The sequence below is a fragment of the Mixophyes fleayi genome, chromosome 8, assembly GCF_038048845.1.
Source record: "Mixophyes fleayi isolate aMixFle1 chromosome 8, aMixFle1.hap1, whole genome shotgun sequence".
Lineage (NCBI taxonomy): Eukaryota > Metazoa > Chordata > Amphibia > Anura > Limnodynastidae > Mixophyes > Mixophyes fleayi.
The window spans coordinates 22,968,818-23,039,317 of NC_134409.1; the positions used below are offsets into that span (position 1 = coordinate 22,968,818).

The following is a 70,500-nucleotide window of genomic DNA, read 5'->3' on the forward strand; positions in this document are numbered from 1 at the left end:
ATTTTATGCTAACAAAATGAACACGTTCTTGTTTTATTAACAGTTCATCATCGAAGTCACAGACATAGAAGCCATTCCAAGTCTCCTGAGAGGTAATTATTTGATGCTCAGTTTGGGAGACCGCTCTATACTATAAGCAATTTTCGATGACATCCGTTCAGGATTTAATGCTAATACTTGAATATTCTAAAGGGAAATGTGTCTCTTGCTTTAATAGAAGTCACATAAAGTGTTGTCTTATATTAAATTGTGCTTTTTGTCTTCATGTGGTCTCTTTGTCTATTCCTTGTTGACTAAAATGTATGTTTAATTTATACTAGCAATTTATTATCACTTAAGCTTGAAACTGTGCCTGTAGGGTATAATACGACAAGGAGAATGATATACACAGAACCGGTGCTTGTACATGTTTCTGTCTAACCCTGGACTTATTCATTTGTTATAGATCAAAGAAGAGTCATAAAAAGAGCCGGCGCGGCAATGAGTGACCAGGGAGTATTGCTAATGCTGTTCCATTATTCAGAACCCTTTGTATATAGTAGGCTCTCAATCTTTTTGACAGCAGATCCTGTTGATATCTGAAACATGATATGATGTCCACATGTAGTCATTTGTTCTGTTCAGACATTTTTAATAAAACAATAAATGACTTATGTTGCTGGAGTGTCATTGAACTTCTACAATAATATGAGTTGGGGGCAGGATGCTGCTGGCACAATGCTTACACGTGAAGCTGCATGGTTAGAATGGTCCGGAACTGAGCATAACTTGTTAGGATATTGATTTTTGTCTTGAGTGGGGATCAGTAATTATCACTGAAAAGGTTACGCTCTTATTGTCCAGTCCTCTCCCCCATGTGTTTTAAATAGTGTTTAGCTTTATTGAATAGGACTAGATGGATTAGGCCCAGTACACAGTATCTGTCTGCATGTTAGTGTTAACATATAGGAAAAAAATAAATATATATATATATATATATATATATATATATATATATATATATATATATATAATTAGCACACGAGCTGTACATTGAGGGGATCATGACATAACTCAGGAAAATTGCAAGCAATGATATCAAACAGAAGGTAAAGATGGCCCTGCTCAAATGAGCTTACAATATAATAACGTGGAGAACACATTATACATAAGATAGTGGCATAGCAATTGTATTTGTAGGTGGTTGTCCCTTGCACGGCAGTGGAGAGATCTTAAAAAAACAAAAAAAAAAACCACTAAATTCCAAAATCAAAATATTCAGGTGTGAGCCATGAAGGTAGAATGTATTGTTCAGTGTCAATCAGATATTCCACCGCAGCTCTCTAAAATAGTAAAAATAAATACCTCCCCGGACGGCTGAAGCAATTTGCGCATCTTTAAGACTGACGTAATCAGACGTTGTGACCGGATGGACTTGCTTTGGCACTCTGTCAAGGGCATGTTTTCCTCAGATAATTTGGGATGTTACTTATTGACCGTTCCTACTGGTGCTGCTTGGTCCCCAGACACTCACTGAGTGTAAGTGTCAACTGTGTATGTTTGTTACTCTGCATCCTCCTGACAATAAACTGTGCATAGGATGCTGGGCTGAACATAGGAGAGCTGGGGGAAAGGATTGATCCGTAGGTGACATTAGCAAAGCAATAAGTTATGTTTATGTGCACAGGAAAAACTTACAAGAGCTGTACACACAACACACACTTTGATGTGGTAGGTTTTATATAGTTACATGGAGTTTGATTGTTTGTTTACTTTTTGCCCTTTCTATACAGTTAGTTCCTTTAACCAGTCCAGGTTGATTTATTTATCTCTCCCATGAATCACTCTTACACATTATGCTCAGAAGCTGGATCTGAGTCCACTGCCAGGGAAAAGAGTAGAGCATTCCTTCCGATCTCCTTTGCTTCACTAAGGATGGGCTGGGATATTTAATCTTTAACTGATTCTAGGAGAAAAATACAGTAGTCTAATTCAAGAGCAGTCCTGCAGCTGCCGCAACCAGATCTCTTAGGACCCTTAGGAAAGTGGACTGTTGGGTTTCATTAGAATCCTTCAAGTGCTGCTGCTGCCCTCTGATCCCCATATAGAGAATCAGATTGCAGCAGCGAATATTGCAGTGTCCCTTCTAACACTGAACCATGCATGGAGCTACTGTGGGGCTCACAACGCTGCCTTCTCCCATTCTGCGGAAGCAGGGAAAGTATCCCACGACTGCCAGGACCTGTCAATCTTTTACTGTTGTTACTTTTTTAACATTATTTGTCTTAATATAAAATGTTTTGTGCCCAAATATTATAAAGTCAATACAAATATATAAATAATGTATTTAGGAAAAAATATGTCCTGCCACATGTGTGGGGAAACATTACATCACTGTGTGTGTGTGTATGAATCATAACCACATCACACAGTGCATTTCTGCAAAGTAAGACTGCCAAACTGTCACTCAATCTGTGTCTGCTCTGTTATGAAAGCACCGCCTTTATAACATGAAGACCCAGAGCAGAGAGAAAAGTGAACCTACAATTGTGACCAAAATATTGACATCTTTAAGGTTTTAGAATAATGTATTCTTACAGAAAAATGTTGAAATGTAAATCTATTTTGGCATCTACATTTCTTTAGTTTGCCATGGAATAATACACAAAAAGTAGAATATTTCACTAAGTCATAGATTATTCAACACATAAATCCTTAAATGTGTCGGACAAAATTATTGAAACCTTTTAGAAGCCGTTAAAAATGATTCGATTTCAAACAATTTCTTTCACTTTGGAACTGAATTCACCTGTGGTGAGTAGCAGGTGCCTGCAATATAAAAAAAAAAAATCACTCAATAAATCATCATAGTCAACATTTATTTATATAGCACCAACATATTCCATAGCGATTTATGAGCTTGAATTAAGAAAAAAAAAGGACTCATTCTCCTGTTTGTGCTACTTTGTGTACTGCAATGAGCCTGGAGAAAAGAAAATAAAACAGCATTAGAATAATGTGATGAGGTCAGAAAGAAGGTTGTATCCAATCATAGACAAGGCTACAAATCAATATCCAGAGACCTCGATGTTCCTGTTTCTACGATATGTAATATTATTAGGAAGTTTAAGGCCCGTGGTACTGTAGCCAATCGCTCTGGACGTTGCTACAAGGGAAAACCTGGATCAAAGAGTGACAAATAGATAATCCTTCCTAGGATGGTCCATACCCTCTGAAAAATTAAAGAAAGGCCCTTCCTCAGAATCCTTGCCTGAGCTGATCCCGATGCCATATGAAGACGGTTAAAGAGTTCCTCTCTTTATCTTTTTGAATTTCAAATACCTACGATCTGCAATTCATTTGTTAATCTATCATCATTTATATAACGCCCCTAATTCCGCAGCGCTGTACAGAGAACTCGCTAACATCAGTCCCTGCCGCATTGGAGCTTACAGTGTAAATACACACACACACACACACACACGTCAATTTTGATAGCAGCCAATAAACCTACCAGTATGTTTTTGGAGTGTGGGAGGAAACCAGAGCACCCGGAGGAAACCCACGCAAACACGGGGAGAACATACAAACTCCACACAGATAAGGCCATGGCCGGGAATTGAACTCATGACCCCAGCGCTGTGAGGCAGAAGTGCTAACCACTGAGCCACTGTGCTATATTAAACAAATATATACTGCACCTTCCCTTTTCACTTCTTTCTTTTTAATTTACAAATACCATTTACAATAATTTGAAGAGCAGGATTGTTCAAATGGCAAATAAAGCACCTTGATCAACTGCTAAACTGATTAGACCTGACCTTCAGACACAGGGTATAACCGTTTCATTTGTACCAGCTGTCAAAAACTCATTGAAATGGAGTGATATGGTCCTGGACCCCACAGCTAAGAGAGAGATATAAAAAAGCCTAACTGGAGTTTGCCAAAAACACACCTGAACAAGCCAAATTCGTTTTGGGAGAACGTCCTGTGTACAGATGAGGCCAAATTAGAGTTCTTTGGTAAACTACAGCGTCCCCATGTTTACAGAAACCAAAATTAACCTTTCAAAGAAAAGCGTCCGGAACCCAGCATCCTCCTCTCTCCTACCACTTCTCAGTGAATATGTGGGGCCCGACATTCAGCGAGAAGAAAGGAGGGAGGAGGATGCTGGGTCCCGGCCGCGGCCGGATTAGTAAGTTACAAAACAGAAAGAAATTTGTCAGCGCTTATCCTTTAAACTGCACATCTGTGTGTGTCTAGCAAAATGAAAACATGAGGTATTCGTTCATATTTTGATCAAAAGACTTAAGCCTGCATCCCAACGTCAAGGGTACCTCATTATATGCAGGTCCTACACTGACCTATATGCTTTAAACACGATTAAAATGCAGTTAAAATCAGATGCACTCACCTCCCAGGTATAGGGGTTTACATCTAGCAAAGGCTGGCTTGTGAGCCACACCCAAATGTGCCTTAAATAGGCTTGATGGACAGCTGCTATGACAAAGAGGCAATATTTTGAAACAAAACCAGAGAAAAATAAGCCCGCGCTCGGTATATCCCACATTATATATGGTACCAGCTGCTTGGCAATAAGCCCGCGCTGGGTATATCCCATATTGTATGTGGTACCAGCTGCGTGGCAATATAAATGCCCATATATGTATACAAAACAGAAAGAAATTTGTCAGCGCTTATCCTTTAGACTGCATATCTGTGTGTGTCTAGCAAAATGAAAACATGAGGTATTCGTTCATATTTTGATCAAAAGACTTAAGCCTGCATCCCAACGTCAAGGGCACCTCATTATATGCAGGTCCTACACTGACCTATATGCTTTAAACACTATTAAAATGCAGTTAAAATCAGATGCACTCACCTTCCAGGTATAGGGGTTTACATCTAGCAAGGGCTGGCTTTTGAGCCACACCCAAATGTGCCTTAAATAGGCTTGATGGACAGCTGCTATGACAAAAAGGCAATATTTTGAAACAAAATCAGAGAAAAATAAGCCCGCGCTCGGTATATCCCGCATTAGTAAGTTGTTTATTGGGGGGGGTTTTCGGTCCCCTGGCTGCAGCACCCCCTGGGAGCCGCGGCGCACACTTTGGGAACAGCTGGTCTGGTGTGTCAATCATTTTGACAATGCCATTTCTTTTCATTTAGAATTTTAAAAGGATATACAGTATTGAATTCAGAATCAAAAACATTCTTGTAATGTTACAGAGAAAGAATTGTAGAGACCAAATACTGTTAATTTCAACGTGTGTTTAGAGGAAATTATAAGTTATATGAAAAAAAATGGAAGGGTGCCAATATTTTTGGCCACAACTGTATTTAGTTATATATAAATAGATGGTGTGGCATGCGGACAGCAGTTAGTAATAGCTGCGCTTTAAATTATCTCAGTGTTCTACCTCCCAAATAATCATCTTATCACAAGTATACAACAGTTAAAAATGTGTGAAGAAAATTATATGTCAGTTCTGAGGAGCGTCATCACTCCAAGGAGTTGTTTTAAAAACAATCTATTGAATATCATCTCGGTTCAGCTGTTGGAACCAGTGAACTTAACTAACAGTGTTGTTGTCATCTTTGTTCCTTCTGTGATCTCCTCTGCTCCCATGGAGGCAGCAGCTGCCACCAAACATGGGGAACAAATTTTCTGGCTCTATTTCTAGCAATGAGCAAGAAAAACAACGGGCTATACATAGTCACTGCAAGCCAGCAGATAACCCCCAAGAATGCCCGTCTATCACACAAGTGACACCTTCTCTATCCCTGAAGAGAAAGGAGGTTCAGTTAAGATAAATGAGGACAGTTATGTTTGGCAGTAGCTGTTTTACAATCAGTGACCAGTTCATGTTTAATCCTGCCACTCTCTCCTCATTCTATCCATGCAGCAACACCAGTAGCTGCTCAGAAAGGCCAGTTACAGATGTCTGTTTTATTATTACTGTAATGTCAGCGCTTTATATATAATAAAAATAATACAAACACTCTAATTATTCTAATCAGCTCTTTGATATGAATTCATATCAAATTCATACTTGCCAACTCTCCCGGAATGTCCAGGAGACTTCCGCATTTAGAGAGAGTCTCAGACTCCCGGGAGAGTGTGGCAATCTCCCGCATCTGGAGAATTCTGCCCACTTCCTAGAGAAGTGGGCAAAATTAGGTCCCAAACACCGCGATTCACAGTGAATCGTGGCGTTTGGCCCTGCTCCCCACTGTCAAATGATGCGTTTGGCTCATTATGTCATGGGGGGCGGGTCCAAAATGACACACATTTTTGGAGCACCGCCCCCCTCCTCCGCAGGCTCCCGGAATTGAACATCAGAAAGTTGGTAAGTATGGTCAAATTGTGACTTTGCTTGTCCTTTAAATGGGTTGTACCACTCGACTGCCCGCATTTATTAAATATACTGTTTACCAGTCATAAAATGTTAGTCAATCAATTTAGTTTTGCAGTTTGCTGTGTTTACTTTATGTTGGTATTATTAGGAGCAATAAGAACTCTGGAGGCACAGGTGCCAATGTACCAATATCAGCTCTTGAAAATCCAGTTTGATTACAAGCAGCATCAGCAGACCTGTGGCTTGCAGTGATTCACTTCAACATGGCTGTGAACCAACGCATTTTCTGACCATATGTGTTCCGCAAGGGATGAAGGTGCAGAGAACTAGAGTTTAATGTTGCAAAGGTCCAGACCTCCTGTACAAACTACAATGCCCACAACAGGTCCATGAGCTTCCCACCAATGTCAGATTCAGCAATACCTAAATGAAACCAAAATACCCCATATGCCTTTATAGTATATACCCTTTAGTACAATTTTTTTTTTTATTAAGCGCTAACATTCTCTGCAGTGCTGCACATATGAGGAAGTTAACCTCAGTGCAATGAGAAAATCTCATCCGATTGAAAATTGTTCTACAATGTTGAGTGGAAGTCCCGCTTTATCCATATTTTGCAAAGTGGAAGTTGATGCCTTCAGCAGAAAGATGATCTAGACATTTATCCCCCTTTGCAACATTCCACCATCTGTATAACTATATAGCAGGAGAAAGGTTTGTTATTGGTACTTACCCTTAAATACATTTTCCTGAGGCTGTAGAGCAGTGTTTCTCAAATTCAGTCCTCAGCCAGCCCTAACAGTGCATGTTTTCCATATCTCCTTGCTTGAGCACAGGTATATTCATTACGGACACATTATAAAAGATTCACAGGTGGTACTAATCATCTCACCTGTGACCTGGAAAACCTGCAGTGTTAGGGCCCCTGAAGGACTCCATTTAGGAAATACTGCTGCAGAAGGATACAGACCAGCCCACGGGAATGGTTGTTCTCTGTCCTACTTTGCTCCTCTTCATTTGCCTGTCTCATTGCTTAGCTAGTTTTGATCTGATGAAGTGCAGGGCAGCATAAAGGTTATATGGTAGAAGAGGTGTCCATTCTTTTCCAGTGCCCTGCGTCCTAAGGTGGAACACAATCCACCTTCTGTGGGCCCCAAGACTATGAGAAAGGTATCTAATGGTAAATGCACAATGTGAGGTTGACTCCTGAGCAAACCAGGTACCATGAACGCAGTGGTAAACCGTCCCCCATCTCAGGAAACTAGCATTTATAGTAAGTACCCGCAGCACACTAACCGAGAAGAGTCTCCCCACCCCTCAGATGGGACTTCCTCCACTTTAAATTCATACTCTCTTCTTTCTCCTCTGCCCTCTCCCTCGCTAAACAATCCTTGTTTAAGTCCCTCATTTCTTCTCAGTTCTCCAATCCCCGCTGCCTCTTTGCCACCTTCAGCTCCCTCCTCTCCCCCCTCCCCCCTCTGTCCCGCCTTCCCTCTCCGCTTCTGCCTTCGCCACTTTCTTCTCTTCCAAAATTGAGGCCATCAGACTGAACATCTCCTCCTCTTCTCCCGCCACCCTCATCGCTTCACCTCCCCCCCATCACCCAACTCTGGTGCTCCTTCAGCCCAACAACCGGTGAAGAAGATCGCTCCCTTATTCTTTCCTCTCCACCCTCTACCTGCCTTCTCGATCCCATCCCCTCTCACCTCCTTCGCTCTTTCTCCTACTGCCTGCTCTTACCTAGCACACCTTTTCAATCTATCACTCTCCTCTGGTGTAGTACCCTCCTCTTTTAAACACGCTCTTATCTCTCCTATCCTCAAAAAACCCAATCTTGACCCAACCTCTCTTGCTAATTATCGCCCTATCTTTCTTCTCCCCTATGCCTCCAAATTACTTGAGCAAATTGTCTGCAGCCGCCTAACCAGGCACCTCACGGACAATTCCCTCCTTGACCCTCTCCAATCTGGCTACCGCCCCCTCCATTCTACCCAAACTGCCCTGGCCAAGGTTACTAATGATCTCCCATCAGCCAAATCCAAGGGTCACTTCTCTGTTCTTATCCTCCTTGACCTCTCTGCAGCCTTTGACACCGTGGACCACCCCCTCCTGCTGCAAACTCTTCTCTCTCTCGGCCTCTCTGGTTCTGTCCATGCCTGGTTCACCTCATACCTCGCTAATCGCTCCTTCTCTGTATCCACGTCTGGTTCTTCCTCCTCCCCCTACCTCTCCCCGTAAGAGTCCCGCAGGGCTCTGTTCTTGGCCCTCTACTCTTTTCGCTCTACACTTCCTCCCTTGGTGCTCTCATCTCCTCCTTCGGTCTTCAGTATCACCTTTATGCTGACGACATTCAACTCTATATCTCCTCTCCTGATCTTTCCTTCACCCTCCTCGCTCGGGTATCCGTCTGCCTCTCCGCCATCTCCTCCTGGATGTCCGAGCGCTTTCTCAAAATCAATATCTCTAATACTGAACTCATTGTCTTTCCTCCGCCCAGATACCCATCCCACCATAACCTCTCCTATTGTCGTCAATAACACCACCATCTTCTCTGTCACCCAACTTTGCTGCCTGGGTGTCACCCTCGACTCCTCTTTTGCCCCCCACATTCATTCCCTTGCCCAAGCCTGTCGCTTCCAACGCAACATCGCCCGCATCCGTCCTTTTCTCTCTCAGGATGCCGCCAAAACTATCATCCATGCACTCATCATCTCTTGCCTCGATTATTGTAACCTCCTCCTTACTGGCCTCCCCCACTCCCGTCTCTTCCCCCTCCGCTCTATACTCAATGCGGCCGCAAGACTCATCTTCCTCTCACGCCGCTCCTCCTCTGCCTCCCCTCTCTGAATTGCCTTACACTGGCTCCCCTTCCCCTACAGAATCCTTTTCAAACTCCTCACCACCACTTACAAGGCTCTCTCCAACTCTACTGCCCCTTATATCTCTAACCTCCTCTCCATTCACACTCCTGCCCGCTCCCTGCGCTCAGCCAACGACCGCCGCCTCTCCTCCACTCTTATCACTTCTTCCCACTCCAGAATCCAATACTTTTCCCGTGCAGCCCTTCTCTGGAACGACCTCCCTCGTTCCATCCGTCTCTCTCCTACTCTGTGCTCCTTCAAACGTGCACTCAAAACTCACCTCTTCCTCAAAGCCTACCAACCATCTACTTAACCCCCATCTTCTCCCTTTAGCTCGTCCTCCCTTCTCTCCTCTTGTCTCAATTGGCTCCTCTTATGCCTGGTCTGTTTACCCTCCCTTAGGATGTAAGCTCGTATGAGCAGGGACCCCTCCCCTCCTGTCTCCATACCTGTTCTTCCGCTCCGTCTTTACTGCATATGACTGGCCGGAGTTGCTGAAGTATTGGCACTTTTTGTTCATTGTTCTGTATGGTTTCACCCTGTATAGTCTACCGTTAGTACTGTGTGTGGCGCTGCGGATACCTTGTGGCGCCCAGCAAATAAATGATAATAATAATAATAATAATAATAATAAATAATAACAGGATTATACCCATTGGACTCTGCATGCCACCACCATATTAGCCAAAGTCCTGACCACTAACCTGATGGGCTAAAAATATGCATTCTAAGTGCAGGAAGATGCGACAGGCAAGCTGATCTGAGCCCATCTCTGGTTCAGAGCTTAGGCCAGCTTTTGCAGACACTTGGGTGGCCAAGGTGTCCTTCACTTGGGTGGGACAACATGGAGGACCTGCAAAACAACACACTAAGACAAGGCTGATGCATCTTGCTTCTAATAACTTGGCAGTGTCATCCTACAAAGAGGACAGGGCTCCTGTTTCCGCCAGATCAGTGGCCAGATACTTTTGGTGGTAGCGGACACAGAGCTCTGGCTTAAGCCCTGATCAGCACACAGTACTTAAAGAAGGTTCCTGTCTATGTTACCTTCTTCAGGGAAATCCTTCTTTGTGCTGAAACTTGAGAGGAGGAGGATACCCCAAATATATGCATAAGGACAACAGAGAACCCAAAACTAATTACAATCAACACTAAAACCCCATTTTAATGCCCCGTAAATTTATATAGTCATTAACGCTTGGATAACAGTGAAAATAGAGAAACTACAATTTTCCACCAAGAGATACCAAGACACAATTTGCCCATTTCAATGGTATACTTAATTTTATTAAAAATGAATAAACCAATTTATCAAATATGTTACAATTTTCAGCTTGGATTTTCACTTTAATAATAAAAAGAAGTTCTATACACTTCATGGGACACAGAATTGAATAAAATGGTCTTATGTCGGTACCAAAAATAAGACATGACTTCAGCTTTAAAAGATTTTTGGCACCTGCTTCAGACTCAAATAATAAAAGACATTTAAAAAAATTACATTCCTTTCTTTTTAAATCCTCTTTTTATAACTAAACTATATACATTTATAGAGAGCTTGAAGCAGCCAGCTTATGAATAGAGCAAATAGAAAATAAAAGAACTTAATTTTTTTTATTTATTTTTTTAAAAATGCTCTCTTTTTTTTTTGACATTTTACTGGGATAGAACACAAGGCTGCCCTCAAAATGGGGCAATGAAATAAAAGAAATTAGCATCACTCAGAGGAATGATTCCAGTACATCAAAAGCTGATTTTATTTACAAATTATACACATTAAATGTTCTCATTCCCCAGAGAGACCGGTGTCCTGACGATTAATAGCAGGCCACGGCAAGGGTTAAAAACCAGATCGCTGGTAAAAATGGTTTCTGCTACTTCTTTTGCTGAATGTAAGTGGAGTTCAGATGAGGGTGCCCTTGTGATAAGACTGGGAACTGCTGCCCATTCTGGATCAATGAGGGAGCTGAAATATAAAAAAAGATAAGAGATAAACTTGGCTGCAGAGAACAGAAAGTATATTGCTTAGTCAAAGAGCTTGAGTGGAGGCAGCGATTTTGTGGGCTGAATCCATATTCACGAGAATGTACCTTGTCCGTTCACTAGGAATTAGCACCAAATAATCACAAGGCACTGATCTCTAGTCAAGACATAGGCTGTGCTCTCATTCGTATTAGTTCAGCCCACAAAATGTCTGTCTCCACTGTGCACTACTAACAGCCTAATACACAAACATGTAAGGTCTCAGAAAAACTGCCTATAAATGAGCATTTGTGCATGCAATGTTCTGTGGCTGCCAGATCGGATCTACCCTAGCACTATTCAAGTGAATCCTTGATCTCATAGCACTTTACATGTATGCTGCTATCACTTCCAGGTAACACAAGATCCAATGGGGTTACTGTGTAAGAGATTACATCAGACCCTCCGTTATCTATCAAGGGTCTCCAAACCCACAGATATTTGGGGTAGTAGCTAACTATATAAAAATAATTATAAAAACAATCATGGAAGAAGGATATATTTTCTCTGTATATATTAACAAAAGGAAGCTCCATCAGCTACACAATATTTTTTAAAATTTGCTAGTATATACAAAGAAAAAAAAAAGTATAAATCTGAGTCTGGCACATCAACAATAGGGTATTTGACAATTACCTACATTGGGACATTAAGATACCATAAATTAGTAGCCTTGATCGGTAGAAACCACCCAAAAATGGGTCACTATTGATCGCTTTTTGCAAAACGTGCCTGCTTTTAAGTATGGGGCCATGGCTGGTAGATCAGGGGCAAACGCAACATTGAAAAGTCACTACACGTACTAAAGTATTAAGTAATTATATTTTGAATTCAACATTTACCCCTAGGTCCAAAACAAATACCCAGATTTCAACTTGAATTGGCCGGGATAGGTTAGAAACCTCAGCCACACATCAAAGCAGAGAGACATATAGAGATAATACTTATAAATGCTCCTTATATGTTCCTAGCCACAGACAAAACAAACAATGCAGCAGTAAAAAAGGATATTACTTTTCAATGGGAGGAGGTGGAACATTACTCTATCATCAGAGTTTAAAGGCCATAACAGGGCTCCATGTACACTAGATGGACAAAAATTCGGCCGCTTGACCATTACACCAACAGGGACTGCTCTAATACATATACTTTAATATGGAGTTGGTCTCCCTTTTGCAGCGATAACACTTTCCACTCTTCTTGGAAGTCATTCTGATGTTGGACAAGAAGGCCTGGCTCGCAATCTCTGTTCCAGTTCATTCCAAAGGTGTTCGATGGGGTTGAGGTCAGGGCTCTGTGCGGGCCAGTCAAGTTCTTCCACACCGAACTTATCAAACTAGGTCTTTGTGTCCCAGTGCACAAAGCAAGGACTACACTCATGTTGGAATAGAAAAGGGCCTTTACCCTAAACTGTTGCCACAAAGTTAGAAGCATAGCATTGTCCAAAATGACTTGGTATGCTGAAGCATTAAGATTGCCCTTCACCGGAGAGAAGGGGCCTAGCTCAAACCCTGAAAAACAACCCCATACCAGTATCCTTCCCCTCCACCAAACTTCACAGTTGCCATAATGGCAGATAACGTTCTTCCAGCATCCGCCAAACCCAGACTCGCCCATCTGACTGCCAAACAGAGAAGCGTGATTTGGCACTCCACAGAACACGTTTCCACTGCTCCACAGTCCAGTGTCGGTGTGCTTTATACCACTCCATCAGACGCTTGGCATTGGTCTTGGTGATGTGAGGCTTGCATGCAGCTGCTCAGCCATGGAAACCCATTCCATTAAGCTCCAGCCGCAGTTTTTGTATTTACATTAATGCCAGTTCGGAACTCTCCAGCTATGGAATCAGCAGAGAGACTTTTACGCACCATGCGCCTTAGCAGTCGTTGACTCCGCTCTGTGATTCTTACGTGGTCTTCCGCTTCGTGGCTGAGTTGCTGTTATTCCTAAATGCTTCCACTTTCTAATAATATCACTTACAGTTGACTGTGGAATATCCAGCAGGGGTGAAATTTCACGAACCGTCTGATTGCAAAGGTGGCATCCTATCACAGTACCACGCTTGTAGTCACTGAGCTCTTCAGAATGACCCATTTTATATCACAAATGTATGTAAATGGAGACTGCATGACTTGGTGCTTGACTTTATACACCTCTAGCAACCGGTCTGATTGAAACACCTCAATTCAATAATTAACAGGTGTGGTCAAATACTTTTATCCATATAGTGTATATGCCAAACAACAACCAAACTACCTGTTACCACTGTACTTAAATCCTTGTGTATAATGGTTAATGTTTAATACAATTAAATAAAAATGTTAACTATTTTACAGACTTATATAGACATACACTGGGATCACATGATAGACTACGATTGCTCTCACGTGTGCGTTTAATAGTGTCTTACTGACGTCAGTCTTTATAATGGCGCACACATTACCTGGAGGATAGTACGTCTTGGAATGAAAGCTGCGAGGTCCCTGCTGCAGGAAATTCTGGGGTAAGGTGTAAGGCCATGATCCTGGAATCAAAGGGTAGTGAGGAGGCGTGCCACGCTCCCAAGGAAGTGAGGGTTTCCCAAACTGTGCTTGAAATCCCTGATCTATTTAGTGCAACACAACAAACAGGAAATTAGTGGTAAAGTAATTGACTAATTATACAGACATGAAAATAATCTACAGATGCTTCTCGCTGTAAAGAGATAATGTAAAACACATTGCTGTTCCACTAGGTCTGACTTCTTAGCCCAGGAACTCGTCAAACCACTTCCTCAACTGTCCTGTTGGCTTCAGAGATGGCGGTGCTACAACCTGTGTTTCCAAGAGGCACTGTCCAAAATAGGGAGTGCCAAGGAATGGGCACAAGACTTTAATTGCACTACCAGCTGCTGCCCATTTACACACTCAATACAGGCCATGCAAATGAAAGACAGTAGCTGCTATTTTTAAAGAGCAAAGGGCAATAATTGTTCAGTGACCCATTTCTCATCGGTTTGTTACATTATTTTCCTTCAGCTTGATTTGACTTTTCTTTACGCCCAACATTTTTTTTTCCTTTAATACATTTTTGCCCATTTTAAGGTCTGATTCTATCTCATTTCCTGAACCAGCTATGTATACAATAGTCAGGGGACATGCTATTTCTTGGTGACTTCAGCTCTACGTTTTATAGAAGCTCTGTGTGACCATCTGTGTGTTGGGACATATTTCTTTGAGCATTCAACTGTAATCTTTTTTTGTGCATTAGTACATCTTAAAGTGGTGTGAGCTGTAAGGGTTGTTATAGTTGCTATGGTGAAAACATCCATCCACTCCCTTGCTGTTACATGAGACTATAAACAACAAAGACTTTGATTATTTATTTTTGAAACTTCCAAGGTACTTTTCTTTCATGGCCCTTTGCAGCACAACTACAACTAAAGACTTTGCTATTTCCTATGATCTGAGGAATTCCAAGAGGCTAGATGCTCTTCTGTACTTTGGTAACAGAAGGTTTAACGACCATAATTTAACGATGTATTTAACAAACTGAAATAGTCTTATTCAAAGTTGGTGGACATCCATAATTCGCATCTTGCACACTTGTTTGGGCTTAAGGTATAGAAGGTATTTTTAGAGGCCCTTAACGTTATCTTCTAGGATTCCAGTTTGCTCTTTCAACAGAGCGTCTTCAAACACGAATTGTAACTTTCAAGATGGGTTCTAGCGCTAGGATTGTATAGGCAGCTGGCTTGAGAGAGCTTTTCAATATAATTGCCAAATCAAATGCAACTTGTTGTGAACAATGGGTTAAAAACAGGTTTTAATATTATACAGTGTGATCCACATAATCACTGAAACCCCTCCCTCAGTCCTGTATGGAATATTCTGCCTTAACTTAACTGTCTAAAATATATTACATAGCATAACTTATCTAAACTGAAATGTAACCTCCATTGTTCATGACGGGAAACGTGAAGTCTACGCAGATGAGTTGTGGCAAGGTCTACTTGGATTTATGCCTCTATCTGGGGGATGTTGGGTGATGTTGAGTGATATTATTGGTCTAAAGTCTTAAATGATGTTTTATCTATGTATTAGTTTGTGGTTTTAGGGCATAGAATGCTTGCAAAGTTAATATGAAATTACCATTGTTCTAAATGAATTGAATGGTCTGTATTGCGCATACAGGAATAAATTGAGAATATTCTGAAGAGACTTTGTTTTTTGGATTATTTCTGAAAACTGCCATAACAGTAACTACACTATATTGCACACGGTCCCTGTTCTTTTTACGTTGATTGTGTATCTAAAAATATTACCAAAATTCCTAAAATAGTATGCAAGTTAAACACACTCATAAAATAACTGTTTACATATCTATCCATCCAAATACCAGAGATAATTTGCATGTGATGAGGCTTACATCTGCATTCTCTATTAAAATCTATTAAATTTATTAAGATAAAAACTTTTTTTTTTTTGTGTTTGATAATTTTCCTTCTGTTTCTAGCTCTCTTGATCAGCATCTTTCCATCTATGAAATGATCACTCGCACTGCATGCCCCAGCACACACAATCATCTTTCGTACATTGCAGAGCTTTTACCTGTGCCACCCACTGTTCCATTGCTCAACAGTGAGTTGGGAGTCTGGGAATTGTGCCAATGTCCATCGTGAGTGGAGTTGGGAATACCCACAGACCTGGCAGCAGGCTGGGCAAAGATGATGCTGGGATCGTTCAGATTAACAGCACTCTGATTAGGGGCGGAGGTGTTGCTGCTGCTGCTGCTGCCAGATCTTGTTGGGAAGGTGACACCACTAGAGTGAGGGGGATTCCCAGAGGAAGAGCGAAGTATCTGGCCATGGATGGGCCATGAGTTGTTGTGCATAGGGATCTGGGGAGGAAGAGGGAGTAGCCCAAGGTTGTGCAGAGCAGAGAAGTGAGTGGGTGGGGTGTGTGGAAAGTTAAATATAGGCCGCTGAACCTGGTGAGGATTCTGCACCGGAGGAGTTTGCTGCTGGCCTAGCTTTGTCTGCTGGGGCTGCGTCTGGCCTATGGAGTTTTGTGGGAATGGCTGGGGCTGCGGTGAATATGACGAGTGATGGGATTCTGACTGCAAAAGAGAAAGAGAAGATACATTATAAGAGAAATGAAAATGCATTAAAACATTGTAAACTTTCTTTCACAACTAGAGGGAGCTACAACACAATGCTGAATAATACTGTGCCAGGCTTAGAATGCACAGATGGAAAACCAAATAGAAGTGATGCACATATTCAGTGTGCAGGCGAGATCACATGGGGCACAATGGCTCTCGTTGCCCGATGTTTGCACACACAGGCTGACAGTCATTGTGCAACAGGATTTACCACCTGGACTGATAAAAATACCATCCATATTTTTTTGGTTTGAGTAATATTGGGCCCACATATGTGGTGATACTATCTGGTCTAACACAGTTCTACTGGCCATCAAAATCCCCACGTGGGCAGCTTTAGTCTTAGAGTGTGAGACAAAGCTCATATTACAGCAGTGAGTCATGTGCTAACACTTAGAATTAAAGGCAGGATCTAATGTACTGGATGGATCAACTGATGACAAGACGAGCACTGCAATCAAGGTGTCACTTTCACATCAGTCAGTGCATTGTATTCCTCCTGAATCTTTTCAGCAGCGTTTCCAATACATGTGAAATGGGGTTAGCTGCAGCATATAAATTGTTGGCGATACAAGGACCCTCATCAGTGTATTCGTCTGGAGCAATACCTCACACGCATCTATTTAATGCAGTATTGTTACATTCTCCGATACCCCAGTGATTAACACCCCACTGATGTTCCGTTGCAGATACTCGAACACTCACCGATTCTGAAGCCTGTCGGGTGCGCGTGGGGCGCTCCATCTGTTGTAACGGTGTGAGCACTGGCTGGGGGACAATGAGGCTCAAGATCTGAGAAGCTAAACCAGAAACAGCACATTCAATAAAATGTTATGGAATTTCCTCATATCTGATCTTTACATTTCCCATTTGTACTGTAATCTACTCGGATATAACAAAGATTGTAAACAGAGCGGCTGCAGTAATTCTCTAGTAATGAAAATGCCAGCTTTGTCTAGCACAGTGCTAGAGGCTAGATACATCACAGCGGCAGCAGACACAATGTGTGTATATATTATACTATGAGAAAAGCAATGGCAAAACATTTTGCCCAGGGCTTTTTTTTTAGATTGTGACACTCAGCTAATATGGATCTATACATCAGAAACATCCGTTGCGTCCCATGTAGACAGAGATTGGATGATCTCAACCCATTTGAGGATATTTATGAAAAAAAACAAAAAACTTATGTTGTCCATAGCAACCAGACTTATTTTTATGGTGGAGTTTAGAAAATTAAAGCAAATAGTTGATTAGTTGCTATGGGCAACACCAGTTTCCTGTTCGTAGTTTCTATAAAGTGCTTGGAAATGTTACGCCTAGAAGATCACACACCTAATAGTGTGTCACAAAAAACAAACATATGACACATATCTATCAGTACCATCTATATAACATATATCACATAGACAAGTTCTCCATCTTAGTAAATTCCATTTAAGACCTGGGTACATTTACCGCACATGGAGTATATAGAGCAGGCCTGTCCAACCTGCGGCCCTCCAGATGTTGTGAAACTACAAGTCCCAGCATGCCCTTCCAGCTATCAACAGGTTGTCTACTGGCAAAGCATGCTGGGGCTTGTAGTTTCACAACATCTGGAGGGCCGCAGGTTGGACAGGCCTGATATAGAGAATGAAATACCGCACTTTGTGTATTTGTGAGTACTACATTATTGCAGGTTTAAACAGAAGTAGCAGTTATATAATCACTATTAGGGAGCACATTACCCAGAATACTGTTGTTCTTCTGTCGGGCTGTGTTGTTATCAGGACAGTCTCTTCGGACATGTCCCACGTCCCCACAAGTAAAGCACCTCTTCTCCCTGAGCTCCCGCTCATCCTCCTTACTGTCCTTGTCATCATCTTTCTCGTTCTCCTTCTTCTTGATCCTAGGGACAAGAACATGGAGACTTGTAGCTCGTTTATGTTCATTCCTCTCATTCCAGGCTCTGCGTCTGACATATATAAATAGACGTTATTAGAATTTTGCACTACGGTAAATTACCACGGTGCGCTCTATCAAAAGGTTTTAGAAATGTTTTAAGTCGGAAAAGGTAATATAGGAAAGAAGATCAGACGCTGGTATATATCCTCCCACCTCTCTTTTGTTTCAGTGGAGGATTAATTATCTGTCCTACTGGTAAACCAGAAAAAAAAAGTCAAGGAAAGCAAAGGAGACTGTAGACAAAAGAAAACAATACACCATATTAATTCTGGTACACAGAGACACTGAAGAAAAAATATATAAAAATAAACAAAAACATAGATAAACCAAAGAGCCATTAGACACTGGGCCCCTAGTATTACAATGACTACCGAGTGGAGATGAGGAACGAGAGAGGAGGCAGACCAGCCAGGGACTATCTGCGCCCCCCTGCCTGGTAGAAAAGATTGGTAAACACGGCCTAGGGAAGAGCCAGAGTTAGGAATGTAGGAGCCTTTTCTGAGAACAGAGGAGATGTTGTGGCGCTGGCTGCCTCCTGCAATGTACGGGTATTACAGTAGAGAGCTGCATACGATAACAGCCAGCCTGTAGCATACAGTAATCATATTGTACAACGTTTCTCACCTCCTGCGTTTAGGACAGTCCTTCATGTAATGCCCAATCTTCCCACACACACGACAGCATCTGTCATTAGGAGCCAGCTCCCCATCGGTCAGGACTTTGGAATCAAAGAAATACTCCTGTGAACAAGAAGTCAGATTATGTAGGATGAGATAAGAACAACATACATAATAAGGCATGATAGACTCTTACAATCACAAGATGTCTTGCTGCCACCGAGAATAGCAATGTCAGATGCCATATCAGGGGCTGGATTAACTCTGTTGTATATACGAATGTACATATCTGATTTAATTATCACTACATAAACCAAACATACATTCAAAAATTATAATTTTAAATAGTCATAAAATAAAAGGGAAGAAAAGGGAAATATGCGAGTTCTTCAATTTGTACATATACAATGCTTTCTATGAAAAATGATCATCTTTATCTCTAATAAGACAAGCTGCAGAAACCATCTCTCAGGACACAATGTACTATGCTGGCGCAGGAAAATAAAACCACTGGAGCTTATGGGGAAGGGCCACTAGGGGGCAGTAAAGTCTTACAATAGACTCAAGCTGTTGTGGAACTGCATCCCAGAATGATGTCAGCCAATATAGATGATCTTTAGGAAGTAATAAAAACTACGAACAATGTGAACTGAATGCTGGAAGCATTTTCCATCTCTGCTTCTTCTGAAATGTAATAATGACAGTAAGGTCTGGAATATTGCTTGCAATTTTAAGAAACAAGAGAAAGCTGAAACCTTACTCCTTCGAGCCCAGGTAGAGGGTAGAATGGGGTCCCGAACAACTTCCTTCCATTAATAAATGCCTTCATGATAAAATTAGTCACTGAGGGAAAGAGTATGGACACAAAATAAGTGTTACATTATGTTCTAAAGTAGGGTTTCTCAATGCATCGGTCACATCCCATCTGGATAATATGATTCAATACAGACTGGTTTGTTCGACTATGTGGTGCGATTGTCTAAACTGTGCTCACACAACAGCAGATAGTTAACATCAATCAGCTTGTATCAAGTAGTGAACTTTCAACTACCTTTGTGAATCGCCCATATTATACCCCAAACTGAACTTACACGCTGACATAAGAGACTACTAAGGCTAAAATACTAGAAGTCCTTTTAAAGCAATGTGTAACGTCTACAAATATAACAAAATACAAACAGGTATGTTAAAGATGAAGGCGCTTATCAAAACTAAAATATTTTTATTATAAAAGATGTGATGAGTAATACATTTTTACAATGCACATTAGTCTGACCCACTAAACCTGCAATCTCCACCCCTTGAATCTCACGTAAATTTCCCCATCCTGCAAACTCCAAACACAAGTTTAAACGTCAAGGGTAAATGCTACAGCTGCAGCTGGCAAAACAGGAACCCACAAATGTCACTAGTGTCAACATATACATACTTTTTCTAGAGACTCCAGCTCCAAGATTATGATTGAGATCAAATGGATCTAGAGGTTTTTAGAGAAAAAGACAATGGTGAATATTCCGTTTTCTGGACATAACAGAATTAGAACTATACTTTTCTTCTTGGTAACAGACAACGTGCTAAATAACACTTACCTTCAATGGCGATGCACTTAGAAGTCCATTGCTTCTCAAATGTGGTTAGTAATTTTATCTGCCTAATGCTGATGACATATTCCTTAAAATCAAACTCTTCTGTGTAAAATCTAAGGAATCCCAGCCAAAGCTCCCCTAGGGATTCAGTATTCTTTCCCAGGGATGGAAACCGGTTTCGCTGTAGCAAAGAGACCCAATATGTATTACAATTGTCATCCTAAACACCACAAACACTTATTAAACCATTTTTACAAATTCTGGGGATGCCGATTGGTTACATCAACAGAAACAAACTGAAGTTTAATCAATTTGTATATTTCGAATTTCTATACACACGTTAGGATATACATCACATGAAACCATTGTTTCAATAGCAATAGGCAGGTCACACAAAATGGGATGCACTGGTTCAGATTAACCAGTTACAAATAGATTATTGTCCAGTTCAGCTGGATGTGCACATTTTGACCATTTTTAGTGGCTTGAATGTGTGCTGGTGTCAACTAGTTTGCTCAATGGAACACACAGCTACTGTTGGTCTAAATCACGTGTGTGAGAACAGCTTTAATCCATTATAGTGTAGAGCTGACCACATCCACAGTATCACTAAATAAACCATCTATTTGAGAGGTAAAAATGTTGTTTTTGTCTGTCTGCTTGAAAATCTCAAGAAAAATACCCAATTAAAATAAAAGGTGACATTCTTATAAATACTACCAGGCCAAGTGGAGAAAAAAAACAATCTAAGAGTTAATACATCAATAGATCGTTTTTTATCCTAATATCTGATTAACATCATTAACATTAACACCAATCTATATTTAATCTTTGAGAGGACAATACTCACCAGTTCTTCTGTGTTATCAAAGAAAAAGGCATTCCAGCCATCCACCATCCTCTGTGGCATTACATGCCCATCATATATCTACACATTACAGAAAGAAAAAAGGACAAGGTTCACATGAGAATTCCCTGGAAAACCAATTATATGTTGTAACTGCCTGATTGCTTACAGTGTAGAACCCTGACAGGTCTATTCACTAGGGCCAGTTGTCATAGAACCGGTCTCAAAATGTACATGTTATTAGATTTACAGCCAGCAAATAATTAAAGCATAAGGATTAACAACCAGTCGCTGAAAAATGGTGCTGGGAGAGTTAATTGTTGTATGGCAACAATCAATACATAAGGAATATTCATCACATAAGGCCGCCTTTCTGGATGGACAACTGACTGATGTGTAGAGCTGCTATCTACTGCCTCTAGCTTGTTAGTAATGGAAATGCACTGAGCACTATGTGTAAGTTAACCAGAGGTTGTCCCGTCATCTACTATTATGTTAACTGTACAGAGAGAAAAAGTTTGTATTATTGGACCTTTATCCTTTTCTTGTCTCCTTTTTTCCTAGGTTTAGAAAAGCTTATCCCTGCTATCTTACCTCTTGTAGCACCGGTATAATGGGTGGGTCTCTCTGCTGCAGAAAATACAGGACCATGAGGATATAAGCGTAGGAAGATAAACTCCCTCTAGATGCATCACCTATATCACAGCGCTGGAAAGGAGAACAATATAGAAACCAATCAGACTTTTCAAATCTGTGTTTTACATATCAGAACATAACTAACAATCATCTAGTCCTGACAGAGTCCTAAAATTGTATAAATGTAATCTCATGTGACAAATGGCCCATAACAGATTTTACTGTTATTTATTCAACTAAAAAATAAAACTACAATCCTAAAATTCATTGCTTTTCACATCCTTATATAAAACACTAAAACTAGGTACACACTACACAGCTTTCATCCAATAATGGGCTCAATCAGCCAAAATACGACCGCTCGTTCAAAAGTCGGGTCAGTGTGTGCAGTGACATGACGGTCGAAATTCTGCCCAAATGGACGATTGTCGCCTCATTTGGTTGGTCGTACCGTTTAAAATTTTCGTTCCAATCTCGTTTCCGCTGTGTAGTGTGTATAAACTTCCGACCGATCCACAACAGTGAGTACGAAATTACAGTCATTGCTCACGACAACATGGCTGTAAAAAGTCGCTACAGGGACGTCCGCTCTTCCCTTTATCGTCCTAAACAAGGCTAGTGTGTATGCAGTCCATGGACCGAGCGATCGGAACATCGATCGCATGTAAAATCTATCGGCATAAAAAGTTGGTGAAAAATTCTGTAGTGTGTACCTAGCTTAACAGTGTACTATCTGTATTTGTTTGCTATTTGTACACTCTGCGTTTACTTTAGCAACATTTTGGCTTGGCCCTGTTTAAAAAAAAAAATCTTTTAAATAGGTTTCTAAAAAATAAATAAAAAAATACTGAGTAACGATGGCAATGAATGAAATACAAGCATGTGTAGGAAGTACACCCTTTTACAAATCTGTTTTTTTTTTACATATCACAACATAATAAACAATCATCTAGTCCTCACCAAGACCTAGAAAGTAAAAAATAAAGTAAAAAAAAAAAAGCCCATGACAATTTTTACTTTGGTCTATTTTTGTGTGGCATAAATAATGCCAAGAGCAGATCCATTCATTTTCACATGACTGTACATCATTCATAAATATGAGCTAAATGGTAATTAAAAAAAGAAGATCTAAGCTCATAAAACTAGAGCCAAAAAAACTCCTAAAGCTGCTTCCAGTTAGTATAGTGTTTTTATTTTAACTGTGTGTAATTTACATTTTGACGTTTTATAAATTCAGGCCCGCCCCCCATGAGAACCATTACATAGATGTACCAATTCACATATCTTCCAGAAACACTCCAAAATACCTTCCCTTATACCATATTAATGTTATGGAATAATTTAATTAGAAGCTTCTTTATATATAAAAGTTGGGAACGTAAAATAAGTTTAATTGCATTTACATTTCCCACTACAGAGAGTGGAAGTATGCGGTAATTCCTTCTTTTGGGCTTAAATGTTTCAAACTGGCTTTCTATTAAGGCTAAAGAAATAGTCTATAATAGGTGGAAAATTACAATCCCTTGGGACTTAAGAGTTTACACAAACTGACTAGCAAGGGGGAGAGGCATCAGCGCCACCGGTGGATGGCCGCTTGGGTGGCCCCAGCGCTAAAGGTGGATGGCCGCTTGGGGGGTGGGGGCGCCACACAGGTGTATGGCCGCTTGGGGGAGAGCCCGCTCTGCAGGTGGATGGCAGCTTGGGGAGTGGGGGCCCACGCCACAAGGTGGGCGGCCGCTTGGGGAGGGGGGGCCCGCGCCACAAGGTGCGTGGCTGCTTGGGGAGGAGAGGGGGGGCGCGCCGCAAGGTGGGTGGCAGCTTGGGGAGGGGGGGGGGGGCCCACGCCGCAAGGTGTGTGGCATCTTGGGGGAGAGCCCGCTCTGCAGGTGGATGGCCGCTTGGGGAGTGGGGGCCCACGCCACAAGGTGGGCGGCTGCTTGGGGAGGGGGGGCCCGCGCCACAAGGTGGGCGGCTGCTTGGGGAGGAGAGGGGGGGGCGCGCCGCAAGGTGGGTGGCAGCTTGGGGAGGGGGGGGGGGGGCCCACGCCGCAAGGTGTGTGGCAGCTTGGGGAGGGGGGCAGCCCGCACCGCAAGGTGGATGGTCACTTGGGTAAGGGGGGTGGGGTGGGCACCATAGGGTGAATTGCAGCTTGGGGAAGTGGGGGGCGCCACAGGTGGATGGCCGCTTGGGGGTACGTGTGCAATATGTGGTTTGCAATGGGAGGGTGATATATTTCTCTACAATATATGTCTGGCAATAATATGTATGGTGATGATGGCCTATTTCCTGGATAAGAGAAAATAGAAGAATGTGCAGAAGATTTTGGGTTGGAGGGTGCAGGGGTCTCAGGATGCATATCCTAAATCAAATTGATTACACCAGAGCTTCCCTGATTTGGGGCCCAATTACCATAGATATACAGATTATGCAAATAATAGATCCCATGTCACAAAAGTAAGGACACCCCTGCTTTATACATAGGAAAACTCACTAAAATATGACCATTGGCTCCGATATGGGCCCTGAATGCAGCATAACAGTGCTCCAATAGTGTGATTTTAGACATGATTTACTATCTTGTGCATTCAGTTCTGTCACATACAGACCCCCATCCACTAGTGACACGACTCATTTTAAGAGTGTTCCATGACGGGATGTATACCTTTCAGTAACCATAGCAACTTGTCTCTCTAATCTTTTTCTGTACAACTCTAAGTTTAGTTGTCTATGGTAGTGTTGTGGTTAATGGTTTTACTCCTAATTGCAGAAATATTTAGGATATCAACATATCCTCTTTAACTATGTTATGAATCACAAACCACAAAATTCATTTTCTATCACATTTACAGTGCAATTATGATGTGAACTTCCCCAAGTGACAAGGACACTATTTTGAGAGTAATTCCAATGAACAGTATCCAGGCATCAGATCCCAACAGTCCTAAATATGTTAACAATATAGATTACCTTGGCAAAGAACTTGACTGTGTATCCCAGGTATTTTACTCTTGGGTCAATGGCTGCATATGTAGCCAGCATCCTTGTGTTGTGCTGAGCCTAGAAATTACAAACAGATAACAATTCATCAGTTATACACATATAAAAGATACAGTGAAACTGCTGCTATTCTGAGTAACCCTCTGAATACACTAAACATAGCCCCTGCTTCTGCAGTAGACCCAGCCCTTCAGCCCCCACCATTCTATGCTATTCTCAGAGCTTTTAGAAATCGGTTTCCTTAGTGATCTCCCACAACATCCCAGAAACATTTAGGGCCTGATTCATTAAGGCACGCAAAACTAACATAATGTACATTTTTTTAAAAAAAATAAAATAAAATAAATACATGTGAAACAGGTATATGCACGTCCTTATTCGACAAGGAGCGGATGTAAAGATACGTCTGGTGATGAATACGGGTCTAGGTACGCTCAGCTCTAACAGACAATACACCGCAGGATACGTCCAATACATATTTGGAATATAAAGCCCGAAAAGAACGCAGAGGAAAAAAAACAAAAAACTGTTTGAATTAATGTCACCTGTTAATAATATAGGCATTAAAGACAAACATTAAAAAATAAAAAGTTTTATTTACATTTTTCCCTCAATGATAAACAATAGGAGGTAATTAATGTCTAGTGTACATTAAATACATTTTTACAGTTGCTGCTGATTGCAAACACGTTATAGAATGCATACACAGCTGTCATCACTAGTAATCAGCACTTAGACCAGACCTGTAGCTGGTGCAAGAGATACTGCTCAACAAACAAGTACCTGAGAGATGCTCAGAGCTTGACGCTGGTGCGTGCACTTGAGATTGGCATGTCCTTACCGTACGTTGCCTACATGCATTCGCCCTTTCCCCCATCCTGTCCCTTCCATGAAATTATGAATTGTCATAAGAGTCCTTTGCGCTCTAAGGTGTATCGGGCGTTGCTGCGTTCTGTGGCGCATTGGCCAGTTCTGGCCATGCGCAGAGTAATTGTGCACATTATATGTAAAAAAAAACAAAACACCAGGTATGCTCCATAATGAATCCGGCCCTCAGTATTCAGGGAAAAAAAAAAAAGAGTCGTTCAGAAACTTACCAGTGTGTTGTACAAACTGATGTCACCTTCTACTCCACTCTCTCTGTGCTCAAACTTCACAATTGGGACCTTGGCTGTTGTTATTGGCAAAATATTCCTTAAGCCTAAACATGCATAATTTAAATCCCGTAAGTATTGAAAAAGGACAAGGCGGGTTATAGAAATAAGTATATAGGTATGCATAAAAATAAATATTTACCTGGATGCCTCTTAAGAACCTTTGCCAAGCCTTCAATTATTTCCTTGCAATTTAGTTTCTAACAATGACCAAAATCATAAAATACAAAATTATTATTTTTATCCTTTCTGGGATATGTTATGTATCAATTGTATCTCACAATCAGTACCTTCCATTTGTTGAAAATCCCAAACAATGTTACTGGTATTTTATAGAACATTAATATTTTTATTTGTGCATATGTGTAATAACACCAAACACTGTGGAGAGATGAGACCAGAGCCCTAGCAAAGTCCAAAGTAAAATAAAAGATCTTAAATAGTACATACAAGACACTTATTAACATTTGATATGTATACACAAAAACCCCTTACCTCAGCATTCTCATGGCCTTCCAAGGTCATGCAGATGTCAAGGTCACTGTCACGAAACCCAAAACCATTCTTGGATGAGCCAAACAAGCACAGCCTGGCATTACCTAAATGGAAGGTTCAGTTGACAATTTAATTTTAATTATATTTGTTTTAAAGAGAATACAGATCAGACAAACCTTTTTTTAAACATTTGTAATAATTTGTAACAGCCTTAAAAAATGAATGAAAAATGTCAAATATTTGATACAGTAAAGATAAGTCTAAAACAATAATAAATATATGGATACTTCTAAAAGCAAATCAGTGTCCTCTATACTTGCAAGTAATGAGGAATCCTTCTGAAATAGTGTTTTATATTTGAATGAACCCTGCTGCACAACAACATTTGGAAGGCCTGTGATATTATTATTATTATTAATAATAATAATAATAATAATCTTTATTTATAGGGTGCCCCATGAGTCCACAGCGCCGTACAGAGGGCAAACAACAAGACAGTACATGGTATAACAGCACAATACAGTAAGCAAATAAGCCTACAACTCACAACTCAGATACTGACAGCCTGGGAAACAAAATATATAGGTAATGAGATACCAAAGGGAAGAGGGCCCTGCTCATTAGATTTACAAACTAAAGAGAAAGGGGCAGACAAATGATTGTCACATGGGGGTAAGCCAATGTAAGGGGATCTGAGGACAAGGAGCAAGAGAGGGAGAGATGGAGGGTGAGTGATACTACATGGTGAAATGGTTAAGTGGAGGACTGGTAGGCTTTTCTAAAACAGGTGTGTTTTCAAAGACCGTTTGAAGTTACACAGGCTACGCAAGAGTCTGATAGAACGAGGTAGATCAATATATGATATATGCGATATGCCCCTGAAGGAACGTAGACCCAAGTCCATTGACATTAGCACTGTTTAGTTTGCCTCAGAAATATTTTCGCGAATGTTCATCCAGATACTTTTTCTTACCCTTGGCATTTTGTGCCATAACTATCTATAGTCTGTTCCTGTTCTTGTTCCGTCTGTGATCCCTGTCTTCTGTGCTACACTATAAAGTAGTCTGGTTCTGCAGTTTATCCACCTGTCTGTTAAAACCTGTGTTAACGTCTCTGTCTATATTCTGGCACCTGCGCTAGCCCCAGTGGAGTTCCACAGTCATTGTGTATTAAAACTTGGTGGCAGCCAAGTACTGGAGGTCTTCTTCAGAATGGAAAGAAGCTATTAAAGAGCATGCTGTGTTCAAGCCTTTGTGTACTGGTTGTATTGTTCAGAAGTAGTAATCTTAGCATAGCTGACTTTTTTTGCCGAAAAGGTTGAAGCTCAAATTGTTATGTATTATGCAGAGCTAATTAAGAGCAATGCCTAAAGGGATTAGTCACTTTTGGACAACTTCCCTTTAAATAAAACCTGCCAACAACCTATAACCCCCCAGCACAGCAAATTGCATGAAGCTTATTTTCTCGTGACAGTGCCATATTGGTACTATCAAAAGCAGCCATTTCAATTGTACTCACCATTGAACTCTTTACGGATAAACCTCTCCAGGTAAGTAAGTATCTGCTCTCGACCGTGTTGCTCAGAAGCATTAGGAGATAACTCGTCTGAGAAAATCAAGAATAACACTTCTGTCTATGACAAATATTTCATACAAAGGTGTAATTACTTAGAGGACAATAATGACTAAGACTATATTGCCAAGTTAAGACCTTCAAAACAAACAGAGTAAAACCATCTTAATGGAGAAAAATAGATACACTTAATTTTTAAAGGTATATTTGAGCTATGTTTGCCATAATACATTAAATTGTGTAAATTACCCTCAGTCCAGCTGTTTTAACCAATTTTTCCGAAGAACAATTCAGTAGCCTTTCATATAGAAATGCTTTTTACCCACAGATCCTAAAAATAGATCATCTACATTTCTGATGATAGATATTTCAAAATTGATCATATCACATGGGCCCATTTATTAATTGACGGGATTTAAAAATAAATCATCCCGGGATAGTGCTTCCTATAGGAGGCTATCCCGGCGATGACTCTACTTACCCGAAAACTCCACTCACTATCGCAAAGTGGCTCGGCGTGGCCTAAGGTTCCACATGTGTAGAGACAGTTTGCGATAGTAACCCAGAGTAAAGCTACATATTCCAGCCTGTGGTCCATCTACTCCCTAGGAGTTTCCCTGAAAGTTTCAGGGAGTATATCCACCTGTTAAATTTAATTAAAATCAACACCACCTTATAGATTAAGAAATATTAAAACATATAAAAAGAAATCAGATTGTGTTCTTAGATATATATTTATACACGTTAAGAAGAACTTAAAAATTAGAGGTATTTGGCAAACACAGTCATAGTTAATTAGCACCGTACCATAGCATCTCCTGCACACTCTATCCAGTATATCCCGGAATCTGGCATTCATGGGGGGCAGGGGTTTCAGGTCGATCTTCTTAAAATCTTCAGGACAGTCATCTTTGGAGTGCCCATCACGCTTGCAGATGCTGCAGACTATGGTGGGAGGCTGTAAGAAAAGGTATGTGTCAGATGTCCTAAAGGACAATATCTAAGACGTTTGGTTCTAACCTTTATAACTTACAGCTCAAAACACACAGGGGACTTATACCTAACCATGGGGGACTCACCTGCTCCTCAGGTAGCTGTATACAAGAGGTGATGTTCCCCATAACAGCCAATCAGGCTATAACTGTCACTTTTCTAGCACAGCAGAAAAGTAAACAATGCGCCTGATTGGTCGCTAACACAACACCTCTTTTTTTTAATCAGATATTTGTAGAACAGTTTTCGTAACCTTTTTACTGACTTTTAAAACTTTTGTTTTTCGCTAAGTTTTCAATAGAGGGTAGTGACATGCAAAAAATGTTATATAAAAATAAGTGTCAAGATGATACATAAAATACAGAAAAAGGTATTAATGATACTACCCCAGGATGAATAGTAAAAGGCAAGATTAAGGGGATACAGGAAGAAAGGATACACAATACTAAGTGTTGCTTTATCATACAAAATACAGTATCACACACAAATACAGGATGTAAACAACAGTAATAATAAGCTGAACAGTGAGAAACCACAGTTACAAAGGAAAACGCTCACACAGTATAGTAAACGTGTATTAAATGGATCATATGCACCAGTCATTCCCACCGGGTAACAACAGTTGTATAAAAAAAATAAAAGAGCAAACATGGTAAACTAGTTCAACAAAGAACACTAGTTTGTAGCTGGGGTCAAGACAAGTGAGAAGCTGTGATATTTCACAATGTTATAATTGTCGACTTTTTCTGTTATCTCTCTGGGAGGCAATAGCGTAATTTCGACCCCTGAAGGTGGGGCCAAAATTACATGGTTTGCCGCATGGAGGCCCCCATCCTGCCCACATCACTAGGTAATGGGCATTATATGGGAGAATGGCCTGCTCTCCCGGTAGTCCGGGAGACATACCCGGAAATCATGAGTATTCCAGAATCTCTGGAAGTGTGGGCACGCATGCACAACCAGATCAGGTTCTGACATCACAAGGCTCCTTTTCACTAGCTATTAGGTGTTCACTAGTTGTGGATGACATGAAGACATAACATTTACATAACTATACATAGACGCACAGTATTCAAGCACTACTCAGTGGGAAACTCGCCAGGGTCATTCCACATCAACTGATCCAATTTTTTTTACCTTAGTTTTTTTTTTAATTTCACTTAGTATAAGCGTCACCAAAGAGGACTACAAATCTTGAATTTGGAGTTTAAACGCCTGCAGTTTTTGATCTATAAGAGTTTGGAAATGTCACAAATCTTGCCATTAATGAGCATATGAAAAAACAAAACTTAATTTTCTAAATAAAACAAAAAACTGAATAAATCAGATGTTTGCTTTCATTTTCTACAATGTGCGAGATAAAGGATGGCTATAATATGATTTGCTGACAACGCCTCTGTATTTCCTTTTCAAGAGTTTTGATAAATGTAACCCTGGGCGTGACCCAGGTTCAAACATGTTCAGACTTGGCCAAGCTTTGTGTTTTATACATATATACACACATCTAACATGTGCTGTCAACCAATTTGGTTTTTGATAACTTTGGGTCACGGGGGATTATTTGTTTATGATAACTCTCATTGAAGTAAATTTTCATAGATTAGCTTAGAACCAAAGGCTTCCTGATTAAGAGCATCAGCTTTTCAAATAAAACTGTGGTGGTGGCAAGTTTGGTAAGGCAAGAGTTAGTGGGTCTGATTCATTAAGAAAATTAAGTAAAAAAATTAGTACATTTTCTGCTGGACAAAACCATGTTACAATACAAGGGGTGCAAATGGGTATATTATTTTGCACATAAGATAAATACTGGCTGTTTTTTCATGTAGCACACAAATACTTGATAGCTTTATTTTTACCCTGAAATTTAAAGTTGATCTAGGACATGCCGTGTGTGTGTGTGTGTGTGTGTGTGTGTGTGTGTGTGTGTGTGTGTGTGTGTGTGTGTGTGTGTGTGTGTGTGTGTGTATATATATATATATATATATATATATATATATATATATATATATATATATATATATATATATATATATATATATATATATATATATATATATATATATACACACTCATACTTGCCAACTCTCCCGGAATGTCCGGGAGACTCCCGGGAGAGTGTGGCAATCTCCCGCATCTGCCCGAATTAGGGCCAAAATGGCGCGATTCTCAGAGAATCGCGGCATTTGGCCCCGCCCCTGCTGTCAAATGACGCGTTTTGCGTCATTACGTCACTGGGGCGGGCCCGAAATTACGCGATTTTGGAGCCCCGCCCCTCGACCGCCCACCTGCCACAGAGAGGCTCCCGGACAGCAACTGAAAAAAGTTGGTAAGTATGAGATATATATATATATATATATATATATCTTTATTTCTGTTATTTATTTTTGTTGCTGCAGATTTTGAATTAGAAACATGGAAACGCAATTAAAGTAGGATTGTTTTGGCACTGACACAAAGTACTGAGTACCATGTCAGATGAAGATAGACATTAAAACATTAAAAGAACCTTCCCACAAATTACTAAAAATGAAAAACAGAAGTAACATTTTAAAAATTAAAATGTGCATGCTCAAATTTACACAGGTGTGGTGCCGTTTGTTCATAGACTCCAACCGTGCAAATAACTGCCTCAATTATTTCTCCTAAACACAAATACCTATCTCTCTCTCTGTTAAAGTTCCTACAGCGTGGAAGACACTTTACAAAAAAGAAGATGCAAAGAGAAGACAAGAGTGCATGTTATATAATATGATGATATCATTCTACAGGCACACATCTGGGGCAGGGTACAATGACACTACAAAGCACTGAACATCCCTCAGAGATCAGTGCAGTCCATTTTATGAAACTGCAGCCACTTTGCTTAGATCAGGCTGTCCTCATAAACTTACTAGCTGAACAAGAAGAACACTTATAATGTACATGGCAAACAAACTATCTCCAAGTTATGTCATAGAAAGATCTTTTATGAGAAGACGGCAAAAAGGATGCCCTGGCTGAAAAAAACCATGACAAGCCGTTTGCAAAACACCATGTACAAGACACTGCAGAAAGCCCTGCAGCCTGTGGAGAATAAAGTGAGACTTTTTGGCCTGAATGCAAAGTGGTATGTACAATATAAGGGCAAACACTGGACAGGTAACACCATTCCCACTAAAGGTATGACAGTGTTTGTATCATGTTATAGAGGAAAGGAGGGGGTGCAAGCAGAAGGACCAATCAGAAGCTTCAATAAAGAAATGCACCGCTGCAATCTCTGGCCCTAAGCATCTGTGGAGGGGGCTCCAAGAATATGCTGTATCGGGGGCCCAAGATACTTCTTTGTGGCCATGGATTGCTCTCTCCTGGCCACATAACTCCCCTTTCCCCTTCAGTATTACAGAATCAGCGGACATCTAGGAAAAACAGTTACATGAAGCAGTCTACGGGGATCCAGTTAGGGGAAGGAGCATGCTAATACCATTTACAGTAGGTGGTAGTGAAGCTTTGAGTGCAAATAATGTTTTAGGATCGCAGTATTTTTTCCATGCTCTGTATACAGATGGAACACATTCCCCTCTACTCTATATCATTAGGAGGTTGGCAGGGTCAAGTGCAGACAAATCAATGCACCGCGGAACCGGTGGTCGATCTTGCTGTTCATCCCAGTGTAATGTGCTCCATCTGTATATACATACACACTGAACATCTGCATCTATCTTGTGACAAAGCACAGTTACTGCAAATTATTTCTTATAGGAACTCAAGACTGAGTGAGACAAATAAAAGTAAAAACATCTGCAAATGAGTGAGCTAAATTAACTATGCCCTTTGAGTACAAAACAGATACAATTCACTTAAAGTCAAGGTGACCCATGCCAATATAGTATCTTCACCTTCGCCAACCATTGATTTAAGACATTCTACTCCTAGTGGTTAGACTGTGAACTGCAACACATGAACTCTCTTACCTTCCCAGAAGTCAATATAAGCTTGTCAAAGATATAATGCAAATCATCCTCAGTGAGGTTTCCTTCAATCTTCAAGGTTTCATGATGGAGCGAGGTAGGAGAAGTGCAGTTGTCAGAGCATATTTCATCCAGAGAAGACACTGCTTCCAACACACCCCTTCCTTCAGTAGTATCATGCAAATCTTTAACAGCTGGGGGGTCCTTTCCATTACAGTTTCTGCTTCCTTTACCCCCCAAGAGTTCTGTCTCTGACAAAGCAGGCACATCCAATTCACACGAATCTTGAGAAGAGGTAAAACAAACGGCTTCATCACAGTCCCCAAGCAGTCTCTGTAAGGTGTCAGTGATCTCCTTTTCAGAAAGACACTCTGGACCATTGCACCTCACTCTCTCTAACCCTGAAATACAGCTTCCGGACCCTTCCCCATCCTTTCCTTTGCCGATTTCAGCTTCTTGAAGGCTGCCATTAGCCATCTGATCTCCGGGCTCAGACAGCTTCTGACTGTTGATATTTTCCCTCTTCCAATTGTCAGCTTTGGATTTGTTGCTTTCATTGCTTTGTGGACAGGCAAAATATCTGTAGGCTGCACGGAACCGCTCTAGAATGTACTCGTAGACCATCTGGCTGTTGAGACTCCTTGCGACATTCCTCTTCAGTGCAAAAGGATCTAGAAAGAAAATGACATAAACCTAGGTGACCTCCTTGCAAATATTTGCTGCAGTTCCAAACTATGAAATGGGAACTTTTGTTCCCCAGACAGCCAAACAAAGAAAATTAAGTAACTTTAGGATAGTTAAATACACTCAACTGATCAGAATTATTAATTATTTCCTAAACCTCACTTATAGAATGCTTTCATTAAAATTAGGATATAGAATTATATTGATAACCACCTTCTGGGGGGCAGAATTCTGATCTTGAAAAGCCCTCTCTCTCAGCTCTGGCAATGACTCAGGTGTCAGGTTGTGTGAGGAGTGGTGACACAGGAGTTAAACGAATGGACACAAACTATATAGTATTTAAGGTGCATATGACTAGGGTCAGATATCTTTTTATTATCAGCATTCATCTCCTGTACAACCATGAGTCACCAGTTATGAATTGGAGGGGATAGAACAACCTGTAGCCAATCAGATCAGGAGAACTGTTCACAGCGGCACAGAATCTTTCAGTAGATGAGAGTGCTGATCTTGTGGGAGACTCATGTGATTATATTAGTGAGGACAGGGCTGCATGTGACAGGACTGTGTCATGATATGAGGAGGGGAATGAAAACAAGTAGGAGACCAAAAGACTTAGAGCTAGATAATGGGAAGTCCCCCAGCAGTGCAAAGCAGTGATTGAGGCTCCAGTCAAACATACCTGTATATGGTACAGTAAGGTAAGTGCATACATCCACCTTGTACATGAAACTTTAGAGGGATAGAACTCTGCTGATAGGTATACAGACTACTTTCAACCACAGTAACCTTGCGATAGGACCCCCAGTGTTGGGTCAGGCTTAGCAGATGAAACACTGGTGTATATCCTTACAGCTGCCTCCTCCTCAGGCAGAAAAACCATGTGGACAAGTCAAAGGGTTATACACCAAAAATTGTATGCTCCTCCTTTGAAGAATCTTTACACAAATCTCACTGCTAACAAGACCATACACCATTAGTCAAACTGGAAAGAATCCTACCCAAAGTGGTCCATAATCCCTCATGAGACCCAGCCCAGCATGCCATGTCCTCTTAAACAAAGGGTTTTACAGCTGGAACCCAAAGTGTGTCTGTGACCCATTGTACCATTTTAATTAATAGTGAATGTACATCTCTCATTGGATGGACTCATTTATTAATTGTGACTTATTTATTAGTATGTAAATTAATCACAATGAAGTCAGAACTATGTTTGCTAGGCTGTGTGGAGGACATTGGTACAGACAAAGCCAAAACAAGCTATAAAATAACTCTTCGTGTTAAGTTAGAAAGAAAATAGCCATAACTTGGAAGGCTGTGAAACTCTCTCCTTCTGTTCAAACTGATAATCACTGTGAATAGTGTGGTGGATGGAGGAAACTAGTGATCATAGCAGCATCACGCTGTTGCTTAACAGTGTGTGTCTCGGAAAAACATATATTTCCCCAGAGATCTTTGAAACAGATATTTAAGCATATTTCTTTGTGTATTTCCCGTAAAGCTTCCAAACTGACACACAGAAATTGTGTTTTGTACTGTAGATTTTTTTTTGATTTTTTTTTTAAATATTTTACTTTGGTGGATCATCACATTTAAAGAAAATGTTAACTAAAACAGATAACAAAAATAAATAATGTAACTAGTAATGCATGTCTTCATTATTGTCTACGAAGGACATATTTTATTTTTGCTGAAATTAAAATGAATAGGAAATGGTCATGGTATAGAAAACAGTATTTGTAATTATTAGTTGGTAGTACAACATCTGTTTACAAGAGAGGATTTGGGTCTGCTCTTATCTGTTACTAAGCTCTGTCCTAGAATCAAACACATTCCTGGCTGAAAATTAAAACCTGTACTTTGTGTAGATCTCTAGCCTAAGTACCCAAGAGTACATCTACTGTACATGAGATAAACAAGACAACTGAATGTGTTATTATTGATGGATCTGCACCTCTGTCCTATTTATGTGCATTAGATGCTGTGGGGTGTAAATATTCTGTATGAAAAACAAAGTATGCAAGATCATTTATAGGTTTTTACACACAAAACCTTCTAGTATATATTTCAGTTTTATGTGAGAATAGCTTGCTAGAGACATGTGAGTTTTCATTTTCATTGAAGTGTATACAATTATAGGGATTTTGGCCTCCAAATTCTATGGATGTGTTGATGCTTTTCCAAACTCAATCTTCAGCGCCCTAAAGTGCAGGTCTTTGTGATGAATCAATACCACAGTTGAATTTGTGCGAGAGAACACCGGATAAACAGCCACACAACAAGAAAATGCAGGTGGATTTAATAGAAGAAAAGACAGCTCCATGAGAAGCTCAGTTACTCCCTGTGCCTTCATAGTGTGCACAGAATGAATGGTTTTCTACAGAGCAATTCCAATGACTAATATGTTAAATTCTGACAAGTTCCAGAAATGTTTACCTAAATATATATGAGTGTCACTAATAATGCTCTGCCAATGACAAGGGGCCTCTGGAGAAATGCAGCAGTCAGAGACAATAAAGAGTGGAAGGGTTCAGTCTTACCTTCAATGGCTATGCGTCTTTTTGGCCAGTTCTTGTTTTCCCTGCTGAGCAGACCTTGTACTCGCACACTGATGACATATTCCTCCATTGCAAACTCCAATGTGTAAAATTTAAGCAATTCCAGCCACAGCTGCCCGAGAGACACCTGGTGAGGGGGCTCAAACACCAAGCGGCACTATAAAAAGGAACATACATAAATTCCGGTTTACCAAATCGGTGTTCAGTAGTGTACATATATATATATCTTCCCTCAGTCTGCTGAAAAGCAAAAATGCAATGTATATTCTCCCTTTTACTTTGGAAATCTGTAGATAAAAGTATCTGTGCTACAGTCTCCTTTGTCTACCACAGGACATCCTCACCTTTCCGTGCTTCTCCTTGTTTCTCCTGTTCTCTGCCTCGGATCCCGCCGCTCTCCTGTGGTTTTGCTCGGCTCTCCCCCTCCCGTCCATTCCTGAGCCCTTGTTGTCATTGCTGACTGGCCGGTACTCCCACTCCAGGTGTTGCTCCTCAGTCACGCCCTTTAGATGATAATCATCCAGTCTCTTAGATTCAAAGCCTTCTATCTATTTTCAAAGACAAAGGGCCAGAGAAGAAATGGTTATTTTATTGGAACACGCGAGAGATAAAACACTAACTGTACATATTAAAGTCTTAATATGAGTCAATGCAAACACTGCAACTTGTTTCCACTATTACCCCACAGCTAATGGAAATAGAAATAAATCTGTGGAGTACCACACATATCAATCACGATTTCTAAAGTTCTAAGTCACTTGATGATAGTTCTAACAAGAGTTAGCCTAATGCCCCAATTGAATGTGATCCCTTCCAGTCCTGTGCTAAGATACATAATGAATTATTTCACATTTATGCAGTAAACTATCATTGATAGAACAAGCAACTCTTCTGCTGCAGTTCCTATGCTTACCTAAATCTATTATAGCAAAAAAGTTTTGCCTGCACTTAATATAATGAACATAGTGAGGTTTGGCAATGGTGTGGGCTTCATAGCAATCTCTGAGGAACAGAGAACAAAGAACAATATACACCCCTGGTTACCAGACCTGCAAATAAATGCTTACCCAGGATCCCAGATATGCTGGAAGGATCGGTGGCTTTCTTTTCTGAAGAAAAAATACCACCATTAAGGCAAAGGAGTAAGATGGGATCCCACCTTCTGCTTGGCAGTCTATGTGACACAGCTGGAAGAGACAAAGAAGAAAGGGAATGATGTGAGATAGGAAATCCTTCAGCCTTACTTTAATTCACTTCCAGTAACGTTTTGGATAAAATAACAAAAATTCCACAATAGACATTTTTTTAACGTATTACTCACCCTGGCCCAGTAGCGGAAAGCCAACACCAAGGGAATGAGAGCAGGCTCAAGCCTGCCAACCGCTGCAAGTAATTCGGTGGTAAGGCACGCAGTGTCGTTTCCGGCACTCACTTTGCATGTTAATCCACTGGGGGAAAAGACAAAGTTTAGAGAGGATGCATACAGTGTACTGACTGTTCATTCAGCTCAACCCATTTACATCTCATATCTACTGCAGTAAATATATCATATTTAGCATGTTACCATCATGTGGTTCGCCTACTTATGGGATCTATTATCCAGAAAAGACATTCTCCAGAGAGTTTTTAAAAAAACAAATAAAAAAAAAAAAAAGAAAGATGGGATATTGGTGGCGGTTCTCAGTGATTATGGCATACACATAGACGTGGTTTTGTTTCAAATATTGCCTTATATTGTCTTAGCAGCTGTCCATCAAGCCTATTTAAGGCTCTTTTGGGTGTGGCTCACAAGCCAGCCCTAGTTAGATGCAAGCCCCTGTACCTGGGAGGTGAGTGCATCCGATTTTAACTGCATTTTAATGGTGTTTAAAGTATACAGGTCAGTGTAGGACCTGCATATAATGAGGTGCCCTTGACGCTGGGATGCAGGCTTAAATGTTTTCATCAAAATATGAACTAATACCTCATGTTTTCATTTTGCTAGATACACACAGATATGCAGTGTAAAGGATAAGCACCGACAACAACTGTATTTTTGTTTTGTATACACACAGTCATAATCATGCCTCTTTCTCTAAACACTACAAAAAAACACTACCAGGCAATATAATAAGGAGGTAGATGAGGGGACAGGAAAGCTAGGGGTAATTTTCTTGAAATAATTTAGTATATTTTAGGCACAATTCTCCAAATTATGAAAATCTCCTTATCCAAAAAACTCTTAGGTCCTAAGCATTTAGAATAACAGATCCTATACAAAGTATACCCTCTAATTTACAAACATTTACAAATACATTCTCCACAAGCATTTAGAATAACAGATCCTATACAAGTTTATCCTCTAATTTACAAACATTAACAAATACATTCTGCACAATGGTCTTCATGATTAAAAAGTAAATTGATGGAGGTAATGTACCTTTTCTTGTCTTTGCAAAACACAATGGGAACCTTTGCATGGAAATCAGACTCAACTTCTATATATCGAGCTGGATTTTAACAGGAAAAAAAAAGAAATCTCTTATGTTAAAGAGGATGACCACTTGTGGACAACCACATATTAAACAACCCATCCTCCCACACATATAGCAATTAGCAGGTAGTGCTCCCAAATGGAATCCCCCATTACCTTAACCGAGAGCCAGCGTGGTATTAAAGTGTGTGTGTTTTCCCTTCAGCACTCTGCATGGAAAATTAACACATTGCAGGCTAGCCAAGCTCTACAATACAGTTCCATGGAAGAGCTTACACAGATATCTATTACGAGCTTGGTTTGTTTAGGTAACGAAGCTGTTTTACGATCCTTTCTAATAAATGTAGGTGGAAGGTTAGTTTAAGAAGTATATGTGTATCCTTTAAAAGCTAGGTCTAGTGTGAACAACAAGAACTGACCATAAGTGACAAGTGCACTTCAAAAGGATTTGGCTGTTGCTAAAATACATTACACATGAAGGACCACGTGCAGGCTTTAAGGTATTGCTGCCTACAGTAAGTGCAGTAAAGTGTATACAGTTTACTAAATACATTTGTAACACTGCATATCCACCATTATGAGGGAAGTTATTTCACATACATGACATATACTTTATATTCTGATTAACAAATCTACATAAAAAGGTGGATAATGCTAATCAATAGTGGATCCAATAACATTTTGAATTCTGCACTTGTATCAACGTTTTGCATGGAAATCTACCTACTACAGCATATATAAATCCTATTAATTTCCCAACTTTGATTTAATACAATAAGAAATGTTATTTTATGCATACCACATGGACACATATTGAACACATGTAATTCAAAACAAAAGACAGCACAATCCCAATGTGGAAGAAAGCAGGGTAATGTGACTCACCACAGTTTTTCAGAATATCAAGAAGTTGTATTAAAACATCTGGCTGGCTCATCTAAAACAGATACAATTATACATGAAAATAGACTTCTGTTACACCTGGAATTACATGCAGAGGATAGTGATAATATCTAGCCAATTCAACACATACTATTAAATGTTTACCTTCCACTGTTCAGCTGTAATGGACCATGTTTGTAGCTTAGATACAGCATGGTGCTTTATGATGTTGTAACCAATGTTATGTTACAACACTCACACTCCACCATGCTGTCAATTTTTCATATGGGATCAACTTCTTTTTAGACTTAGGCTAGGTACACACTACAGGTTTTTTAGCCAAGCATCGAGCCAAACACCCGATAAAAGACCGTTTGGTCCGATATCGCATTAGTGTGTATACTTACACGATGAATCAACCAACCGATAGGACCGTAGGTACAATCACTGTTGATAACACTTTGGACAGAAAATTCTTCAGTGTGTACCCAGCCTTAGGCCTTCTAAAGGGGTTTTCTACCTTCAGACAGTTTAGGATTATTGCATTAGTACATGTTACTTTAACGTAATACATGTCTTTGCTATTTTGGATTCTGTTTTCTTTTCAGCAAAGACTTTCCTTAATCTAGGAACAGATGCTTATTTTTGTTGCCCACAAAAACAACACAGCTCTACTCTGATAATTAGCTACAACTGTATCCACAGAGCAGACTTGTGGAGTATCTATAGACAAAGGAAAGAAACATCTCTGCTTAGATGATTTTGCTGAACACCACAGAAGGAAACTTCATGAAGCGGCACTAAGTCCGGTTACTAAGTGGTAGTGAATCTTACGCTGTAGACGCAATTCACAAGGATAAAAAAAAACATATTTATGTTTACTGAACAATGATTACAAGAACAAAAATATATCTTAATGTCCCCTTCATATTTATTATAAGAAGAGGGAAATGGGAGTAGCCAAAGAGTGGGGAATTAGAGTGACAAAGTTAGGTTCAGAACAAACATAAATAGAAAACAATTTTAATTACTCTAATACCAGTCTGAAATGTAGAAACAGAAGAAACATGATATTTCCTTTTAAATAATTAATCAATATTTTTTTTTAAGTCCATTAAATAATCTTAAACAAATTCCTGCAGTTGGCCCCCTCATACATACCTTAGGAGGAAACTTTACATCGATATTAACGTCACTTGTTATAAATGCAAATCTACTCAGGGAAGATCCATACATTCTGAGGGAACATTCTAAAACAAGAACACACAAGGTTTTAATGAGCAGAATGTTTGGACAGGTCATAGAATGCAATTAACACAATCTCTCAAATGGATAGTACAAGAAAACCAAATGGTGATAAATGAAAAATACATTTAAATACCAAAGCAGGCTTAATAGGACTCTCACGTTCTTTACAAGGGACGCAACACAAATTAGATATCTAAGAAGAACAAAACTGATAATATTCAAACAGCAAAAGGTTGGAGCAAATCAGATTACAGAGTGAAGAATCAATGACTGTATTAGTCTGGTATTGGCCTCTATTAGTACAAAGTATCCCATCATGGGTTTCATAGAAGTGGTGAGAATTCTGCAAAACAACTTTACAGCTTCCCGTTGTTAATGAGGATAGAGACTGAGCAAGCTAGTGGCGTATCTGCTTGGACAGTGAGGTAGGAAACACAGGAGCAGGGCATAGAAAAGTGTTACCAAGATCATCATCATTACCATTTATTTATATAGCGCCACTGATTCCGCAGCGCTGTACAGAGAACTCATTCACATCAGTCCCTGCCCCATTGGGGCTTACAGTCTAAATTCCCTAACATACACACACAGACAGAGACAGACACACAGACTAGGGGCAATTTTGATAGCAGCCAATTAACCAACCAGTATGTTTTTGGAGTGTGGGAGGAAACCGGAGCACCCGGAGGAAACCCACGCAAACACGGGGAGAACATACAAACTCCACACAGATAAGGCCATGGACGGTAATTGAACTCATGATCCCAGCGCTGTGAGGCAGAAGTTCTAACCACTTAGCCACCGTGCTGCCCATGCTCCATTTATAATTTAATAAATGTTTTTATTAATTTCCTTTGCTTTTTTTTTTTTTAAATCAAATATTATTTTTTTTAAAAAAAAACATTACAAAAACACATTTAAAAATAAACAAAAACAAACCCTAGTTCCGATATAGACTTGAGACCACATTAGTAAGTGTAGAGAGAAAGTAAAATATAACAACCATTGCAAAGTAGACCACTCACCACAGATCAAAAACGCAATGTATTAAATGACTTATATCCCTCTATCTCAACTGTCCTCTCTACCAAAGGGGAAGGTAGGCAACCATATGAGTGATCGTCTCTGGTCAACAACAATTAGGAGCTAGGCATCTATATTGTGGAAGGGTGAATATAATAAGTACACAGATTCTCAACCAGGATCAAAATCAGCAAATTTCCTTTACTTTTACACTGCCAACATATTAAGCAGGGCTGTACAGTCAGAGAATGTTTATTAATCCATGCGAGTTCCTGCCCAGTGAAACTTACAATCTACATTTCCTATCTCTGACTTACAAATGTATACAAATACTGGCCTTCTGGCTAATTGCCCACAGTGTTTCTGGACTGTGGGAGGGATTCAAGGTACCCAGAAGAAACCCAAATACAGGGTGAACATGCACTGTTCATACAGATAGCGCCTTGGTCCGATAGGAACTCTGCAAGACAGATGTGCTATCTATCTCTAACCCCACCCTCCAACCTTAATCCATTTAAAGAATCCAATTTATAAACCAGGTATCAAGAGTAGATTAATCTGAATGAGTAATCTCTCCTACAACCCTCATCAACATTTATTTATATAGCGCCACCAAGTCTGCAGTAACCCTCCCCCCCACGTACTGTGTGCATGTTTAAATAACTTACTAGATACTGGTGTTTATAGGCGTGCAAAGCAGAGCCGTAACTTATCGCTTATTCATATACATAAACTGCGCGCCCCCCACACAGCCCTAGTTACGGTCCTGATGTAAAGCCACGTTTGATGCTATTGATGATACATAAAAACTCTTTTTATAATTTGAAGTGTCTCCTATGAAATGTAGGAAAGTGTGACAGACACAAAACTATCAAACAAGCATGTTAATTAGACCAACACACACACAGACTACAAGAGCACTGTTACACTACAACTATAACATCCAAAATAGTATGCAACATCTTCAATTACTTTGGAGCAGGGGTGAGAATCAGACTGAGATCACATCCCACAGTCAGCACAATGACATACTGGAATCCCCAAATCCCAAACATTTACCTGCTCATCTCTCTGGGTTCATGCATAACCAAAAGCCTCAAGGGGTTGTGGCAACCTAATAATTTCTGATTTATAATTGTGCATGTACTTATAGCCTTAAAATAACCTACTCCCATACATTTTGCGAGCTTGAAAAATACTCATGAGAAAGCAGCCAATCAATTCACTAGAAACATTCCTAATGTATAAGGCACAATGATAGTGAATTAATAAGATGTATTCTCAAAACTATTGGTTTAGCTGTGTGTAAGTGAATGATACACTTTCACTATACTCTCATTACTCAACTGGCACATGGAGATGAACAGGTTAATAACACATTTGCTGGTACCTGTTCGTATTACCAAACACTGTCCCAGAGGTGATAATCTCCCTTGAGAACTAGTCTGGTAGTGAACTGTTTATGTTGCTACTGTTTTGTAAACACATTTTACATCTGCACATATTTCAAGTACTGGAGTCCGGTTGGACTGGGTGTGTGTCAGTTCCTCAGCCAGCTCTTTTCACTGGGGACCACCTGGACAGTTGAAATGCATTTCCATAATAATGGGGTGCATGTAAATGATTGAAGTTAGTCAGTTAAATTAAAACAAGCCATATATCTAAATGGCAAGAAAGTTACATTTATTGTGATAGGTCTGGATAAAGAAAATTACATGAGTAAATATCTAAGGGGAGTAGATTAAACAGATCTCCAGTGTTCGCAGAATATCTTACCACCTATAGGAGCTACCATATTGCCTCCAACAGTTATACTTCACTGCCATGATAAAATGGGAAAACTAAGCAAACATGTCTGAATCATCCACTGAATGTAATGGTCTCCAATAATGCTATAACAATAACTAATGTGAACATTCACTGGGAATGACCGATAGCCGAGGTAGAGGAAACATAATGCACCTGGTGCTCTCTTTTTAGAGATTTCATGTACGAGCCCACACAGGTTTCTTTTTACCATACTGAATTCAGCAGAACCATGGAGAAAACTACATCTGGACATAGAGGAGTGATCGTTTCTAATTCACCAGACACACAGGCGTTTCCTAAAGTGCTTTTCTCATTAAGAGGTGCATGTAACTCTTTTCACTATTAAAATTAATCTGCCAGGCACATGAACTTTCTTTATCTCTATTGTTCTCTTGTTGTGTTTTTAAAATGCAGCGTGGCTGTTTTTTTCTCTGCAAAGCTGATTTATGTTGTTCCTACATCCTATAAAAATGAAAAACTGTGTAATAACCTCTTGCTAATGTATTAATTGATAAAAGTTATATTGATTCTGATCAGTACAATTTGACTGTCAAATGCCATACTGGGAGGTCATCATCATCAACCGTGCCGATAAGTTAAACAATTGCATGAAGGACATTTGTTCAATATGTCAACCTTGTAAGATAAGCTGTAAATGTATATAAAAAATATGAAATATTAACATTTCCTGACATAATTATAATCATGTTTGACCGAGGTTGGGTTAGAAGAAGTAGCACACACAGCTTCATCTTTATTGCCCACACATCGCTCCAAATATCTTTTTTGTTACAAGGATGTTAAGGGAAATATACTAAAGATCCACCACAAACAGCTCAGTCTCACTGCCTTGCTTCCTCCATGGATCCTTTAATATAAGGCAATCCCACATTTGTTCCGCCAGAGATGGCTTTCAATCAGACCACAGAATGTACCTGCAGATTACATACCAGGCAATTTCATCTGGATAATTTTCTCCATCTCCCTGACTATTTCTTGTCTGGACAGGAAGTCCTCCTGAGATATACCATGTTCCTTTGCTGCATTTACCAGTGTCACACCCAGTGCAGCTATCTGGGCTGCTGAGGGAGGAGGAAGAGCTCGCAATTCATTCTCCTCCTGCTTTTCCTACAAAACAATAACAAAGTGTAAAAAAAAAAAATATACTAAACAAACAAAAAGCAATGCAGCATGCTTGAGTTAAAATTATTTCTTAAATAAATGGTGTTAAATTATTATATGCATTGGATGTTGAACAATCAGAATAACACAAAACAATGATGAAAGTGCAGCCAACTCAGCCAAACAAATCTGTACATATGTAGTCAAGCTTACAGCAGGTCACGGAGGTTAGTAATGACAGAACTATTCAATTCAAAGGATCATGATTTGGCAATAAATAAATACATTTATGGGCAATAAACGTCCATAAATACAGAGGACCCTATCAGCTTGAGTGTGATCATCTTCCAACAACAACGCCATACCCTTCGTGTAATCCTACCGGCCAAACCAAAGTGCTCAGATCTGTTTATTTTAGTCACCCACGTGTGTGGCCAAAGCAGAAGCTGATCATTTTGCTCAGTGCTGGGGCAGAGAGGCAGGAACGGCCTGTGTGCAGCCTGCTTTAATTTAAAGTGTCTGATACAGAGCAATAGTCTGTACAAAGCTACAGAGTCATTGAAAATAATGTGTAAGATCTCTCACATTCTAGCAATGTCTTAAAGTTAGAGGCCGTGCAGTCTCCCATTAGTGTGGGCAGACACAGCCGTTCAGTGCTTGGGCTGAGTGATCACATGATGATCTCCTCGTACAATTGGCAGATGACCATCCACACACAAGCCTGCAGCTATAATCTACCACACGAATTTTGGTCATGCCTGAGACAGATGCAATCGATTTTACTTGTGATTAACACACACGCAATTTAAAAGGCAACAAAAACAGTATTCAAAAGATGTATTCACAGAATATATACTTGGACATAAAACAGCTCTTCATACAAGACCCCCTACAAACACAGAGCAGGCTTTCATTATAGGGAACAAGTGAACACAATTTTCTGTTTCTATAAAACGTGCATCTTTTGAGATAAGCACATACTTCAGCGAGCAGCGTCTGTGGCATAAGATTAATGTGGTAATCAAATAAAGCTTTAATGTATAACACATAGCAATTATTTTAAGGGACTAATCAACTGTTGTCAAACAACAACTCTGCAATATAAAAACGAAACAAAAACAGATTAAAAGGAATTGTGGCAAAGTTTTAAGAGGAACCAATAAGGCTACACACCCTCCAAGTCCACAGCTACTCACCATTTGCTCAGTGTTGGAAATCTGTTCTCCAGGACAAGAAACACCAGAAACACACATAGCTCCCTGACACAAGCACTCTGCAAAACTACTGCTGGCAGAAACAAACAGAAAATAGGCCAGGAGCACAAACTTTACCAGGATATTCTTTTTGTGTCGTTTCTCCTTAATATGCTTGTGAGCCCCTTGGACGTTCTCGATGTGAACAGAGCACAGCTTGCATAGATACTGGCAGTTGGAGAAGTCGGGAGATCTCTGAAAGGGTGAGAGGGTGGAGGCTGGTAAACTTCCTGCACAATTAGAATGACAATAGGCTCCAAATCAAGTGAATTGTGTTACATTTAAATGTCCTGTGTGCCTCTACTTTCTAGGGAACCGCCCCTCTTTCCTTCATATAATCCACCAGTCTAAAGGTGAAGATCAGTCAATCATTTTAGGCGCTACACCAGGGAATTCAAGTAACTTACATGTGTACAAAAATAATTGTAAGAGTACTATTATGTGCACAGATCATTGTGCCTTTATCATCATAAATTGTTATATCATTTATGAGCGCGTTCAACATTTTGAGCATTTTTTTACATTGCATTTTGAGTGAGTGAAAAAACAATTGCTCAGAAAATTGATCCCAGTGGCAGTGCCTCCTGTTCCTACAAGCAGCAGTGTAAAACCCAGGTCAGACTAAAATGCTGAAAAATCGCCCTTGCATAATTTCCCATTGTTATGCTTCAATTTGCAGTTTATACAATAGCTCATATAAATAGCTGACATGGTGTGTGTGTAGTATTTTCTCAGCACTTTTCACAAGCTTCAGGCAGCTCACATGCTGAGGAGTGTTATTTGTAAGCAAGATTAAAACGGATGGTAAAACACATTTTGATAATAGAACCTTATTTATTTGCATATTTTTATTTATCGACTGCTTGCTCGGCAGAGGTACTTGTAAAATAAACATCAGCTTTGGACCTCAGTTGAACTGTGCCACCTAATGGCCAAAAGTGGAATAATTTCTAAAACTCAATACCTTAAACACCAAGGGGTAAATGTATCAAGCTGAGAGTTTTCCGGCGGGTTTGAAAAACCAATCAGATTCTAACTATCATTTATTTAGTACATTCTACAAAATGATAGCTAGAATCTGATTGGTTGCTATAAGCAACATCTTCACTTTTCAAACCCACTGGAAAGCTCTCAGCTTGATACATTTACCCCCAAGTGTCTCATGGACATAGGATTACACATTTTATTGAGCAACAACAGTTCTATGAACCATTATCAGTATAATGTTCAAGTAAATCATAGGGACATAGTTTTGTTACGGTACAAAACATGGTATCTCTCCATGATTTACACCTTGTAGAGACAGACTTTACCATTTGGTTGGCACAGTGGTTAGCACTGCTACCTCACAGTTCTGGGGCCACGGGTTCGGTTCAGAGCAGGGCACTAACTGTGTGGAGTTTGCATGTTTTGTGTATTTACTCCGGATGTTCCAGTTTCCTCCCACACACCAAAAATATACTAATAGGTTAAGTAGGTGCTATATATATCTCAATAATAATGGTGCATGATGAGTACAGGATATGCAAGATAAAAGAAGAAAAAGAAGGGGATAAGGAGACATTGGATGAAGGGAGAATGTGGGCTCAGTTTTGGACATGTTGAGCTTTGGATAGAATTGGGACATAAATAAGGAGGTGGCAAAAATAAAGTCAGACATGCAGCATAATAGAGGAGGATAGAGGTAAATTTGGGTGTCATCAGTATAGACGTGGTAGAGGAGGCTGAAAGAGCTGCTGAGTGAGGAGGAGTACAGAGAAAAAAGCAGAGAGACAAGGACAAGTCAACAGACAGAGAGAGAGGAGGGGATGGTGAGCAGGAGTTAGATACACAGAAAGAGTGACTGGAGAGGTAAGAAGGAGAGAACATTGTCATGGAGAATGATAGAGGGGGAAGGGAACGCAGGAGAAGAGGGAGGTCAACAGTGTCGAAAGCAGCAGGGAGGTTAAGAAGGATAAGCATGGAGAAGTGACCCATGGAGAAGTAACCCATCGACTTCAATAGTAGAAGATCTTTGGACACTATGGTGAGACCAGTCTTGGTGGAGTAATATGGACCAAACCACCTTCCACACTACACATCTTACATTACTGTCTGAGCAATAAGGGGCTCTACCTTTCCTAAACAGCTTAAGGCTCAACAACTAGCAGCCTTAGTCACAATTTTATAACATTATTTTAATTAATAGAATGCTACTTCACAACATGAAAATATAGGAGAGCATTGAATTAGCTACATGTGTCTATATATCTCAATGTACTTGATTTTGCAAAGAGATCTTCAGGCAACAACTCTGGTCTTTAAGGACAGGAAAAACCTACATCAACCCCTTGACCGGTGTGAAGCGGCAAACACCGTGAACAAGGTGCACAGTAAGGGAACTGGAGTCACAGAGACACAATACCTTCTCCAGGCGGTGAATGTAATCCCTCTCCAACCTCTCTTCTGCTTGCTTTAGGCCCAGCTCCTGATCTGCCAGCGTGGAGTCATCTGTAGATGTCCTGTCTGCATGAGCGGGTTCAGTGCCGGGACTGCTTTCTATAGCTTTACCTGGATGAAAAAATATATAAACAAGAAGGTTCTCCTATTATATTACAGAGCACAAACAATACATTAGGAAATGCACAGGTCAGAGTTATGAATATAATATGGCACATTTGGAGTGTGACAATATCACTTTTCTATTTGCAAGTGTGGTTGTGTTGCTGCAGAGTTCTGTGCATTTGTGGTTTAATCCACATGGTGACGCAAGCTGCTGAAAAGGTGATTTATTATTATGCTTTATTTTAGTGGCAATATGTTTTTCAGGGGAGGGAGACACAGTGAACACACCAGAATAACAAAATAGTACCAATACAATGAAAGATGGTGAGAGCGGCCTATTTCAGCTTAAGCTAGCCCATCGACCCATTTGGTAATCAACAGGATTGCTGACCAATTTGGTAATACAGATGGAAAGTGGATGTGATCTAAACATTCTGCGTGTAAGGAAAGCGACCAGATCACTCCTGGCTACACTGGGGCCTGTTAGAAGATGAACCCGCACACAGGCCTAAGGCGGTCATCATCTGGCTGCATTGTACAGCATGCTGAATAACGTTTCTATTGAGCTGAATCATTGGGATTTGCATTCACTTTGACACCATACATGCTGTAATATCGGCTCCAATGCATCATATCACCGCACATATCATAGCATGTGTGGTTAGTTTAACAGTCTGTAAAAGTGAGGTCTGTTCCTGCTTGAAGAGACACTGTAAAGGAGAAGTGGCGAAGAGTGCGCATATCTCTAGAATTACCATCCACCTCTCTACAATCAATATAAATATACCCAGAACTACATTAGACTTGGCATGTATATTAAGCAGGGGCAATTAAACTTGGCAATATAACAAACAAAGCACTGCAGTTTTTCAACCTCAGTCAATCATACTAAAAATGTACACAAACTATTACAATTCCTTTAAACATCACCAAATTAAAAATCTGAAATCTTACACACAGAGATGATATAAGCTAGAGGTGGTAAAACCCAGTGCTACAGAGCTACCAACATGTTTTTAGGATTTCTGTCTGTAGAAACAGGTGGGATAATTATTGACCCAACCAAATAGAGCAGCTCACCTCTGCATGATTAAAGAAATCCTGAAAACGAGATAGGTAGCTCTTGAAGACTGAGTTTGGGCACCTCTGATTTAAACATACCCTAGAAAATGTCTTTAAAACACTTACCTGGTCTTGTGTGTCAACACACCCAGTCCTGACCACTTACTTTGTATGGCTTCGAGTCTCACCTTCTAACAAACTATGACATGTAAATGTTTAATATCCCTGTGATTTTGTGTTATACCCCTCTGATTATTTTGTATACATTTTCTTTTCTTTTTACTGAGCCCTCTATAATGGACTGGGCTTGTAATACATTAGTAAGCTTTACTTTTTAACACAATCGCAGCAGAATCTCAAGTGAGATGTAACACTGAAATATGCATACAGCCTCAAATCTGAAACTTAGTGTTAGCGGTCTATTAAGACTATGAGATGATATCCCTGGGAGCACGCACATATCTGAAAAGTTCTCCAAACTCTCTTCCTACAGGGAACACTAGTGGCCTGATACAGTAAGGAAAGTAAAGCAAAAAAAAGGAGTAACTTTGCACCTTGGCAAAACCATGTTGCATTGGAGGGGAGGTAAATTTAAAATGTGGGAACAGATTTATAGTTGGGGTAGGGCATGTCCTAGATGTAAATATAAAGCTATCAAGTATTTATGTGCTACACGAAAACGCAGCTAATATTTAACTTATGAGAAAAATAATAAACTAATTTGCACCCTTTGCATTGTAACATGTTTTTTTTACCTTGCTCTCCTTAATGAATCAGGCCCTAGATGTCCTTTACTAGTACTATTAGCGTTATTACGGTAATAGTACGCGGAAAAAACGTCACTACGGTAATTTTCTCGCTGGATTTCAGCTCGCAGCTCCCTGAGCTGAAATCCAGCTAACTACTACCGTAATAACTGTAGTTTTTACGCAGGGGACTTCCGGAAAATTGAATATGCCCCATAGTGTTGCTCTATTAAGTTTCCACTATCTTTTGCATAAAATCTAGCAGTGAATCCAGTTAATCAGTAATGCACTATAGTCTTATCCGTTAAATATTAGATTACCAACATGAGCAAATGTAAAATGTTTGACAGAAGGTAGTGTGTCCTAGCTCATCTCTAAATTGAAGTATAAAAAGATAAAGCTGTCCGCTATTTGTGTGCTACATGCAAAAGCAGCCAGTATATCCCCTGCATGCACAAGCCACCCAGGAGCAAATTTGCCTCTTATTTTTTTTTGCTTTGCTCCAAACTCTAATTGAGGCCCTATGTCTCACACAGACTTTGGGTTTTACTGTCACAGTGCTGCTATAAATTGTCTAGTATGAGATTAAAGTAAATACAATGTGAAAAATCAAGGATGGGTACATTTCAAAACCTTGTGATGCTCCATGATTCATTAAAAAGCAGCACTAGTACCTTGCCCAAATATTGTATCTGCTACAGACTCCAGTACTAAGGAATTTGAATATGTTGCAGATGGAAGCATTACATATATTCTGACTTGGGAAACACTAAAAGCCTCAAAAAGGTCACCCATGAAACGTATTAGCTTACATTAACTTTCCTATGATGAAAAAAATAAAAGTTAAAGTTGTAGCAAGCCAAATCAATGTATACAGTAGCCCTCTTTGCTAATTATACCTGAGTCACACATATATTCAATTCCCAACCATGGCGGCCTTATCTGTGAGGAGTTTGTATGTTCTCCCCGTGTTTGCGTGGGTTTCCTCCCACACTCCAAAAATATACTAGTAGGTTAATGGGCTGCTATCAAATTGACCCTAGTCTCTCTCTGTCTGTCTGAGTGTGTATGTTAAGAAATTTAGACTGTAAGCTCCAATGGGGCAGGGACTGATGTGAGTGAGTTCTCTGTACAGCGCTGCAAAATTATTGGCGCTATATAAATAAATGGTGATGATGACGATGATGGTACTGTAATACCTGCACTCATAGAAGGCACAAGTGAGAATTTTGAATTATGCCACATTATAAATAATAACGTGTATACTCACATGGTGAACACGATGTTACAGGAGATTTCTGCTGAGCTGGAGATGAGCCTGCATTTATTGATTTTGAATGTCCATCTTCCGTCTTTACGTCTGGAACGTTTTCTGAAGAACCTTTGAGCTGGACAATTGGATTCAGGTTCCCAGTGGCCTCTCCAGCATCTTTGGATTTTGGACCATTTTGCTCTGGTCTGGCAGCTCGTGGAGTTTTGATGTTTCCCGTTTGCAGTGGAGAGGACCTTTTAGCTCTTGTGTGACCTAAGTCATGGAGGCCCTGACCCAAATCCACTGAGCTACTAGTGCAATTAGATGAGTTGTCTTTGCAGATTTTTGAGTCTCCCACAATCACCCCACAGGGTTCGGTCTGTTTCCCTTTCTTAACAACGATTGGAGAGCTGCCATCAGTATCTCTAACTTGTTTACTATTTTTGTGTTTTTGGTTGTAAACCACCCGTACACTTCTGTTTTCCCCACGGCTCGTGCGTGTCAGGGGCTTCCTTGACTCCTGGTTTGGAGGCTTGGAGAGACCATCCATTATTCCTTGATTATTTTCAGACCATTGGACAAGTGGTTCTGAAGTCACTGCAGTGGTGTCAAATCCCCACGTCGAGCCAAGAACTGGCCGGGCTGTCGAGGGATAAAAACAGCAAGACTATTAATACGTTTATATAAGATCATTGCCAACCCTGCACTTGTGTTTAATCTAGTGAGCAGACTGTGAACAAAATTAAAAAAGGAAAATAGTGCTAGACTTGTGAAACTGACATATTTATACACATTTGCCCAAAATGAATATGCAAGATATTTCTCAATGACTTCTATTTATGTAAATATAATAATAGAAAAAAAAAAAAGCAGAGCACAAAGTAGACGTCACATTTACTTAAAGTAGCACTACCAACTGGAGCACATGATCCCCTTCCCCTCTCTTGAGCCCTGGGCTGCTCCATGCAGCTGGTTTTCCCGGGGGACGTGTGGTGCGTCTCTCAAACCCAGTCGTGGAAGTGCGAACAAGAGGACCATTGAGAAGCCGCAATCACTGATATTGCAGCTTCCAAACTGGTCCTCCTGCTCACACACCACATCCACAGTCAGCCGCTGGGAACCTGTAACATCACTCAGGGATGAGACACAAAGTGGAAGGTGAGTTTTAAAGGTTAATGCTATCTTTTAATAATATCTGTAATAAAGCTGATATTTGCACAAAAAAAATTATCTGTGGTTTTATTATGTACCCTAGAAATATATTTGATAGGAGTTTCTGGGAATCCCAGTAAAAGTTCTCTGGGTTTATATATATTCAAAATACTTTTGGTGGGGAAAGGGCAGCATGCAGTGACATCACAGCCCTGCATGGAGTGACTGTGGCAGTAAACGTCAACCAATATACACTGCATGCATGTACACATTAGCAGCACTAAAACGTATTTTGCAAAACTGGCTGTAGTCCAATTGCATCAGTTAATGTTTGAACGCTGCCATAACAGAGACAATATTTGCAGGAAAGGTAACACTGAATGAAAGGCTGTAGGGCAGTGCCTGTTAAACAGAGCAAGCAATCTAAATAATAATAGCCCTGGCAACAGTATCTTATAAACTGAACCTAACAGATGCAAGTGCCATATTAGCAAATATGTTTTGGCTGAACAGATTTAATGGAAGCCACTTGTTTAAACATAGACATGTCCTTTAAACCACAAAACCAACATCAACAATATGAGTATGCAACATTAAACATTAGACTGGGATGCACACTAAATGGGGAATCGGCCTCAGGATCTGTGGCTGAATTTTGATTTAAAGACTAAGGGCTAGATTTACTAAGCTGCGGGTTTGAAAAAGTGGGGATGTTGCCTATAGCAACCAAACAGATTCTAGCTTTCATTTATTTAGTACCTTCTACAAAATGACAGCTAGAATCTGATTGGTTGCTATAGGCAACATCCCCACTTTTTCAAACCCGCAGCTTAGTAAATCTAGCCCTAAGTGTATCTCAAAGAGATATATTTGGGTTGAGTTCAATGAAAAAACAAAACAAAAAACACACAACAGTTTTTACTTTCCCCACTAAATTCGTTGCTGTCCCCTCTTGTTCTAATGGTCCCACTGAACACCTCAAAATAATATTAAAATATTTATAGTTTGTAGAACACAATACATTTATAAGGTCCCACCATAAATTGCACATAAAGCTATGACTCCTAGTCAAGAGAAATCATGACAGCACAGAGATTGCACATTCCCCAAGCATGAGCCTATACCTATATACACACATCCTATTTAAGTGAATTTTGCCAAAGATCAAGAAATACATTGGCCCTTACAACGCCACCTACTTTCATCACATTTTTCAAAATATGTTCCATTATAGTAGGCTATATATTAAGCAAAGATAATCCAAATGGGCAGAGATGAGGAAGGATTAGTGCAAGAACAAGTAAATAAAAGTAGCTTGGATTTCTATTTGACAGATTTATGTTGCTTTTTTCAGTTTAATAAAGTATTAGAAATTATCCATTCAGGACCTTCTTTCTGGTTAGGATTCCTGGATCCTGCTGGGGATCTAACTTAACCTGTACATCATGTCTTCCTAAACTGGAATGGTTCACTCCTCCAGGCACAGTTAAAACAGAGCACACAATCACCTGAATAAACAGAACCCTTGCCCATTAAATCATGTGATACCACTAAAATGTTCCCCTCTAGTTCTCCATTATGTTGGCGGGGTTGTGGCCAGATGGGTTCCTTTTTTCATATTTGGTGGTCCTGCCCTAAAATATCCTCCTTTTGGGATCGAGTTAGGGTCCTCCCCTCCTCCCTCCTTCCATGTCCTGTCCGGAAAGACCCGTGGTCTTTTCTCCTCTGTTACCCTTTGACTGATGATGATAGACAGTCTGCGAAATTGGCCTCCCATGTCCTGGCTGCTGCACGTTGCCTAGTAGCTAAGTCTTGGAAACAAGTTGAACCCCCCACTTTGGCGGCCCTGCGCTCCTATATCTGGTTTATTGCCCGGATGGAGCAGATTACATACCACCTGCATGATAAGGATGATAAATTCCACCAGATTTGGGCTCCTTGGCTTTACTTATAACCCCATAACTCTGGTACCAACTCCTTCCTCCTAAATAGACTCGGCCTGACTCTTGACTCTCGATGCTGTTTCCCTTTGCCCCTCTTCTATTTATTTGTTTCTCTTCTTAAAACGGGAAAGATTAGGGTAGGGAATTGTGTGGATAAAGGGAAGTGTGTTCTCTTTTTCTTTCAGTCTTGGTGGCGACCAGTTCCCCCCCCTCCCCCTCCCACATTATATTGTTATAAAATGTTATCGTTTCTTGAGTATTCTGGATAACAATTGTATAATTACTGGTCTGTTTATTGACAACCTCTGGCTATTTTATATATTTACTACTCAAATATTTTCAGTTTCATTGACATATGCCCATGACATGTACTGTTCTCTGTTTTTGTTTCCTGACCTGCAAATGTACTAATTGTTGATTCTTATTTGTACATGATTGCTATTTTTCAAAATAAATAGTTAAAAAAAATAATCATGTGATACCAGAACACAATTATTGCCTTGCCAATGTTCACTGAAAAATTAGCTATGCAGTATAGGGTAGGTAGTTACAGTACACAGGTAACAATGGTGGCATGGTGACAACTGAGGGGATAGGCATCACTAGAGGTGGAAACTTTTGCCTGAATGGAGAACATCTTTAAGTCAACTAATGAGAGCCTTGATACTTCATCCACCCCGGTTAGTACTCTTTGTAATGTTTTAGAAAGATGCGTCTACATTATGAATGATATGCTGTGTTGCCATTCTGGACCCATAGCAATCATGTTGAAAACTAGAAAAAATACAGATCATGCTATTTTTCTCTTTTTCACATCTGCTGGTCGCCGGTTCACCCAAACAGATGTATATAAATGTATAATATATTAAGATAAATCGTCAAAAATACCAAAGATGTGCGGAAAATAAGAGGTTGTTGGAGATTATGAGAACAAAGATATAGTAGACTTTAGGGCATTCAATATTAATCTTGAAAATGTGCTTCCACAGGAATAAAAGCAGTAAGTAGCAAACAATAACTTATTTGAAAATATCAAAAAAGGGTAATCTTTGATGTATTGGTGCTAATGTTTACATATTAATATTTTTTTAACAAAGGATCACACACTAGTCCAATTATGCCTATGAAAGTAAGTACGCAGAGGAAACATCACCAGGTGAGAAAACAAGAGAACAGACACATTGTGGAATTTGCAATATTTAAATCTGAGCCCTATGCAACAGTCAGGTTCAAACAAAAATATAGTGTACCTTTTCTCTCTGTTACTCACTGAGCCCCAGCAATGCACTGTGGTGGCTACCACTCACTCACAGTTCGCAAGCACACAGGTGCATAGTAAGATTAGCACATAGCAATACGATCGTTATGCTGCCACAAGCAGAACCAGATGTCTCTGCCAACACTACACTCGACGGCCTCTCCACGCAAACACAGCAACAGACTGCTCATTCATCCTCTTCAACAAGCCTGTACCGCAGCTACAAGTGTAAGCAATTACACACAACCACTGCAAGGCATGGGATAGGGCAGAACAGCTAGCAGCAGAGGAGTGACAGAAATAGCTATTTTAATGAATATTTTGCTCTTGCCTGTAGTATGAAATCACTTGTAAACAAAGAACGTTACCATTAGAATACTTGTTGCCTTGTGATGATCAAAAAGCAAAAGCTTTTTAATATAAATGGTTATTATTCTGACTAGTTCACTCAGCAGCAGGGATGTCAGCTTAGACATGCATCCTCAATTAGACACTTCAACCTTTTGTATGTAGCACCCCAACATCAGTTAGATGAAGCTTCCAAACACATAAACACTATCTGTGTGGAGTTTAGATGTTCTCTCAGTGTTTGTCCGGCTTTCCTCGCATAGTCCAAAAACATACTGGTAGGTTAATGTTATGCAGGACCAGTGTTGGGCAACTACCTGGAGAGACTTTGTGTGCAGCCCCTAGTTCTGAGCCCCTTATAAAGCAAGAATAAGTCTTCTGCATCATGTGACCTTCTCTTAACAGAGCAGAAAGGTCACGCAGCACATCAAGTGTAGAGATGTGAGAAAATTTGAGCATAATTTGGGGAGGTCTAAGTGTATATCTAGAGGTCTGAGTGGCATGAAGGGCCGTAGGCTGCTGACCTGCTATTCTCCCCAAAATGGGGTGCCACAACTGCCCCCTAGGCCCCTTTCCCAGATGCAATCTCAATGCATATGGCAATTTATTTATTTTTTTTTGCATTTTTCAAATTCCCCTCTAGATCGTCAATGGCCTACCCTTGAAAGAAGATACAAATACATCTTGCACCTTTAGGACACTGTCTGTCCTAATGGGTTTTGTTGCAGATCCAAAAGTTTGAACTACAGTCATTTGATCGGCTGTTACACCACAAGTCCTGCCCCTGTGTATACATTTGCCAAACCACGGATAGCATTTTTTGAAGAGCAAGTTTGCAAGGCTGTCTGTCACAGTCTGTCTGTTTAGTTACAAAAGCACCTTCCTCCTAAAAAGACAACCTGTAGCAGAGACTGAAAAAGAGCATGTCTGACATATTTAGTTAAGTACCTGAAATAACTGAAGAGTTTATGCTTAATTACACTAAATAATACACAGCCTTTAACTGATATAAATGTCAAACACTGGCTTTACTTGTGCTTTAATTTCCTAGATCCTTACTTTTGGGTAAGGGGGCAAGTTAATTTTGAAATCCATTTTTATTTTTTACATAAAATGGCATTATTGATGAACCGTGTCATCCAGTGACCAAATAATAACAATGGGATTTATTGTATTTATAGAACTAAAAGTTTGATAGGCAGAGCTTTAGTTTAAAAGTTTACTTTGTTTAAAAATGAAAACGTAAAAATAAAATAAATAAATGGACAACAATAATAGCACAAACACTTTATTCCCCACAGCCTGTGCAGCAAAGTCCATATCTGGTGGCTGATTACATTTATGGAACACACTGTCACATACACAAGTCAACCAGCTGGTAACACCTCATGTGACAGAAGTGAAACCCAACTCCTCACTGAAAACTGAAACGAAACCCACAGGGTTTCCTGAGATGTTGTTTTTACACTCTTATCTTTTCTTGATAGTCCCCAGAAGGGTTTAAACATTGTAGAAATAAAATAAAAAACCAAACCAGTTCCCTGACAATACTACATTCTGCTCTATTTGCAGAAGAGGTCTTTACAAATACAATATACTGTCAAAATGTTGTACAGTTATTAAGCAAATAGTACTGTAACTGATGTGAGTGAGTTCTCTGTACAGCGCTGCGGATTTAGTAGCGCTATATAAATAGATGGTAATAATAATAACATGATAGTGAGTACTACACTATAGAATTGTGTTGTTAACACCAAAAAATACATACAAAAAAAACCCAAATTAAATAAAAATGTGCCTACATAGGTGAATTAAATGGTACTTGTTAATTTGAAAACCATTTTATTAGTTCAGCCTGAAAAGATGATTCCAACATTTCTCCCTTTCCTCGGCTGTTGCAACAATTCAGTGAATAACAGCTGGGGTTTCAGATATGTGATTAACATCTATTATTCAAATAATTAACAAATACTGTTTAAACTCAAAAATGACAAAAAAAACAAAATTAAGTTATGAAGTAACAAAATAAAAACAGTAGAAACAGCCATTCTACCTTAGTTGACCTGCTCCAAATAATGACAATCAGTGGCAATAATGTAAATGCAAACTGCACTGTGCCACCACACACGAAATGATGAAAGAAAATGTAATCTATTCCCAGGTGTAAGCCATTTATTAGGAAATATTTATTTTTTTATTGTCATCACACAAGCTTATTCTATGCAATTGTGTTGCTTCTACGGCCAAACACACTTTTTCTAAATAATATATACACACTATTCCGAAAATGTGGTTATTGATAATTACACCAACTTGAATTACTGGAACCAGTACACTTTGTAGGCTGTTTGGGATCACCGATTTACAAAAGCCCACATACCGCAAACTAGAATGATACCAAATATAATAAAGAGCGTTCTAAATAATCTGTGTGCAAGGATATGGCATTCCATACTGTGTATAAGGAACATCCAATAATCAGTTGGATTTGCTGTGCATTATAACAAATATACTAACCAATAGATTGTTAAATCATTAAACAGCATTAAGCTCACAGAACTCAAACAGTTGATATAATGAAAAGCACAAGGGCATAATATAAACACAATATAATTATCAATCAAATTTAAAGTACAGAAAATAGTGAATTTAACTAAAACACACAATTTTAGTTTATTTTTATATCTATAGCACCAGCATACTTTGCAACGCTTTACAATTAGGGCTTTTATATTAAGTTTCAGATAATCCATAACAATATAATTTTAATTGTAATTACTAGTTTCCTCACATACAGAAATTATAAATAAAGACATTACACCATGAAATTATATAGAGCACATCTGTTCAAATCCCAGGAGACAGGTAGCCTAAGCACCTAGTGCTTCCTATATGTTTCACTTGCTGTATGTCTCCTAACAGAAAAGAATTGTGACAGTCACTGAATTGTGAAAACACAATTCAGTGACTGGACCAAAAGTTTTACATAATTGTGTTCTAGTCGTGATCTTGAATAAAAATAAATATTACCATCATATAAAAATTGTGACATCAGAGAAAACATAAACAAAAGACAATGAGCCGATTTGGTGACATCAAATGGAACATGTAAAATGACCTCACATGAAGCAGAAAGGTAAACAGTGACATCATAGACAGAATGTACACAGTGACATCATAGACAGAATGTAAACAGTGACATCATAGACAGAATGTAAACAGTGACATCATAGACAGAATGTAAACACAGTCACGTCACACACACACACCCCTCACACAGGGAGTAAACACAATCACCTCCACAGCTCAGTCTGCACCATGTAAAGTCCCCAGTCAGTGATCACACAGGTATATATACACAGGTATATATATATATATATACACACACTGACACACCTCCAGGCCGCCCACTATACCCTGGGACTCCCCTGACACACAGCCCCGGGGCCCGAGCTGCGGAGGGCGCGGAGGTCACTCACCCGAGGCCCTGGCTCAGCAGGCCGTAGGGAAGCCGTGAGGTAATAAAACTACTCCGGTGGCAGCTAGTCCCGAGGTCGTTTCGGGGACGCCATGTTCGGCTCCTCCCGCTGTGCAGGCCCCGAACACACAGTTCACACCGCCGCCATGTCCAGCGCGAACTGCATTGTGGGATGGGGGAGTGGTCGTGTCTGTCACTGAGAGAGAAGGGGAGAGTGTGAGTGAGTGTGAGGGGAGAGTGTAAACGAGTGAGTGTGAGTATGAGGGGAGAGTGTCAGCGAGTGTGAGGGGAGAGTGTCAGCGAGTGAGTATGAGGGGAGAGTGTCAGCGAGTGAGTATGAGGGGAGAGTGTCAGCGAGTGAGTGTGAGGGGAGAGTGTCAGCGGGTGTGAGGGAGAGTGTCAGCGAGTGAGTATGAGGGGAGAGTGTCAGCGAGTGAGTATGAGGGGAGAGTGTCAGCGAGTGTGAGGGGAGAGTGTCAGCGAGTGAGTATGAGGGGAGAGTGTCAGCGAGTGAGTATGAGGGGAGAGTGTCAGCGGGTGTGAGGGAGAGTGTCAGCGAGTGAGTATGAGGGGAGAGTGTCAGCGAGTGAGTATGAGGGGAGAGTGTCAGCGAGTGTGAGGGGAGAGTGTCAGCGAGTGAGTATGAGGGGAGAGTGTCAGCGAGTGTGAGGGAGAGTGTCAGCGAGTGTGAGGGAGAGTGTCAGTGAGTGTGGGGGGAGAGTGTCAGCGGGTGTGGGGGGAGAGTGTCAGCGGGTGTGGGGGGAGAGTGTCAGCGAGTGTGAGGGAGAGTGTCAGCGAGTGTGGGGGGAGAGTGTCAGCGAGTGTGAGGGAGAGTGTCAGCGAGTGTGAGGGGAGAGTGTCAGCGAGTGAGTATGAGGGGAGAGTGTCAGCAAGTGTGGGGGGAGAGTGTCAGCGAGTGTGAGGGAGAGTGTCAGCGAGTGTGAGGGAGAGTGTCAGCGAGTATGAGGGGAGAGTGTCAGCGAGTATGAGGGGAGAGTGTCTGTGAGTGTCAGCGAGTGTGGGGGGAGAGTGTCAGCGAGTGTGGGGGGAGAGTGTCAGCGAGTGTGGGGGGAGAGTGTCAGCGAGTGTGGGGGGAGAGTGTCAGAGTGTGAGAGGAGAGTGTCAGAGTGTGAGAGGAGAGTGTCAGCGAGTGTGAGGGAGAGTGTCAGCGAGTGTGAGGGGAGAGTGTCAGCGAGTGTGAGGGGAGAGTGTCAGCGAGTGAGTATGAGGGGAGAGTGTCAGCGAGTGTGGGGGGAGAGTGTCAGCGAGTGTGAGGGAGAGTGTCAGCGAGTGTGAGGGGAGAGTGTCAGCGAGTGTGAGGGGAGAGTGTCAGCGAGTGTGGGGGGAGAGTGTCAGCGAGTGTGAGGGAGAGTGTCAGCGAGTGTGGGGGGAGAGTGTCAGCGAGTGTGAGGGAGAGTGTCAGCGAGTGTGAGGGAGAGTGTCAGCGAGTGTGAGGGGAGAGTGTCAGCGAGTGAGTATGAGGGGAGAGTGTCAGCGAGTGTGGGGGGAGAGTGTCAGCGAGTGTGAGGGAGAGTGTCAGCGAGTGTGAGGGAGAGTGTCAGCGAGTGTGAGAGGAGAGTGTCAGCGAGTATGAGGGGAGAGTGTCAGCGAGTGTGAGGGAGAGTGTCAGCGAGTGTGAGGGAGAGTGTCAGCGAGTGTGAGGGAGAGTGTCAGCGAGTGAGTATGAGGGGAGAGTGTCAGCGAGTGTGGGGGGAGAGTGTCAGCGAGTGTGAGGGTAGAGTGTCAGCGAGTGTGGGGGGAGAGTGTCAGCGAGTATGAGGGGAGAGTGTCAGCGAGTGTGGGGGGAGAGTGTCAGCGAGTGTGGGGGGAGAGTGTCAGCGAGTGTGGGGGGAGAGTGTCAGCAATTGTGAGGGTAGAGTGTCAGCGAGTGTGGGGGGAGAGTGTCAGCGAGTGTGAGGGGAGAGTGTCAGCGAGTGTGGGGGGAGAGTGTCAGCGAGTGTGGGGGGAGAGTGTCAGCGGGTGTGAGGGGAGAGTGTCAGTGGGTGTGAGAGAAGAGTGTCAGCGAGTGTGGGGGGAGAGTGTCAGCGAGTGTGGGGGGAGAGTGTCTGTGAGTGTCAGCGAGTGTGGGGGGAGAGTGTCAGCGAGTGTGGGGGGAGAGTGTCAGCGAGTGTGAGGGGAGAGTGTCAGCGAGTGTGAGGGAGAGTGTCAGCGAGTGTGAGGGAGAGTGTCAGCGAGTGTGAGGGAGAGTGTCAGCGAGTGTGGGGGGAGAGTGTCAGCGAGTGTGGGGGGAGAGTGTCTGAGTGTCAGCGAGTGTGGGGGGAGAGTGTCAGCGAGTGTGAGGGGAGAGTGTCAGCGAGTGTGAGGAGAGAGTGTCAGCGGGTGTGAGGAGAGAGTGTCAGCGGGTGTGAGGGGAGAGTGTCAGCGAGTGTGGGGGGAGAGTGTCAGTGAGTGTGGGGGGCGAGTGTGAGTGGAGAGTGTGAGGGGAGAGTATCATTGAGTGATGGGGAGTATTGCTAGTGAGTATGAGGAGAAATTGCCACAGAGTGAAGGAGAGTATTGCTAGTGAGTGTGAGGGGAAAGTGTGAGTGAGTGGAGTATCGCTAGTGAGTATGAGGGGAAATTGTCACAGAGTGAAGGGGAGTATTGCTAGTGAGTGTGAGGGGAAAGTGTGAGTGAGTGGAATATTGCTAGTGAGTATGAGGGGAAATTGTCAGAATGGGAGTATTGCTAGCGAGTGTGAGGGGAGAGTGTCAGCAAGTGTGAGGGAGAGTGTCAGCGAGTGTGGGGGGAGAGTGTCAGCGAGTGTGGGGGGGAGAGTGTCAGCGAGTGTGAGGGGAGAGTGTCAGCGAGTGTGGGGGGAGAGTGTCAGCGAGTGTGGGGGGAGAGTGTCAGCGAGTGTGAGGGGAGAGAGTCAGCGAGTGTGAGGGGAGAGTATCATTGAGTGATGGGGAGTATTGCTAGTGAGTATGAGGAGAAATTGCCACAGAGTGAAGGAGAGTATTGCTAGTGAGTGTGAGGGGAAAGTGTGAGTGCGTGGAGTATCGCTAGTGAGTATGAGGGGAAATTGTCACAGAGTGAAGGGGAGTATTGCTAGTGAGTGTGAGGGGAAAGTGTGAGTGAGTGGAATATTGCTAGTGAGTATGAGGGGAAATTGTCAGAGTGAAGAGGAGTATTGCTAGTGAGTGTGAGGGAAAAGTGTGTTTGAGTGGAGTATTGCTAGTGAGTGCGAGAAGTATATAGTGCAGCTCCTACTTGTCCCTGGTGTCTTTGAGAAACTTCCCAAGCTGTCCTTGAGGAACATACAACAAGGGAGGGAATATTAGTATTTTAAGGAAAAGGAATTAGGGGTAAATATAATTTACATATTTCCACTTCAATCCTCCTTAGCAGCCTACACAATGGGCTGTACCCAAGAAATGTGTCAATAGAAGGGAGGCTCAAAATAAGAAATCAATATTTGTAATGCATAATTGAAGTTTTATAATTGAAGAATTCTCCCGATCTAGGCATCAGTAGAAGATGTCACATTCAGCAGATAATGTTTGGTGAATAGATGACCACTGGCTGTTCTTTGGAGATCCACTGTTGACAACTGAGCCTTTTGCACCCATGAAGCTGCTACTACTCTCGTGGAGTGTGTTTTAAGAGTTAATGGCACCTTACATCCATATGCCTGTACAATGATCTGTCTAATCCTTCTTGCAAGAGTCTGTTTGGATGGACCTGACAAGGTCCCATCGGAAGACAAAGCTGATCTGTCTTCCTTTCTTTCTTCCAGAAACATAGAGATTTATTTAATAAGGTACAATGTATGTAGTCATTTATCCTGGTTGTGGACAATATAATTTCCTGATTGATATGGAAAGCGGAAATTTCTTTAGATAGGAAAGAAGGGTTAGTTCTCAATACTACCATGTCCTTATACGTTTCCAGGAAAGGTTCTTTACAAATTAAGTTATATAATTAATGTATTCTGCAAGCAGATATAATTGCCCCAAGAAAAACTACCTTGATTATAAGCCACCTAAAGGAGAATTTTTGTAAATGCTCAAAAAAAATCAGACATTAAAGTGTCCAAGACAATATTAAGACCACAAGGTGCTAAGAAGAATTTGATAAGAGGCACTTCACTGCATAAAAAACAGACAATAGGATCATTAGATGCTAGTCTGATGTCCAGAAAAATAGAAGGTGCGGACAGCTGAACTTTCAGGGTTGAAAGAACACGGCCTTTATTAAAGCCATCATGAAGAAATTCAAGAATGTGTTTAATAAAAGCCAGGAACAGTGGCGGATTCGGGGGTGGGGGCGCTCGGGGCAATCGCCCACCGTAGAAGGGGAGTGCTGCCTACAGCTGCACACTATGTGCTGGTCCATGTTGGCAGAGACAGACAGACAGAGAATCCTGCCCGTTTTAAACACAATCAGAGTGGTCGATGGATCCAGTTTTTGCTCACATCACAGTGTGTTATGAATAAGAAGAATTTGGCATATTTTGCTGATGCAGTTATCCATGCAAGTCTGCAGTGTTTTCTTTCTGCGATTTCAGTCACATGTTTTAGGTCATCTGGTGGCTCGTCTTACCTGATGCTCATTTGTGCCAGCAGCTTTAAATAGCAACCTGTTTCAGTCAGACCTTGACGGTTATAGCATTCACATGCTAGCACATTTCTGTTTTGTGCTGTTCTGAATCCTGTCTACTTACTGATATCTGACTCTTGCTTGTGACCTGAAATATCCTGTTTGCTGCCTTGACCAGATTTTGCCTTTTGCGCATTCATCACTCCTCTGTTGTTTGTTCCATTCTCTGGATTCTGAACCTCATTACTCTGAACACCTTGCTCATAGACAGTCGCTTGTCTAGCTCTGTGGTTGCTATTCTGCTGACCTGTCATCTGGCCGAAAAGCTTACTCCTGCTGTGCCTGGACATTATTAACACTACTGCTGTTCCTACTACTCCTGCTTTGTTAGGTTCTATCAATACTTGTGCTGCTCCACACTGCCACAAAGTACTAGACAAACACTGGAACTGCAACTTGCACATTACCTTGTGGCGCATTATACTACTCGGTACTGTTTACTGCCAAGGGTAGTACTGGTTGAACGCGAGTACTGCGTCCTTCCTGTTCCATCATCCATACCTGGTGTATCATCTATCTCGGCGATCATGGTACCCAGAGTGTTATAATCAGATCAGTCTTATTATCTTGTATGCTATTGTGCCAAGCTATACCAATTAAGTTATCCCTGCTTGAGATTTAATCCTGGGGACAACCAACTACCAGTGAACATACCTAGTTCTTCAGGGGTTGCTATAAGCAAAGCTCTCTTCAACATCGGTTCTAAGAACTTAGCAAGTAAGGGTTTAATGACACACAGGATAAACTTTTACAGAGAAGTGCACCACCTATTTAACTAATCTGCTAAATAATACATGTACCATGGTAGTCTCTGCAGCTATCTTGTGTGTGCCTGGGTATTTGTTGATAGGTCTGTGATGGTACATTGGGGGGTAAATGTATCAAGCTGAGAGTTTTCTGGCAGGTTTGAAAAGCCAATCAGATTCTAACTATCATTTATTTAGTACATTCTACAAAATGACAGCTAGAATCTGATTGGTTGCTATAGGCAACATCTCCACTTTTCAAACCCGCTGGCAAACTCTTAGCTTGATACATTTACCCCTGGGTCTCCACTGGAGTGCTATTGCATTGTCACAGAAAATACCAGTGACGACAACCTTGTGAAGTCACTGGTGATTTCCTTCAGGTAACCAGGCCTGAGTCCTTGCTAGTGAATCAGATGTCCCATGCAAGAGCTGGTATGAGGGACCCTGGAGTGAATGGAGGAGATGGGGCGGGCCTCCATTCCTTTTGTCCAGTTCAGGTTTTCTTGCCTCCCATACAGGTAATAGGCTGATTAGCAGGCTGCAGCTGTGAGGTAAATAAAACCGTGTGACAGCTTCCTTGCTGTGTGTTAGGCTGGGCACACACTACAGGACATTTCTCCCGATGTGATATCGTTAACATTTTTTCCAACGACTGAAAGTCCTGATTAGCTGCTTTTCTTCTATCATAACCATTGGTTGAAAAGATTGTGACTCTAATTCCTATGGAGATATGCCTACATTGCTGGTCATCAGTGCATGCAGACTAATTAATGTTTCCAACATTTAAATTACATCGAGCTCGGTATCATTCTGTTCATAATTGCATGAGAACGTTACTGGTATTATTTACGTAGCGTTCACATATTTCGACTACTAATTATAAATATTATAACTTTTCATACACCAAATAGCAAGTCCAGAGATGTCATAAAAGAACCAGTTTATAAAGGTCTAGAGTCGGGATCCTCATGGAGGACACCTGGTCACTTCAAGGAACAATGACCAGAGGAATCAACCAGGGGCACCTTGAGTTCTTGGGAGGTCATGACCCATCGACCTATGAATGTGGACCTTAATACTGTAACTGTGTATCTTTGTGATGTCACTGCTTTTTAAAACTACAGTATAAATTGTTCACCTCTGGCTTTGGAAACCAGAGCGTTCTGATAGAATCTTGTGTTAGTGCTTACAGCGCAAGTGTATGCATACCCAACTTTGCCATGTAATACTTTGTGAATAAAACCCTTTGTCACGGCTCAGGGTATTTATGGATCCCTTTTACCACTACTTAGATGTTATTAGCAGTGGATGGTGGAGATTGAACAAAACACAGAAGATGTTAGTAGCGTTGCAATATAATATATTGATAGATGGTATAACAGCAACAGTATAAGATAGGTACAACTCTGCAAGCGGAGTACACGGCAGTTCACAAATGAAATCACGAAAGAAGTTCAGTTGGTAACCAATAACAACGGCATGAAGATTGAACGCACATAACTGAATAGGCTACTAGCTTGGCAATATATTCTTAATAACAGTCCAGCAACTAATAATAGAGTAATAATAATAGCCGTGCCAAACATAGAACCACAGATGACAAGGTAACTTGATTGAAGTTCAGTAAAGAATACGGGCAGCCGAGCAGAAAGGTAGTTGAGCCAATCAATATGAGTGCAGATGTAATAGGCAACTCACGAGCCAGTTCAGTGTGCAGATGTAGAAGTCCAGTACACGGGTAACAGCTGTAGGAGATTCAGTAAGCAGTGTGGAACTACAAGTACCAGGTATGGTGGTTTGTAGATGTAGAAGTCCAGCACACAGGTAACAGCAGTAGGAGATTCAGTAAGCAGCGTGGAACTACAAGTACCAGGTATGGTGGTTTGTAGATGTAGAAGTCCAGCACACAGGTAACAGCAGTAGGAGATTCAGTAAGCAGCGTGGAACTACAAGTACCAGGTATGGTGGTTTGTAGATGTAGAAGTCCAGCACACAAGTAGCAGCAGATACAACCCAGACTGAGTAACATGAAGATCAGGCAATGAGCCCATAACCTTGGGAGGTTCATATAGTGATCCAGGACCAATGAGGTTTAGGGAGTGGTCCAGATCACAGTAGCTAGGAACACCTGTGAAAGTAATGTCTCTGACAGAGAAGCAAGCAGAATCATGGTTCTTAAAGGGAAAGTCACAGAGCGGGGACCTGACTATGGGACCAGCGTGTGACACCCTTTGTGCTTTGGAACCACAGAGATCGCATCGGAGAACCTTCGTTGCAAACGATACATACGGACGTAAGATTGCCTATAGCAACCAATCAAATTCTAGTTATTTATTTAGTAGATTCTCCAAAATGACAGCTAGAATCTGATTGGTTTATATAGGCAACATCCACTTTTTCAAACCCGCAACTTGATAATTTTACCCCATCGTATCGATTTGATTTTCGAAACTGACTAAAAATCACGATCAACAATAGAAAGATGTTGGGCAAGTGTGAAAGTGTGTGTGCACTCACGAACATCAGTGTAGGCAGATCTCTATAGAGTGTACAGAGTCACTATATTTTCAGCAGATGGTTTACGAGAGGTGAAGAGCACAGATCTGAAGGTAAATTGTGTAGGTGTGTTCACATAAATCTGCTTACTCATAGGAACTTTCAGACGTTGGTTACATCGTTACAGAAATCGCATCAGCAGCAATTTTCAGTAGTGTGTACCCAGCTTTAGCTAGATGTAAGCTGTTGTGGTCTGTGATACTGTAATTGGTCTGTCATCGGAACACTCTAGTTCCTAGGTTCCCAAACTGTGCGCCGCGGCTCCCAGGGGTGCTGCGGCGCTGTCACTGGGGTGCCGCGAGCCAGACATAAAAAAAAACAAAGAACACATAAACTTACCAATCCGCCGGGCGCCGGGACCCAGCAGCCTCCTCTCCCCCGCAGCAGCTTGTTACAGACGTTAATATTCAGTGACAACTGCGGGAGAGAGGAGGTTGCTGGGTCCCGGCGCCCGACGGATTGGTAAGTTTATGTGTTCTTTATTTTTTTTTTATGTCTGGCGCGGGGCAGAGGAGTGAAAGGGAGTGTGACAGCGGGGCACAGAAGAGAGTGACAGCGGGGCACAGAAGAGAGTGACAGCGGGGCACAGGAGAGAGACAGCGGGGCACAGAAGAGAGTGACAGCGGGGCACAGAAGAGAGTGGCTCAGGAGAGTGACAGAAGAGAGTGGCTCAGGAGAGTGACAGAAGAGAGTGGCTCAGGAGAGTGACAGAAGAGAGTGGCACAGGAGAGTGACAGCGGGGCACAGGAGAGTGACAGAGGGGGCAGTGGAGGAGGACACAGCGTGAGAGGGGCAGTGGAGGAGGACACAGCGTGAGAGGGGCAGTGCAGGGGGGACACAGCGTGAGAGGGGCAGTGGAGGGGGGACACAGCGTGACAGAGGGCAGAGGAGGGGACAGCGTGAGAGGGCAGAGGAGGGGACAGCGTGAGAGGGCAGAGGAGGGGGGACATCATGAGAGAGGGCAGAGGAGGGGGACATCGTGAGAGGGCAGTGGAGGGGGACATCGTGAGAGAGGGCAGAGGAGGGGGCACAGGGTGACGGGGCAGTGTGAGAGAGGGCAGTGTGTCTGGATGCAGAGGGGGCAGTGTGTCTGGATGCAGAGGGGGCAGTGTGTCTGATGCAGAGGGGGCAGAGTGTCTGGATGCAGAGGGGGCAGAGTGTCTGGATGCAGAGGGGGCAGTGTGTCTGGATGCAGAGGGGGCAGAGTGTCTGAGGGCAGAGTGTCTGGATGCAGAGGGGGCATTTTTGCATACAACTAAATAAGTATTTCTGTCCTGACCTAAATACTTATTATAATTTTTTGACCCAACTACTTCTAAAACAGGACTGCTCAATAATTATTTTGGAGGGGTACCTTGAAAAAATTTGGAGACTCTAAGGGTTCTGCGAACTGCAAAAGTTTGGGAACCACTGCTCTAGTTGATAAGTAAATTCTTGAAAGTCTTAGCTTACAGAGAGTCGCCACGTAAATAACTGATAGTGATACCACCTGAGAAGCATGCTAAGTTGCGGGTCAGCGGGGCACCTGTCCCACAGTGGTCTATGGAGAGAGCATCACAGGAGATGGATCTTCGGATTCCTCCCTGGCAGCCTGCCAGTTCTCCCCTCTCTTAACAGAATTAACCAGGGTTTGTGCGTGCATAGTAAAGACTCCGAGTCACAACGTGGACTTTTGATTACAGTTATCGCCAGGACAGTCTCCTATTGCCATGACTTTAATAGTAAAATACTCTTTTAAGTCATCTCTCATCGCTGCAATGACAGATGATATTTAATGGGGCTAAAATTGCAAATAATTTTAAATAGGCCCCTTTATGTGATGGTCTAAGTAACAAAACAGAAATGGACCTGAAATTCTGTTCTGTCACATGTCTTTGAGTTGAGCAGTCCCGATGTAAGCCAGAGGGCGTAGGAACAAATTAAAAATGTAATTATATAATATAAAAGCAAGAGTAAATCAGGGACCATAGTCTGATTTGTGCATCGAAGCTGGTAAATGTAGACCCGCACAATCAGTTTGCTATTGACAGAGGACGTGATTTCAGAACTGTGGAAAGCGAGTTTTTAGGTCCTTAGGACCTTGGAGCTGCTGGTAGCTGTATACACGCCCCAATGCAATAAGTTAGACATTTTAGGGGCGTTGCAATAAATACGACCTCTTAGAACGTTGCATTGTCATTTGCATGTACAATGTAAGTAATCTGACATTGTCTTGTTCACGAATAGTTAACCGTAGCGCTCTGCCCTGTCTGATCCCAGCCAGTTTACAGCAGCAGCAGTTCTGTACTTCCTGGCAGTGCTTGTACCATGTTCTCAGTCGGGCTGGTCCTGCTCCTCTTCCTGGCACCTTCTCTGCAGAAGGACCGGGACTTTTACACGTTCAAGGTGGTCAATATTAGGGGCAAGCTAGTGTCTCTGGAGAAATACCGAGGATCGGTGAGTCGGGTTTAAACAGATTCATCTTCAGTATCCACTAACTAGAACTCCTTGCAACTTTCCCGGTGTTACCTGCAATTCATTTCTGCCTGCAGTTTACCCATCACGCCTCTATATCTTTAACTAACCTTGGCTAGAACAACCTGAAACTTAACCAGGACACTTCTG

General features: G+C 41.2%; 3 protein-coding genes across 4 annotated transcripts in view; 2 read left to right on the forward strand and 1 right to left on the reverse strand.

The window, feature by feature from the left end:
• PRPF38A (pre-mRNA processing factor 38A) overlaps window positions 1–653 on the forward strand; it is a 7,053-nt gene extending 6,400 nt beyond the window's left edge. Inside the window, exons 9-10 of the mRNA XM_075182097.1 lie at window positions 44–92; window positions 446–653. Of these exons, the coding sequence (XP_075038198.1) occupies window positions 44–92; window positions 446–488 (92 nt within the window). The 3' untranslated portion in view covers window positions 489–653. The remainder of the gene's footprint in view (window positions 1–43; window positions 93–445) is intronic.
• Window positions 654–10,927: 10,274 nt separating this feature from the next.
• Window positions 10,928–60,350, reverse strand: TUT4 (terminal uridylyl transferase 4). 2 transcript variants are annotated; one of them, XM_075182098.1, is made up of 30 exons: window positions 59,991–60,350; window positions 51,829–52,452; window positions 48,611–48,756; window positions 46,285–46,401; window positions 44,782–44,959; window positions 40,913–41,001; window positions 39,755–39,806; window positions 38,816–38,885; window positions 37,718–37,844; window positions 37,464–37,583; window positions 36,741–36,944; window positions 36,379–36,553; window positions 33,158–33,825; window positions 29,022–29,172; window positions 28,161–28,247; window positions 26,643–26,746; window positions 26,290–26,347; window positions 26,091–26,194; window positions 24,964–25,053; window positions 21,955–22,068; window positions 21,364–21,441; window positions 20,517–20,694; window positions 20,357–20,404; window positions 19,688–19,770; window positions 18,935–19,050; window positions 18,094–18,320; window positions 17,069–17,163; window positions 15,811–16,318; window positions 13,665–13,826; window positions 10,928–11,165 (listed from the first exon to the last, which is right to left on the reverse strand). In XM_075182098.1, the coding sequence occupies exons 2-30, from the start codon at window positions 52,358–52,360 to the stop codon at window positions 11,074–11,076; spliced, it is 4,773 nt and encodes a 1,590-aa protein (XP_075038199.1). In that variant the 5' UTR covers window positions 52,361–52,452; window positions 59,991–60,350; the 3' UTR covers window positions 10,928–11,073. The 2 variants fall into 2 exon arrangements, with proteins under 2 accessions (XP_075038199.1, XP_075038200.1); XM_075182099.1 differs by having other exon boundaries at window positions 18,094–18,254; window positions 59,991–60,348.
• Window positions 60,351–70,047: 9,697 nt separating this feature from the next.
• Window positions 70,048–70,500, forward strand: part of GPX7 (glutathione peroxidase 7) — a 7,162-nt gene continuing 6,709 nt past the window's right edge. Inside the window, exon 1 of the mRNA XM_075184021.1 lies at window positions 70,048–70,332. Within this exon, the coding sequence (XP_075040122.1) occupies window positions 70,204–70,332 (129 nt within the window). The 5' untranslated portion in view covers window positions 70,048–70,203. The remainder of the gene's footprint in view (window positions 70,333–70,500) is intronic.

What these genes read in the sequence shown, in the direction of transcription:
- TUT4 (XM_075182098.1), bottom strand. Translation starts at nt 52,360, where the DNA reads ATGGATGGTCTCTCCAAGCCTCCAAACCAGGAGTCAAGGAAGCCCCTG. An exon ending in TTTTGCAAAGACAAGAAAAG is followed by an intron (nt 37,845 to 38,815) that starts GTACATTACCTC and finishes CTTTTCCCCCAG; the next exon opens with TGGATTAACATGCAAAGTGA. An exon ending in AAGACGCATAGCCATTGAAG is followed by an intron (nt 33,826 to 36,378) that starts GTAAGACTGAAC and finishes TTTTCTTTCTAG; the next exon opens with ATCCTTTTGCACTGAAGAGG.